This window comes from Temnothorax curvispinosus, unplaced genomic scaffold (assembly GCF_003070985.1).
Source record: "Temnothorax curvispinosus isolate PA1 unplaced genomic scaffold, ASM307098v1 QBEX01015338.1, whole genome shotgun sequence".
Lineage (NCBI taxonomy): Eukaryota > Metazoa > Arthropoda > Insecta > Hymenoptera > Formicidae > Temnothorax > Temnothorax curvispinosus.
Window position 1 is genome coordinate 219160 of NW_020225118.1, and position 54952 is coordinate 274111.

At 43.7% G+C, this 54952-nt stretch overlaps 5 protein-coding genes across 8 annotated transcripts; 3 read left to right on the top strand and 2 right to left on the bottom strand.

Moving 5' to 3' along the window:
• The first annotated feature begins 3923 nt into the window (after positions 1-3923).
• LOC112465553 (probable ATP-dependent RNA helicase DDX46) lies at positions 3924-8357 on the top strand. 2 transcript variants are annotated; one of them, XM_025033135.1, is made up of 8 exons: positions 3924-4093; positions 4180-4392; positions 4665-4812; positions 5102-5407; positions 5491-5815; positions 5889-7011; positions 7095-7626; positions 7702-8357. In XM_025033135.1, exons 1-8 carry the CDS (start codon positions 4074-4076, stop codon positions 8122-8124), a joined length of 3090 nt encoding a protein of 1029 aa, XP_024888903.1. In that variant the 5' UTR covers positions 3924-4073; the 3' UTR covers positions 8125-8357. The 2 variants fall into 2 exon arrangements, with proteins under 2 accessions (XP_024888903.1, XP_024888904.1); XM_025033136.1 differs by lacking the exon at positions 3924-4093 and having other exon boundaries at positions 4306-4392; positions 4694-4812.
• On the bottom strand, positions 8181-26471 carry LOC112465554 (reversion-inducing cysteine-rich protein with Kazal motifs). The gene is made up of 8 exons (XM_025033137.1): positions 26111-26471; positions 15989-16041; positions 12703-12786; positions 12368-12404; positions 11949-12296; positions 11352-11784; positions 9807-11181; positions 8181-9648 (listed from the first exon to the last, which is right to left on the bottom strand). Exons 1-8 carry the CDS (start codon positions 26214-26216, stop codon positions 9265-9267), a joined length of 2820 nt encoding a protein of 939 aa, XP_024888905.1. The 5' UTR covers positions 26217-26471; the 3' UTR covers positions 8181-9264.
• Positions 26472-31737: 5266 nt separating this feature from the next.
• On the top strand, positions 31738-40699 carry LOC112465555 (zinc finger with UFM1-specific peptidase domain protein-like). 3 transcript variants are annotated; one of them, XM_025033139.1, is made up of 9 exons: positions 31743-32532; positions 34127-34372; positions 36544-36830; positions 36912-37215; positions 37501-37931; positions 38016-38418; positions 38489-38616; positions 38695-38918; positions 39013-40699. In XM_025033139.1, the coding sequence occupies exons 2-9, from the start codon at positions 34167-34169 to the stop codon at positions 39055-39057; spliced, it is 2028 nt and encodes a 675-aa protein (XP_024888907.1). In that variant the 5' UTR covers positions 31743-32532; positions 34127-34166; the 3' UTR covers positions 39058-40699. The 3 variants fall into 3 exon arrangements, with proteins under 3 accessions (XP_024888908.1, XP_024888906.1, XP_024888907.1); XM_025033138.1 differs by having other exon boundaries at positions 31740-32532; positions 37501-38418; XM_025033140.1 differs by lacking the exons at positions 38695-38918; positions 39013-40699 and having other exon boundaries at positions 31738-32532; positions 38016-38386; positions 38489-38604.
• An 86-nt stretch (positions 40700-40785) lies between these two features.
• Positions 40786-41592, bottom strand: LOC112465557 (cytochrome c oxidase copper chaperone). Its single transcript, XM_025033143.1, has 2 exons — positions 41425-41592; positions 40786-41153 (listed from the first exon to the last, which is right to left on the bottom strand). The coding sequence occupies exons 1-2, from the start codon at positions 41523-41525 to the stop codon at positions 41069-41071; spliced, it is 186 nt and encodes a 61-aa protein (XP_024888911.1). The 5' UTR covers positions 41526-41592; the 3' UTR covers positions 40786-41068.
• Positions 41593-41706: 114 nt separating this feature from the next.
• Positions 41707-42980, top strand: LOC112465556 (60S ribosomal protein L34-like). The gene is made up of 4 exons (XM_025033141.1): positions 41707-41780; positions 41944-42015; positions 42378-42575; positions 42745-42980. The coding sequence occupies exons 2-4, from the start codon at positions 41951-41953 to the stop codon at positions 42839-42841; spliced, it is 360 nt and encodes a 119-aa protein (XP_024888909.1). The 5' UTR covers positions 41707-41780; positions 41944-41950; the 3' UTR covers positions 42842-42980.
• Positions 42981-54952: the final 11972 nt, after the last annotated feature.

The window sequence follows — 54952 nt, forward strand, 5'->3', positions numbered from 1 at the left end:
GAAATCGCATAATTATTCACCGATCGTAAAGATAAAAATTAATTTCAACGGATTCTAACTTATTCACTAACGATTAAAAATGTCGCATAACGTAAATTTGATACGATGATATGATATTACATATATGATATATTTTAATAATAAATAATTTTTCAAAGCCTCCAAAAAAGTGCTATTTTTTAGATACAGACGCGGGTAAAGACTATATTTATTTCTCATCTAATGTAAAATATTTCATTAAACACACCTAACGTCGGTATTGCAGAAATCTCGAAATCAATTAGCATTCGAGAGAATTGAGCGCTAAAGTCGATACTGTATCGACGGCAATGACTGCATCTACGAATAAAATAACGATCGATAGATATAAAAAATCGCGGGACTCGCGTAAAAACGGCGACTGGGCACAACTCGATGCATCATGACTTACGACATTTGACATTTCTGCAATTCTGGTATCCTCTTTGGCGCTATCGGATTTTCCCGGTGCTAACTGCTTCCACACTTGATATTTTTATTTTTTTACAATACTTATTCTCAGTATACAAGCAAGCGATTGCGGCTACAGCGGAAAAATAATCACTGCTAATTGCTACCGCGTATTTCGTCGAACATTCGTCCGACACTCCAATTTTACATTGCGCGAAAGATCGAAACTACAATCGCGCGGAGTTTACCTAGCAGAACTGTCGCGCCGACGCGATGTAAAAGCTGCCCGATGCTCTCTGTTCGAGCTAAATATCGTAGTTTTTCGAAAAATTCTCTCAATTTAACTTAACGCTCGATGCATCGGTACGCGAAAAAAATTCTATAAAAGTGAATCAGAAACTGGCGGCCTTTCCCCGTTTACCCAGCCGCCGCTATTCGGGCACTGGCGAAAGTATAATCGGCTAATTAACATATTGGAACAGCGATATGCTCATACCTGATAACGATCGCGCGTCCGCTGTTGATGTGAAACGCGCTGGATTCGATCGTGTCCGGGCCCGCGGAGACGGATCCGTTGCTCCGTTGAACGTGTCAGCGATCACCCGAATCACCCGATCGGGTCGTCGATGCCGAATTGCCGAAATCGCGACGCTCGTCGCGCAACACCGATCGCGCACGACTCAACCCGTTACGAGCTCGCAACGAGCTTCTCGCGGAGCACTCGCGGACGACTTTCCGCGCGTGAAATTCGCGGTCGAACGGCAACTCTCGCGAAAAATATACGGAGCGGAAAATATGCGCGCGCGATCCAGAGAACCACTGCGGCGCGTAAGCGACTGGGGCGCAATTCGAAAACTATCGCAGGCGGAATTGCGATTATCGAAAGTATCGAATCGATCGAGGCGACCGAACGACTTCTCTAGTCACTATGGTCACTATATAATGTCACTATGGAGAGAAGTTTGAGAGTTGGCATGTCTGCGAGTTTTAAACGAAACCTCTAATCCACTGGCGTCTCTATGCGATGATAATTAAAATGTACGAACTCAAAAACACGCAAAGAAATACGACACTTGTTAATAAAATAATGCACTCACCGAGCTGCTCCGCGTCGATGCCGTCTTTTCGCGCCAAAAAAATCTTCGCTGACATCTCATCTCCTCGAGAGAAAGTACCACGCGTATTAATAACGATCGCCCGATACTTTATTCGGCACTCCCGACAACGCGCGTATCAATAACTATCGCTCGATATCTTTATTCGACACTCCCGACATCGCGAGTACTCCAAAACACACGGTATAGTGTCTCAAGTCAAGTGCATGCGCTGGCCACGCACCGGCATAAATAATAATGTCCCGCGGCCGGCGACTAGGGTGTGCGTGTGCTCACATACGTAATCTTGCCCACTTGCCGTCGAGGGACACCATTTCTACCTGAGCTGTACATACACGCGATCACACACAAACGAGTAACGCGGAAGGCGCGCGGAGTTCAACTTGTCGCGACGCAACAGGTTATGCCAACGTTGCACCTTACACACGCGATTATTTCCATGCATCATACTGTCCCTCGCGTGTTAACACGATCGTTCGCAAATATTCGTCACTCTCGATATCGTATCTGCGCGCAATTCACACTTGGAAAACGCGACAAGTACGGAGCTCCTACCCAGAGCGGCAGGAGCACGGAGCGAAGTAACAATGGCATGGCAAGGAGAACCGCGGGGGCGTGGGTGGCGCGACGAGTCCGCGATCGCCGGCGCGACGCGTGACGTAGAGTGACGTCACGAGGGGGAGAGCGGTAAACAAACGTTTGAATTAACGCTCGCGAAAATACGACGCGGCGACGATGTAAAATAACAGTTATTATTTCACGATAATTATGGGCGATAATCGTTTTTCTTAATGACGCTTCAATCCAATTACAAATCGCGTTCTGAAATTCTCATCAATTTAATAAGTATAATATGTTGACGATCTTGAGATACATTGAACTGTACATTGAATTAAACATCTCTTTAAGAAATAAGATTTACTTTATCCAGTTGGAAAATTATTTTTGTTAATTAATTTATCGTTCTTATACTGTGTTTAATCTTTCTTGTTTTAATTTTTTTAAGGAATACAGAACACTTTATCGCTACATTAATTATTTTTAATAAAAATTTCGAGATATAATATCTAATAAATGTTCGAAAAAGACTGTGATTCTTTTATAACATATCATTTTTTATACATATATTTGATTTACGTTTGTAGTATAATTTTACAAATCCATTGAGATAAAAAAATAAATTACCGGCCAAGATGCGCAACAGCGGAATTGTAACCCTGCGTCGATCTGTAACATAAAAATATTTTTACATTAAAACAGTGTCCGCGGAAACTCCGAAATTGCGAATCGAAATGACACCGGAGTTAAACCTCGAACGAGTTAATGAGTATCACGTAATGAATGAATCAAGTCGCGCTTGATAAAGTGACGGAATCACGGAATCCACCACACAGGGGCTGACAGAAGACAGAATAGCAAAATAATAAATGAACAACTCACCCCACGGTTGCCCCGCTGTTGCCCGATGCCTCCCAGGCCTCCTCCTCCTCTCCTCGGTCCTCCTTCGTTATCACACTCACTTACGACGTTCACGAAAATCGACGACATATCGTCGCTTATATATGATCGCGCGCTGTTTTCGACACTTTGCACGGCACTCCCGGTATTAATTTCGCGACACGGCGCGTACTTATAATTACACGGCGACGAAAGAATTACGTCGGAGATGCTACGCGAACAAAACTATACAATACGATCCGCTCGACGCCCGTCAGCCCGTGATGTCCCGCAGGTAGACGCGAGTGAATTCTAAGATGGCGGAGAGAGTTTCGTAAATCATGTGGCCAACTTCACTCGCCGGGAGCAACCGCGAGAACGCGATACACTTGCTGCTTGTCAGGCGATTTTGATTAACTCCAATTAAATCATCGATTTATTAACACTGTCTATCCTCCGCGATCGCCGAACATCAAACCACGATTAAATATGACAAACAAATTAAACGTACGACGTTAATATAGAGACTGTGATCTATGATTGCTAATTAAACACGTCGCGACGTCACTCGATTTAGGGCCCGCTCGATTCCTTTATCCGTATTTCGAAAACGACGGCGCCCTTCATTCTGAAGCAGCGCGACGCGCGACATGACGCGAGTCAAGTTGACGGGTGAAAAAAATGAGACCGATTTATTCAAAAGAAAAATGTAATCGAATGCGATATACCTCAGTATCCGTATAAATTCCGCAAAGCGCATATTAAATGAATATTTGATAATAGATCACAGTTTTCAAGTATGTTATCCGCCAGAAATATGTACGGCTACGTAGTTCAGAGCGTAAGCTTTAGGACATAGAGGCGCTCGTGCTCGTAGACGGATCGCATGAAAAAGATGTTTGCCGAGGTTCGAAGCGCACAGACAGAGGGCACATTGTTCGTGCATCGTGGAAACAAACGGAGAGGCGGCTCGGAGCTCCAATATTCCGAAGATTAGTGTTAATTAACAATAATTAATAATAAGAATAAATGCGCGCGCGATAGAGTTTCATAAACGTTTCGAGGTATAGTACAACAGATCCGGAATCGAACATGGTGCGAAGCAGCGACAAGTAAGTAATACTCGTAGTTGAGGTTATGACGCGCATTTCGCTTTCGTTATCTCAGACTTTTGACGATCGAATAAATGTTGACGCAGGGACAGGCATCACCGGCGGAGATCGCGATCGAGATCAAGATCGAGGTCGGGCGAACCCGAGAAGAAACGACGGCGGTCCAGAAGCAGGGAGCGTGAGAGGGAGAGAGACAAGGGACGACATCGCGAGCGAAGGAGTCGTTCGCGAGATAGAGACAGAGAGAGGAGCGACAGAAGGGAGCGTTCCGAGAGGGACAGGGATCGCGAGAGAAAACGGTATACCCTCCTAAAAAGAGTTTCGGTACCTTAATCTGAAACAATCGTTCGTGGGCGTTGTTCTCTGTACAGGGATTCTCTAACTCCTTAACGACAGTTTCGGTATCGTTGCGCAGCTTTTTTACCATATATAATACCTGCGCAACGATACCGAAAATGTCGTTAAGGAGTTAGTGAATCCCCGTACTGATCACAAATTTATGGAAGATGTTTTCGACAATAGTTATAACAATAAAATAATTCATTGACATTGATTGTTTTCGGTATACTAGTGGAGACAGTAAAGAAAAGCGTCTTACAGGCTCGAAATCTTCACGCTCTGGCAAAGAACGATCCAACAGGTCTCGTTCACGCGATAGAAAGGATAAAGAAAAGGGGGACAATGAAGAATTGCCTTTCGATCACACAAAGTTAGACAAGGTAAGCCTTCAAAAATTACAGAAAGAAAAACAAGCGATGTAAATGTACCAATCCCTGGACACGTACCTATGTCTGGACATTTTTATCATTTTAGTCCTTAAATAAGTTATAACGCGAATTAAAATCAAGGAATCAAAAATAAAAATATTTGTCTTGTATTATATTTTTATCTTTAATTTTAATTCACGTTATACTTATTTAGAAACTAAAGTGATAAAGGTATCCAGACATAGGTTTTAAGTGTCCCGCCATTGGTACATTTACTTTACACGATAATTGAATATTACAGGAGGAGGAGCAAAAGAGACTGGAATTGGAAATGCAAAAGAGAAGGGAGAGGATAGAAAGATGGCGCGCAGAAAGGAAGAAGAAAGAGGAAGCAACCGAAAAAGACGGTAAGAGATCTATTTTGGCAAATCTTCAGCTACCCATGAAAAAGTGGTCCCTTGAGGATGATAGTGACGAAGAGACTCCTGTGGTACAGAATAACAAAGAGGCAAAAGAAGAAGGTGTAAAGGAAGAAATTGAGGAAGTAAAGGAAGAGGTGAAAGATGAAGAGGAGGAGATTGATTCACTCGATGCTTTTATGGCAGTGGCAAGTATTGCTAGAATTACTATATTCAAGTTGATTTTATATATACATCTAATTATCTTATTTACATCTAATTAATTTAATAGGTTCAAGAAGAAGTGAGAAAAGTGAATAAATTTGACAGTAAAGCTCCGAAAAGTGCCAACAATGACACTAATTCTGCATCACAAAGCGGTGGCGTGGTCATTGTGACTGGAGTGGCTAAGAAAAAAGTACAGAAACAGAAGGGAGAATTGATTGAGCAAAATCAAGATGGATTGGAATATTCCAGCGAAGAGGAGGGCGAGAATCTTCACGAGACCGCGGCCGGTATAGCAAACAAACAGAAGCGAGAATTAGCTAAAGTTGATCATGCTACGACAGATTATCAACCATTTCGAAAGTCCTTTTATGTCGAAGTACCTGAGATTGGTATGGCTATATATTTTTAAATTATTTTTTTTCTATTGATGAATGAATAAATATATGTAATATACACTTGCAGCAAGAATGACACCAGAAGAAGTAGAAGCGTATAAGGAAGAATTAGAGGGCATTCGCGTGAAAGGTAAAGGTTGCCCAAAGCCTATCAAGTCCTGGGCGCAATGTGGCGTAACCAAGAAGGAATTGGAAGTATTGAAGAAACTCGGTTATGAGAAACCGACCCCCATTCAATGCCAAGCGATTCCGGCAATCATGTCTGGTCGCGATCTCATAGGTATAGCGAAAACTGGTAGCGGAAAAACACTAGCTTTTCTTTTACCAATGTTTCGTCACATACTCGATCAACCACCGTTGGCCGATGGTGACGGACCGATCGCATTAATCATGACACCAACTAGGGAATTGTGTATGCAAATCGGCAGGGATTCGAAGAAATTTACAAAATCCCTGGGTCTTTCACACGTGTGTGTTTACGGCGGAACCGGTATTTCCGAGCAAATAGCAGAGCTTAAGAGAGGGGCTGAAATCATTGTATGCACACCGGGAAGGATGATCGACATGCTTGCTGCTAATAGTGGACGAGTTACCAATTTACGTCGAGTAACATATGTAGTGCTTGATGAAGCCGACAGGATGTTTGATATGGGTTTTGAACCGCAGGTGATGCGTATTATGGAGAATGTGAGGCCAGATAGACAGACGGTGCTATTTAGCGCAACGTTTCCGCGACAAATGGAGGCGTTAGCCAGGAGAATACTCACGAGACCGGTCGAAGTACAGGTCGGTGGACGTTCTGTCGTCTGCAAGGATGTCGAGCAGCATGTGGTTGTCCTCGAGGAAGACCAAAAGTTCTACAAGTTACTTGAAATCCTCGGACATTATCAAGACAAAGGCTCCACCATTATATTCGTAGACAAGCAAGAGAACGCAGATACGTTACTCAAAGATCTTATGAAGGCTTCGTATTCCTGCATGTCTCTTCACGGCGGTATAGACCAATGCGATCGAGATTCAACCATATTGGACTTCAAAGCGGGACGAACAAAATTGCTCGTGGCTACGTCCGTCGCTGCTAGAGGCTTGGATGTCAAGCATTTGGTGTTAGTCATTAATTACGATTGTCCGAATCACTATGAAGATTACGTGCACAGATGTGGTCGAACTGGTCGGGCCGGAAATAAAGGGTAAGTTGAACCTTTTACAATACAATTTTTTTACGATATAAAGTATTTTTTTATTCCAAATTTACGGTATGTTTTCTTTTCAGATACGCGTACACCTTTATTACGTCAGAGCAAGAACGTTACGCCGGCGATATTTTGCGTGCGTACGAGTTAGCGGGTGTACCCGTTCCAGAACCTTTGCGCCAATTGTGGGAAGGTTACAAAGCCCGTCAAGCCGCGGATGGAAAGAAGGTTCATACTGGAGGTGGTTTCAGTGGCAAAGGATTTAAGTTTGACGAATCAGAGGCTGCTTTGGCGAACGAGAAGAAGAAATTCCAGAAAGCAGCCTTGGGACTGCAAGATTCTGACGATGAGGACATAGAAAACGATATTGATCAACAGATCGAGAGTATGCTAGCGCCTAAGCGAACCGTTCGTGAAATAGCTAAGCCAAGCGCGACCAGTATTACAGTGCCCGGTCAACCGATACCTAGTGCCACTGATAAGCTTGAATTGGCCAGAAGATTGGCATCGAAGATAAACATTGCGAAGAATCTGGGCGCCGAGGCAAAAGGCGCTACTCAACAAGCAGCAGAAGCTATACTCAAGGGTGCAGGACCTACAAATCTTATTACGGTAAAATTCTAATTTGGTTCTAATGTTACCGCAATAATTTTACGATAGTAAACAATTTTTTTTTCTTTTACACAGGCAAAGACGGTTGCGGAACAATTGGCGGCGAAGCTGAACACTAAATTGAATTATCAGCCGCGCGAGGAAGATCTCGTGGAAAGCGACGTGGAAACGGGCGAGCAAACATTCCGCAAATACGAAGAGGAGCTCGAGATCAACGACTTCCCGCAACAAGCGAGATGGCGAGTTACGAGTAAGGAGGCTCTTGCTCAGATCTCAGAATATTCTGAGGCGGGTCTGACAGTGAGAGGAACTTACATCGCGCCTGGGAAGACGCCACCGGAAGGCGAAAGGAAATTATACCTGGCAATAGAATCGACGAGCGAGTTAGCAGTGAGCAAGGCCAAAGCGGAAGTGTCTCGACTCATCAAGGAAGAGCTCATCAAACTGCAAGCGTCTGGCGCTCACACCGCGTCGCGAGGTCGATACAAAGTTTTATAAAGTTTTGGGATCATTTTAATGATATGCCGTAAGGATATCATACATACGCGAATGTATATGATAAAAGTTTAGAAATTTATTATACATGCAAATATAATGTGCTTGTTTTTAACAAACAGTACAATAACAAAATATACTTAACGACTGTGAGAGCATTATTTATATCATTGGCACAAACCACTGCGGGCAATCCAAGTTTTCGCACGTTTATAAATAAAATGCGAGCACCCACATTGTCCCCTTAACGAGTTCTATTGTATTAATTTATCTATACGAAATAAAAATTCGAATAAACGCTCAGCAGCGTAAATCCACACCTAGACAGTATACGCCAAAAAAATTATACATTCATAGCAGTTGGATTCTTAATCAAATCCTAAGTTAACTTTCCTATCGATAGAAGAAATTAATAACAAAGAATAAGATTTATTTCTTTGAATGACGCATTCTTAATCAAATCCCAGGTTATTTTTTTCTACCGATAAGAAATTAATAACAAAGAGAATAAGATTTATTTGATTTCTTTGAATGACGCATTCTTAATCAAATCCTAGGTTAATTTTTCCTATCGATAAAAAATTAATAACAAAGAGAATAAGATTTATTTCTTTGATTTCTTTGAATGACGCTTCGAGTTTTTGCATAAAAATCACATTTGTGAACACACAATATACTAATGTCGATCAATACGCGATCTGATATATATAAAACTTAAGTTTACGGTGTCTTTATTTATAATTTATGAGCACAGTTCTCGATTACCCGCGACGACATTACGGATTACGCGCGCAGGAAATCCTTTTTTTTTGTACATCCAGTCATTATATACTCTTTCCTCTTTGGCAATATTAATTGATAACTAAAAATACATTCTGCTGTACGATATTAGAAGGCACTAGAAGAATCACAGACGAGACACGCTGTAGACATTCGTCGCCGCGAATGACATCGCGATTAGGTAAAGAAATACTTTCAGCACCAAGAACGAAGCAGAAAACAAGATTAATCGCTTATAGCTGCAACTGATCATCCTTTGACGATAATGAATCTCGGATAATTCACGCGATCAGTTAAAATGTATCTTTAAATACTGGACAGAATAAGCGATGCATCTCATTTTCCTTTTGGCGTGATCATAATTCAGGATAAAACGTTTAGCAAGAAGATGGTAACGATAATCGTCGCGAACCAAGCACGAATTTTCATGGCACTAGAAACGTAACTGTGGGCTATCTCGGCTCTGGTCAGCGAACCCAAAGGTACTTCTGCTGCGATCCGAGGACTCCTCTCCGAAATCCTGGTAACAAGCTTTTCTGTTTCTGTCACGCAAGCTCGTAATTGCAGCGCCGACAACTTCTTGGTAACGGGTTGTACAACGATGAAGATATCGCGATCCGGTGTCATCATGCCACGAACAGCGCATTGTGCTACTTGCAGCTGGCGACCTAGAGCGATCAGGAGAGCCTCTAAAGTGACGGAGTCCTTGTCAGTTTCCTCGTCCATCATATAGTAGATCCTGTCCAACTACAAGCCAAGAAATGAATGTTCAAAAAAGATTAACTGAGTCCAAAAGTCAAAAGTTTATATAAATTAATCACTATTGTAATTTTCAAAAACATGTATATCCCAAAACAACGCAAACATCTACAAAATAATTCGAAAATCTAAAAAGACATATGTACCTGTTTCTTCGAGTAGAACAATCTTGCCGCTCCTCCGCAGACAGGGCAACAAGCTCCGGGAGGGGTAACCCCAATACAATACGGTTCCTCCAAGGCAGGACATTGCACGGCGTCGCTGCAACGAGGTCTCGCCTGATCTCCTATGAGACCGACGGCGACGCAAGGACCTTGATAGTCCACGACGGTTCTTTCAGCCCAAGCCGCGCATTCGTTAGCGTAAACCTCGCCGTTGATGCCGCACACCGGACCACGAAGGCTGCACCCTTTCAGACAAGGTCCTCTGTAACTCAAGGTGGCTCCAGCTCGGATCATCGCGCATACGGAGGGATACTGACGATTCTCCCGATCGCAGACTGGTCCACTGGACTCGTCGCGCGGATTGCAGTCTATCGGCACACACTCGTATTGCCGACACGGTTTATGCAAACGCGACAGGCAGACCCTGGGTCTACGGACGCACTTCTCCGAGCTGTCGCAGGGATTGGGCATACAGGGATCTCTACTGGAACAGCTGCCGAATTCCACCTCGGTGGCCGACAGCTCGGCGCACTTCGCTAGGCAGGCGGACGCGAAGGTGAAGCCCAGCCTGCCGCAAACCGGAACGTAATGAGCCGGACAGTCGCAGGGTAAAGACGGCGTTCGCAACTCGCCACAGCTTCTCTTGGAGCACGTGAATTCGCCCTCGAAACAGTGACAGGGATTACACTCGAGGTAGAAGTTGGCTTTGTGTTGGATGAACCGGTCGTGCACCCAGCAGGATTTGAAGTTGAAGCAGTTGAGGGTACGGCACTTCTCCAGGCCACGCGTCGTGCACTGACAGATCTTCAGACAACCCTGCTGATCGAATCGCGGGATCTGAATCCAAGATCCGACCGGTACCAACTGCTTCGACATCTCGCCGAGGGAACAAGCCGGCACGCAACGATAGATCTTGGCGCCATTCGGTTGGAGCATGCAGAGCTGGCCCTGTGGGCAAGGATTCCGCTTGCAGGGTGTCGTGATATCCTCGTCGGGATGAATCACAGCCTCGTCGTCCTGCGGATCGTCTAGGAACGGCCGTAACGAGACGCACGGCGCGTCCGGTCTTCCCGGCGACAGCTTGGCGCACAAGGTAGCCGCTGTGTGAGGTCCGGTAATCGCGCTCCAGTCCACGCAGCTCGCCATCAGCTCCAAACAATCCTCGCGGCATAGCCGCGTCTCGTGGATTCTCGTCTCGCAAGGTCGCAGCTGCAGAAGACAGGCCGCCGCGCGTAGAGTCTCTGCTGGGCAGGAAGCGGCAGCGCGCACCGGCACACCTAAACCGCGAATAATGCCTCCTCTGGACCAATGATCAGCCTCCCATTTGGCCGCCTCGTCGGCCGCATTCGTGCATGTTCTAGCAAGAAATTAAATATTCGATTACGACAAGCGCAAGTTTCTAAAGAGATTTTTATCAACGTTACTAATTGGAGTTGATTTTGATGCTCAAATTCTGAAACTCCTAAGCTTGAGCTTACTTGCAGACTATTGATATGTCGAGACCTTAGTCACACTCACGATTCATACCTAAACAAAGTCGTAGGTCTGTCGTTAAACCGTGCACAATAAGACAACCCGGAGCAGCCCATCTCACAGGAGTCATCCGCGTCTTCGAGACACCTCCTCAGTTCACCCTCTAAACTGGACGAGAGGCACAGTGCGTCCAGTTGTAGCCAGGCGGTCTCCCAGTCTGCCTGGAAGGCCCGCCAGCACAAACTCTGGCAGGAAGGCCTTGTCGCCTTCGTGCAACATGCCAGTTTGCCGGCGTCCAAGGGTAACCGCGCCGGCTTCGTCGAGCCCGATTTCAGCAAGCAGCTCCACATCGGCGACTGTGGTAACACGGGACTGCACTTCTCCGCCAGGGCGTCCATGATCTCCTGGTCGGTCGTCGCGGTGTGGAGAGTTCTGCGACACGTGTCAAGGCACGCTGGAGTCGTCGCTTCCTCACAACAGTGCAAATCTGCAGAGATATTATAGAATTAGCTAAATTCTATGACATAGATAATTAAATAATTAATCGTTTGCTGATGTCAGTCGATAAACAATTATTGTTACTGAACTCAAATTCGATAATTAATGCGCCTACTCCATAGAGTCACGATTTTTTATAAAATGTTAACTAACGTTGCTTCGGATCCTCAGCATGCTTCACTTCGGCTACGCCCTTTAGACACTTGGGAACCTGATGGAAACAACCCTTGCTGCTGTACAGCTTCAAGCTAGATTGCTTGCCGGGCTTGTAAAAGATATCCTTGCAAATAGCCCTGCACGTATCATTGGAAACGTTGTTGCAGCATCGTTCGGCTTCCTCGCGCTTTTCCAGACAAAAGAAAAACTCGGGCTCGTCGCTCGGTCGGCAGGATTCGTTCAGATCGTTTGTGGAACCGGACAGGGCGCAGGTCGTGCGACATGTTGGATTCTGAGCGAGACGGCAGCATCCTCGACCCGTCCAATTCTCGTTCCTCTTGAGCTCTGTAGAATTCAAATAACTCGGTATTTTTGCGGTAACATTTGTTGCACACTTGGATACCCAGAACGCTTACCATTTAACGTCGTGTTCACGCAGGACCAAAAATCCAACTGAAAAAAAAAAAGATTCGAGCGTGAGGGATGATAAAAAAAGAGAGGAAAAAGAAAGAAAGGAAATGATAAAGAAAGTGAAGTGGCACAATCGAGCGACCGCGAGTCCCGAGATCATCTTTCATAAAATCGTCACCGCGAAATAAAAAAAAAACGTGGATCGCGTTACAAACATCCTAAATCGTTTAAGGCGCCCATTGTCGAGAGGCTTCCGATCCAGATCTGAGCTGAATAAAGAGAAGCGAGTGTCGATCGCGTGGGATCGAGTCTTAGAAATAAAAATCGTGTGGCAACTCACCAGCTCCGTGGAACAGAACTCCAATAGACGTTGAGTGGCGTTTTCTCTCGCTTCGATCTCGGCACCCAGGACTACCAGGGATATCTGTACAAAATTGCGACGAAATTACCTTAACAAAAGGATGCGAGTTGCGATAGAATTACAAAGAAAGGTCATGTAGCATGAATAAAATTTATTTCAGAACAACACCGTCTCGGAGATCTAAAATTACTTCTCAGGAAAGAATATAAATGGTAATAAAGTAGCGACAGAAGAAACTCATTGCATAAATGTGTAAATTATTCCGACGAGTTTGGATTTCGAGGCGTTAACTTTAATGTTTGCCTCGGCTGACTCGAATCGAGCGTCGAGGACTTCCCAAATTCGAAATGCAGCGCGGCGCATTAGCGGCTATTAAGAATCAAGGACACGAATGCAGCGCGCGGGCCCCGCGATTTCCTGTTGCCCGTCACTGAATGACAATCGTCCTCGGGGGCTCGGGGGCTCGGGAACCAGATATCGCTCTCGCGCGTTTCGTCCTCATCTCGGATTCAATCGATGTCCTCCGCGAGGACACGCCGGATCCACTCGGTATGTCCATCACGGTCAAGAGTTACGACCATCCATCAACATGCGGTGGGTCTCGACGGGCCCTGGCGATAGACACAGTCAAAGGTCACACTCGACCGCGGAACGTAAATCATCGATCACTCCTTCGTATATTTTTTTCGAGTAGCAATTTTTTAAATTAATTTGCAGTTTCGTCCAAGACGACAAATCGTATATTTTTATTAAAATAGCAGTGTACAGAGAAAAAAAGAAGTCAAATCAAAACTTGTATACTCGTGTATAAGCAACAATCTACAATCTTCTTATAAGAATTTCAATTTTTATTTCAACTTTTGTTTTTGGTTGAACTATATAAAATGACTTTATTCAAGCAAGTTTTCTTGGCTTATAATTTAACGCAATATAATCTCATCTCAAGATTATATATTCATGCGTATATATACGAGTTTTCTGTGTATGTTACGAGCTATGTTAAACGCGATTATGTGTTTGTGATGGCATTTTTATTAATTTCTCCACTAAAGGGAACTTTATTTTATAATTTAGTAATCCGGCCATATTTCCAGAATATTTCTAAGTTAAGGTGTTATAAATGTTAGAGGTGAAAGTGATGTGGAGCTGAGAAAACGTACGACGTACGTATTTCCGTCGCGGTATATTCTGGGAGGTATGCGCAGCCGGGTCACGTTGCCATCTTGAAAGGGTGCATTTTCCACACTGGCAAATTTTTCGCGGCGGTTTTAACGCCGAGAAATATGTTGGTGGTGAAAAATTTCTATTTTCTGCTGAACATAAACGTGTGAAGTTCACAATTCTCGAATAATGATGAACGATAAAGTGACGCGAGTGACGAAAAATAATATCACCGTTTCTCCGTTTTTGATATCGCAAATGAAACTGACATAGAAAATACTATCGTTTGCAAAAATCTAAAATGAACTACTTCGAAGCTCATATATCTCGGACCAGATAAATCAGGCCTCGACTGCTTCCGAGCGAAAGCCGAGATCAAAAGATACCGAAAATAGAGCCGCGAGCTTTCATAATTTGCTCCGTGCTCTCATTTGCCGAACTCCCGAACGATGGCAAGCGACTGGTGAGGTGTCGGTCGACTAATTAAATCGGTAGTCATCTGCAGTTCTCTTCGATACAACGAACAACTGTATGCAACGAACAACTCAGCTTTTGTAGAGATTATAAATAGTGTCGGTGTGTTTTTGAGTTATCTTTCTGACATAATACAAAATTTTCTAGAAGAAAATATACGATATAATTTATTTAACATATATAATTAAATAAGTAATAATATATAATTAAATAAAATATAATTATTAGAAAAAAAACTAATTCGGCAAAACTGTATTTCCTAATGTGAAGCAGCAACGAAAATACTGCTGACCCGGATAAGAAGGAAAAAAACGCCCACGTGTTCCCGCGACGAAGAAGCGTCTTTCCTGTCCATCTCAAGAATAACTTGTCACATATCTCAGAGCTTCCGTCACGATTTCCGGTTATTTCGTTGCTAAATGGCCAAGAAGGAAGCGCTCATCAGTAGTCAGGCAAGACGATCCGAAGAAACAGCTTTCTCCAAAGTTTTTCTGCACCTCGCGTTATATCGTGTCTCACATTTCAATCGAGCGATAACGTCGCAAGGAACACTGAAAAATGTAAAACGCCCAGAACCGCGAGAAATTATGTCGAAGTCTTTTGTAAAAAAAAAAACTTCGCTGGATATCTTTGTAATTTTTACAACCGAATGTATTCCTCATTTCAGATTCAAGACTTTGAAGGATAATGATATCGCGATGAAACTCACATCTCGACCTCCGCAGCAATAAAATATCCTCTATGGACGAGATCCTCCATGTGTGCGCCATTCCGTAATCAGAAATCAGCAAAAGGTTACTCGAAGTACGTCTCCCTCCCGCCCTCCGAATAAACTGCGCGGGGACACGATATCATTGATAACGCCCGGTACGTTCACCGTGTTCAACGCGTCAATTCGTAATATTTGCGTATGAATGAGCCCGCGGGGCGCCCCGGGCTCTCGCGTAAATCTCGCAGCGGGCCCCTGGTGTCTCCGATATTATCTTCGAAGAGGAGGCTCCCGCAGTCACCTCTAAAGAAGCTGCAGCCGGGACGCACCCCACGTCGCGATACCCTCATCGAAGGAAGCAACGAGGTATCCTTCTCTCTCCTCTCGTCTTTTTTTCCACCTATCCATTTCCACTCTTTCTCTCTCTCTTTCTCTCTCCTTATCGTCCCGTTTTTATTTCCCGGATCCTAATATATCCGTGGACACGACATATTTCGTGTCCTTTATCGTCCCGGGTTCGGCCCACGGATATTTATCAACCGCGCGATATCGCATTCGAATGATTATGCCGTCGAGATTGTCTTTTTGACATTCCCACGGGGTTCTTCCTTCCTCCGGGCATAATTAATAGATTGTACTCCGCGGCGTGGGGGCCACGGCTAATTTCTTATCGCGGCGGCGAAAAAGGCGTATCTTTATACAATCTCGAATATTAATTTTACAAGCGATTTTAGATTTCGTGAATCGCTCGGTGTTGTGCTCCCAGCCGTTTACTTTCAATCTTATCATGTAGTAATCAGTCAGGCGGACTGAACTTAGCTTTATCTTTGGAATGCGAAAATTTCCAGAAATTTTCTCTTAAGGGTCTCTTAAAGAAGCGATGCGAGAGTGCAGTATGATGTACTTGTTTAAAATGCATACCTTGGAGCACACATTCCGGCAGGATCCAGCAGCCAGCGAGCAACAGGACATCTCTGCAACAGAAGGACGGATATTAGCTTCGTGCGTCAAGAGAACAGATGGAAACTATATAGCCCGATAAACCTCGGTCACGCTCGAGAACCTTTCCTCCACTTTTCCGCCGACACGAAACAGACGCGTGTCCTGCATTACGTCAGCATAAGAGGGGCAGAGAGGAAGAGAAAGGATCCGTTTTCAAGGGTTTATACGGGGGCACGTAGTGTCAAAACTCTAGCCCCCCGGGGGACCTCACATATAGTTCAAATTCAGAGATTCCGGTTTACAAAAACAAAAATCAAAGATCGCGTACACATCCTCACTTAATTTATTTAATTTATTTATCTATAAATTGTTTTATTTTCATCATTCTGTACAAAATTACAAAAAATTATTTTTGCTGTCTTTTTTCACATTTTTGAACGCAATAATTTACATTCATCACTGCGATAACGTTATTATAATGGCGAAACGATTATATTTGCATTAACGTTTTTTAACAGAACGTAAAATAAAATAGGACAGAAGTCGAGACGGTTGTCGCGGGCGTTTCTCGCCGATGGTCTTAAATATTAAAGCTTCCGTTCCATCTAACTGCAGTGGCGTGCAGTCGAGAAGCATTCCGTGTGTCCCCTTTCTTCCCAGCGTCTTCAATTATTAAACGACCGGGGGGGGAAATTGTCCGGTACGTTACTTGGATCGAACAATCGAATAAGATATCCTGTCCTTCGAGAGTCTACTTTTATATTTAACGACGAACTTTTGAGCTCGTCTCAATAGAAAGACTGATTTTCGAGTTTCAAGCCAATCGCCGGTAGACAGTTTGTTGCCCTTACAACGCCTCGATTGTGACGTAATTATGTACCGAAGAATTATGGACCAGAACGCGCGTTTATTCCTATTTCTATATTTCTGATGTGAATGGCTGTCAACGCTCCTCCCAACGTGTCGCGTTTGACGTGAAAGATCTTTAACGACTTTACGCGGGGTTAACATGCGGGTTCGATCAAAGTGACTCGTGTGAAAGGGGGGCCTTTTGAATGGCGACTGAAATCGTAAGGGCCGCCGTGGCGGCCGCGCCGACACGTATGCACTGCGTTACAATGAAGCTAATAGATACCAATTAAGAGCAAATTGTTGCTCTCTCCCTTTCTCGCGCTTCATTTCGAAGAATCGTTCGATTCCGGTTATGTATACACAGACGTAGAGCGCATTTCTTACGATCAATCGACCATAATCTCCGGTGAAAATAAAGTGAAACCTACAAAACCTTCTACAAATATTACTCGAAGTCGCGTATTCGTAAAGTTATATATAGCACGCGCAAGATCATCTGAATTTCACGACACTTACACAAGGAATTATGATTACGGCCGTATTGTCGGGAATGGGGGATATCAGTCGCGCCGGGGATCGTTTGCATTCCTGGAGCAAACAGGAGGGTGCTCGAGAGTCCCGAGGAACGTTCTCCTATTACAGAATAAATTACGAATGTTTGGCTAGATATCGGTTTCGGTTCACCGACACCTGGCACTTATCCGTTTGTCACCGAGTTATTCACGTCCGCTCCTAAAATATATCGGCGATGACTTGTGGAATCATATTCTCCGCTCTCAACGCGGGTTACCATTATAGATCGTGAAAACTTGCCACACTCTTCGGTTTATCGCCGTGACTTCGACCGCACGCGGGAACTTTTATTCGATTTCATTTTCTTTTGTTCCGTTATTTTTTTTTCTTTGTTCTTTTACTCATTACGCATGTGAGTGCATTTGCAACCACCTCGGCCGTCGTAAAAACTCGCGCGGGTCGTTTAAGACGGGCCTTTAATCGAATCGTTGCCACAAGGGACCTTGGCGTTTCCACGTGAAATTCGCGGCCGGCGCGGCGACGCGACAAGTGCGTCTCGCGCCTTTAAACGCGGCGTTTTGTGGCTCCTGTTGCGGACGACACAAAAATAGCCGGGCGTCGTTCGCGGCCATCCGGCGTTTACACCGATCTAAACTGTGGGGCCCCCTTCACTTTATCCTACCACGCGCTACCCGAGAAGCCGAAATGTTCGTGACTTTGACGAGAAACATCGGATCGACGAATGCAATTCAAATCGTGCCACTTATGAATGCGGAACGTTTTATTTTCCAGAGACGCCGCATTAAAATTTATCCGAGGAAAAAAAGAGCGCAAAACGAGAGAAAATATTCCAACTTCTCGAAGAGAACGGTAAAAGATGAAATTGTATAATTAACGATAACGTGATAATAGGGGAGAGGAATCGGCGACGACAGTGGTATGCCGAGAAGTGACAAGCAGCGCTTAATAAAGTAGACCATTTAATTTGACTAATATAAGATTCCACCGAGAGGGACCGGTGGCATTTTAAACGCCATTAATGCGCTTGATGAAGCTTGAAGGAGCTCGGTCTCGCAGTCCGTCGTCTCTCTGACATTAGCATAACAAAATAGGAGAAACGACAATATAATACTCTCGCGACAATATAATACTCGCGAATCCTTCCGAGAACGATCGCGCGCGCGTTTATCTCGCGTGTGATGGATTACACGTTGCGCGGATCATAATGCCGTGCTCCAGGGACGTGTTGTAAATTTAATTCGACGTTTTCTCTCGCGGCTTTGTTTCTCGCTTTTCTCCTCTTTGTTTTTCAAACGCCACGTCGAACGCGCCTAATGGCACACTCGCCGCGGCCGCCGATGCCCCGTGCCGATAATGACAGATTTCATCTGCAGTAAATCCGTCTGCGCGCCGTAATCCGCGAAACGGCGCGTCTAAATTTACACGCGGTGCATATATGATTTTACGTAGAGCAGCTCCTGAGCCAGTCTCTAACGGGAATCCTACATCGAGAAGATAATATTGCTGTCCGTGATGTATTAATCGCATTTGAAAGTAATAAAGACCATCGAGCATGAACCACCTTGACCGTCCGTCTAATTAAGTCGCGATCGTGATTGACATCAATAATGCATCGCGATATCTATGCAACATAAATCATTTATCAGTATCAGTATATATCGTTAATGTCCTGCGTGTGCTCGGTCCGCATCCTGTGTCCGCTCGGGCGATCGGTATGTCGGTCCATGCGTGCCGAGACAATAAGCGTGTCTTCACGCGCGTAATTTACGGCGAATCGACGTAGCTTCGCCGCGAATCCTTCTCGGAACGAGGCGAGCGCGTTTCCTCGACGAATTTAAACGAGCGACCCGAGGTGACGTCGATCGACGGGAATGTGTCGTGCAACATTCGTTCCCTCGCGCGCGCTGTCCGACTCCGCATGTATACTGATGTATACACGACCCGCGGGCTCCGCCGTTGCATATACACGGATACACGGTCGCATAACTGCACTCGCAGCTGCGTCTTTCGGCTGCGACATCATCGGCGTCATCTCGGGTAACAAAACAAAAAAAAAACTCCGCGCAATTCTCCCACACTCCTGTCAGCGGATATGACTGTACTTATATGCGCACGCTGACTCCAGAAAGCCAGTAAAAACTCTTCGCACGTAGAAAAAAAAAATTCTTGATTTGAATATCTTTAGTTTCAACATAGAAATCTTGAAATGAGATTATATTGCATTAAACGAAGAAAATTTGCTTAAATGAAGTATTTTATATAATTCAACCAAGAAAAAATTGAAATTTTTAATAAGAAGATTATAGATTGTTGCGTATATAAGTTTTAATTTAATACTTCTTTTTTTCTGTGCAAGATTGCAATGGACGCCGATAAAATTCTTTTTTTGACGCACCACAGTTTCGAGTGCTCGTTTCTCTGCAAATAAGGATTCCAAAGAAAAAAATCTTTCTCCAGTTGCGTAAGAAAATATAATTGAGACGAGCCGAGAGAAATTTATTACCGCGGAATTAAATGCTTAATCTTCGCGACATAAATTAAAGGACTGGGGGTTTGAAAATATAAATATTCTTCTCAAATAAAAGACATCTCATCCATTGTCGATCTGGCTGACACTCATTAATCGTGCGATAATCAATTCTCGCGAAGCCTACCTTTTCGCAATCTGCCGGCCATTATCGGCGATTACGAACGCGCCGCGTCGTTATTCGCAAATATAGACGCGATAATCCTCGCGCGAAGGCATAATTAGATGCTGCCGACAGGCGAACGATGCGCGCACGTAGAGTCGGAGGAATTGTACTATACATAATTAATACAGTCATCAAACTCGCGCTCAGTGCGTTTTATGGCGCGAAGAAGAGAGAAAGAGAAGGAGGAAATCGACAAGGAATCGGCGGGAAGGGGGCACGGGGGGAGATAAGGAGAAGGGAATCGAGATACGTGTCTCTCGACATGTTTTTATCCAGCGTGAAGCTGTCACTGGGGTTTTATGTGTTTATTTATCTCTCCTCTCGCGCGCAGTGTACACCATGAGCGGGTATATATCGACGGAGGTTTTCATGTAAGTAATCTTCATGATGGAGAGTCTTTCGGAGACTTCTGGCAGTCCTTCTCTCTTTTAACCCCTTCGTTTGTTCTCTCTCTTTCTCTCTGTCTCTCGAGATCTGTTGCTTCCTTCTTTTTTCTCCCCGGCAAAAAGTTTGCGACAACCGGTCCTCCGAAGAACACCATCGGATGTCGCCGTAGAATCCACAAAAAGTCCCTCGGTACCTCCCTAATTACGATCTATATGTCTCTAACGTTCTAACGAGAGCGATCTGTCTTTTGAAATTGATATAACCATCACAATTCTATTATCTTTCCGATCAATTGAGTTAAAAAATAATATAAAACTACGTTATACACAAAGCTTATATTTCATTATACTAATACAATTATCACGAATGTGACTTTCTTCATCTTCGTCAGCGCTTTTCTTTAATAATATGTATAATAGTGCGTAATATCGTTTTGTGTTTCTGTAATTATATCAATCTACAAATCTTGGATTTTTCTTCCCCACGATTGTGACTGTCAGAAACGCTACTACACGACGGGACAAATCGATGGAAGTTCTCCACGCTCGAAGAAAGCGTTTACATGCTCGCCCAACCCGCCGCCTCCTCCTTTCGTACATTCGCTTCGTCATGCGTCCCCGACGATCTCGCTGCCTTCTTCCTTTCCCGTCTTTATCTCCATATTTACATCATCGTTTAACGGATAATCATTATTATGGCTCATCATTGCCGTTTATTATTTTCTATTACGTGAACAGAATGAGACATCGCGGTGTTCACCGACGCTTTCGACTGCGTTTTATTGTCAGAATCGTCGAGAGAAGGTCCGCTCGTAAAAAAAAGAAACCGGAGAAAAGGAAATGAGAAAAAGAACCCCTTCCAGAGATTTAACAGATTTCGATCAACCAAATTATTACAACGCACGTGTCTACAGAATTTCTGAATGCGTACCACCGATTTAATTGCCATTGAGCGTGATATACGTACAATGACATGAAAATTATCGATTCGGTACGCGGGTGACGACGCATGAAATTTCGAAACTTACGAAACTCCTCCGGAGATACGCAGCGGCATTAAAATTGAAACCGTATAAATAATTTTCAGATCTCTCGAGACCGCACACAGTTATAAAATGTAAATTTTGATATTTATTCACACAATAATGGAATAACGATAGAGTTCCGTTTTGCGCGCGTAAAACTCGTATAATTAACATTCGCGATATCAATGATCGTGCACCAGTTTCAGGAAATTAATATGTATTTTCTAAAATGAAGGTTCTCGCTCAGCTTTTGAAAGTGCATTAGAAGTATAATGGCTCATTGAGTGCCATTAAGTCGCGGAACTCCCCCAGATCCGCGTGGTATTAGAACTACTTGGAAAACGTACGAGCCGACGCATAATAATGCATTGACGGTCCAACGAGGGCGTATCGGAGGCGGCGATGAGCGGATGTTAATGGTTAATTAAGGGTATCGATCTCGGATCGGCGATCGAGAGAGTGCGGCTGTGGGTGCGCGTACTCGTACATTATGCATATTATACTTGCTTGCGTAAGTCGCCGCTCCAATTTCCAGTCGCGGCGAGAGACACGCGCGAAATTACACGCTCGGCGTTGTCGAGCGACGGGCGATTTTACGCGCCTAGAACCGGCGTCAAATTTACACCCGGGAATCATTACGATCGACACTCTCGCCGACATTAAAAGGTGCGAATTACGTGCGTATACGCGCGATAAATTGCCAATTATCCCGCCGTTTTTTTACGCGGCGCGAATCCTGTAAAACGACCACCGGCTTCCTTTACGCCCATTTATCAATTAATCAATTCCGAGTGGACATTGCATCGTTACGATCGCGAGCGATCGCGATTAAGTCGCTAAAAAGTCGCGATGGCTGTTTTCCCGTCAAATAATTTGTGCAATTATTTATGCAAACGCGCGAAAATTGTATTCTCGCACGATAATAATAATGTAACGACTGACTATTAGACCACATCGTCGGCAAAAGAAAGAGAGAGACAGAAAATCATATGAAATTTTACTGATGTAGATCGGATTCTGCTCAACGTTCGATTTCTTTTATCTCCAATATATACGACGGAGGTGTCGTGTCCGTATATCATTAGGATAGAATAATTACGTAACGCCACGGGGACCATATAATCATTGACGCGCGTGCTGTGTAACTATAAATCAAGCGGCAAATTTTGTAATACGCGCGTGCCAGCGGATTACGTACATTTCCCAGTCGTGTAAATAAATTGCTTCTGCGTGCCTGCGCCCGTCAAAACCGACGCGTAACGTGTTAATCATTTGCGACACATGGATGCAATTCGCGTTCTATGTAAATCGCACTCGCGTCGTCGCGGCGTCGGTGATGTCTATTACGGTGCTGTTTACACCCCGGTATCGCGCTCGATGCGAATGGAAGAACTGTGAATGATGAATGGAAGATCTATCGCCGTTGATTTATGAGAACGACCCAATAATGCTGTGATATTTTCATAGCGCACGTATTGCACCAAGCTTTAAATTACAGTCCGATAAAAATTAAATTCAAAGCTGGAAATAAAGATAGAACTCGATATTAAAGTAAAATTCCAACCTGTAAATGAAACAAAAGAATTTAGTTTCTCTCCTCATATTCGATACTTGGACGTAGTGGATCTTTGATTTTATAGAGCCTGCATATATGTGGGTTTTTTTCTTAGACAATAGTCCACGTTGTTTTCCGCGTTGCGTATTGATAAGTGCACGATTGAACGAGCAGTGAGCGAGCGGGAGAATCGCGACGCGTTATCACCTTTGGCTCTCGTATGTGGATATTATGCTGCCTCGCTTATGCGTATGTTTCCTCTCTTTTCTCTTATTATACGTACGCGCAAATACGCCTCCGAGCCGAGCCGAAGGTGGAGAGACCGGGAACCGTTAACGACACCTTGTTCACACGGACGTACGTGCACGTGCACGTGTAAATTTCAGAAAAGATTAAAAGGATCAGAGATATGGAGAAACGGCGAGAAAGAGAGAGATAAAATGCGCCGTCGTGGAAAATAAGGAGCGCTTCATCTCGATAAAACAAATACTCCCGACGGGGAGTCTGCGACCCGCGATTGCACTCGATTTACGATTATCGGGGACAAAATGCGAAGAGGCGCGTAATATCGTTAACATTATGTTATCTCGCGTTAGCTCTCATATATCGGTGATAATTGCGACTGTGCGGGGCAAGCGAGAGTGTTTTCTTAAATATTAAATATTCTGAGATTGCTCCTCTTAATGTCAAAGAAACTCCAAGATCTTTCCCGTGTATACAAACGTGTCTCAATTAGTCTCGCTATTCTCAATATTCCAGTTATTTCGTTCGAGATGAGTCGACTCGTACGCATCGTGATAACTGTGATGAAAATCAGAAGTCCAGTCTCGATTGTCTAATAGTATTAAAAAAAATAAATAAATAAACTATTTTAAGTGTCGACTGTGGAAGAATTCTAACGGGATAACCGAGGGGATAACTGTGTCGCGGAAGGAAGCGAAGCTTTTTGCCGCGCGACGATCCGTGAGAACTCGAGACGCTCGGTTCAAATCGCGATAAAAAAGCTCTTTCCCGAGTGGCCCGCTCGCTCGTTCCCCGGCCACAGGGAGGAGTTTTCAAGCGACGAACGCGAGGCGAGACATTAAAAATCGCCATGCGGGCGGCGGGGTGCGCAGGCACGAAAAAAATCAGCGCGACGAAGGGATCGGAGAGAAGAGATCGGAGGAGCGGCGGTGCCCCGCGCGCACATGTGGCGGGAAGTTGTCGTTGATATCTTCTTGCCGTACGTCGTACGATGCCTACGATGACGAACACTCGCCGGAGGAATGGGTTCAATGAATCTGTCCCGGGGCTCGTATTTTTGCGCGCCGCGCAGAAGCGCCGTTGAACGCGCGACATCACGCCGACCGATCTTAAAAATAATCGGTGGTTCATCTGGTGATGCGATAAGGCATCGCCACGCTAAAATAGCGGCTCTCGTAATCCTTCACAGTAAAAAATTTTGTGTTTTTAACACATTTCACATGTCCCAATTTATCCACTCAAATTTTCGTGTTAATTTAACATAAAGCAAATATGTAAAAAAATAACACACATAATATGTAAAAAATTAACATAAAATTTAACATTTAGACGCTTTCAGAAATCAAAGTTTATGTTAAATTGACATCTCTATAATGTTAAATGTAATTAAGATAAGGTGTTATTTTAACATTTAAGAGAAGTATTTATTTTTAGTTTTGATCTTTTTTTTATGAATAACATAAGAATTATGTCAATTTAACACATAGTAACTGTTATAAAAAGGAAGATAACACAATTTATCTGTTCACTTTAACATATAAAATATATCACCAAGAATTCATGCACTTACATATATAAATTGTGTTATTTTAACTCTTAAAAATAATTAATATTAATTTAACATAGAAAAGTTAAGTAACACAACAACGATATGTTAAATTAACATACAACTGTGTCAGAAATTTAACACAAAACTTTCTACACAGGAAAATTTTAACACAAATACAAAATGTTTTTTACCGTGTTCTATTTACAAAAAAAAATCTTTGGCGGGATCAATTGATTTCAGTGCAAACGTCAATAATTTTACGTTACTTTCAATGGACGCATTAAGCATTTTTCAAACTTTAAAAACTTTGCTACTAAATCAAAAATAAAGATTAATCCGCCAATAATAATTCAAAACAGGAATCTTTATTGAATCGACGCAAATGGCAGTCGCTTGCTTGCTCCCGACCGTTCGTCATATCCCATTTGTGTGACTCCGTTTAACCGTTCGTTATGCAAGAAATTCACATCAAAGTGCTCTACGATACCGTACATCTTTTGACATATGACTTTTTCGGTCAAAATTCTCGTATCTCTAAGATGTTCACGTGAGAGCGATAGTTTTATGCCGGTTTATAGACACTTGAGAAGGACCAAACCCCCGGGTCGAAACGTCGTGATTAAGCGTCACTGTTACTCGCCATTTGCGTCGATTCAATAAAGATTCCTGTTTTGCTACTAAATATTTAAATTATTACAGTTTCTATCAGCAGATTCTCCAATTAAAATTACCAATTGTATAATTCGTCGAGAACGCGCGAGAAATATAGAGCAGCGCATCTTCACGAATAAAGATGAATTAAAATTAGGAGTTTATAGCACACAGAAAAAAAAGAAGGGTCAAATTAAAATTTATATACTCGTATGTACGCAACAATCTATAATCTTCTTATAAAAATTTCAACTTTTTTTCTTGAAATATATAAAATTTCGTTCAATTATATAAACAATTTCATTCAAGCAAGTCTTCTCCGTTTAATGCAACATAATCTCACTTCAAGATTGTTGCATATATGTATAATATGAATATATGTATATAAGTATTGATTTGCAACTTCTTTTTTTCTGTGCAGAGGGAATGAATCGTTATTAGTCCGCTTTAATTCATTTATTGAATTTATTCGATCTAAAATACGACTTTTCTTAATTTTAACTCACTCGTTCATTCGTATCAGAAAAATAAATTCATCATCCACTCAATCTATTCCACGATTCGCCTGTCTCCTTATAAATTCCGTGCAGAAGAAAGATGAAAGATTGTTTACCTTGCGCGGCGTCGAGGAAGGGATTCCCGACGACGGGCGCGAAGATCGTCGCGATCGCTGTTATCATCAGCATCATCGAGCAGCGCATTTTCGATGCGTGCACCATGCGAACCACCCTTCTCTCGAATCCCTGCGCAACGATACGCGCGTTCACCTCATCTCACCACCGTACACACGTGCGTGTTTCGCCGTGAGAGAAGAGAGAGGAAAAAAGAGGAAAGACGCGAAAGAAAAAGAAGAAAAGGAAGGAAGGAGAAGAGGAAAAGAGGAGAAGATGTCAGGTAGCCTCGTGGATACGAAGGAGTCACATGTCGAAACGAGACGCACGTGGCACTCGCACGGGACCGAGGTGCGCACTCGAACGCGGCTCGCGAGCGACTGAGCTTTTCGTGGCACTTACGAGCCACGAGTCGAGCTTTTTACTTGAGTGAGTGGGTGAGAGGAAGAAACGAGGAGTAGTGCCGCGGCTCCCCGAGTATCGGAGGGGAGCCCCGGCCCCGGGAACGACGAAGGCGGGCGAAAGAAAGAGAGAGAGAGGCGAGAGAGTGGGACAGCGCGAGAGGAATTGCGTGTGTGGGTGGGAAGAGACGCGTGGCGCGCACGGCTGTCACGCGGGGCAACCCGCTATTGTGACATCTTCGACCGTATATACCCACACGGTACGGTACCCCGCCGTATTTTTTTTTTCTTTTCCATTCTTTCCTCTTCCCCGTCGCCTCTCGACCGCGCGGCGAGTTCTCGTGGCGAGTTCTTTGTTACGCGCGCAAGTAGCGAAATCCGGTGATGCGAGCGAGAGAGAAAGAGAGAAAGAGTAAAGGAGAGCGTAATGGACCACTTGACCGTGCATTCGTTCTCCGGCTGCGGTATCTCCTCGAGTACTTATCCGTCTCCGAGCCGAGAGCACGCAGGTCACAGACGAAAATCAGTCCGCTCCCATAAATCTGTCGCCGCAGCCCATTTGCCTTGTGGCTTCGAGTGTTCCGTATTCCAAGAAGAAGGAAAGCCGATAACCCGGGGACGGTAACTTCCGCTGATAACGCCGCGATACGACGTACGAAGTAAAATCCGTATAATATATTTCCGATATACGCTCGTACCCGATACGCTCGCGAGCCGGCGATCGACACACGTGACAAATAATCCGTACAAATAATCCTCGTGTTTAGGGGGGACATTTCGTCCGTCGTGCTCGCTCCAAACGCTAGAAACAGATACTTTAGCGAGATAAGATTAGACCCGGCATTACTCACGATCGTATCTGGAAATGGGATTATTAATCAATCAAGGAAGTTCATGTTGCACGGTTTTACGCGTAGCAAACGGCTCAATTAAATGTCGGGGATTCTGTCGAAGTGCATAGCCCGAATTTTTCTACGCTTCGTGATTTATTAACGTGGCCGGAGACTCGACCGCGCGGAGGACGATCCATTTTTTATCGATGCCTCGTCGGGTGTCCGAAAACACGTTCGCCATCGTCTTCGGATATTTGATTGACTGATCGGAGAGCGGATTCTCTCGGAGAGCGGTCGTAATTTATTAATTTATTCCGCCGATAAATCGCCTTCAATCCGCACGTGGGTAGCGAACGACCGGTCCTTAGTATCCTTCTCTTCCTCGCTCCCCTTTTAATCTTGTCTCTCTCCTTTTCTCCTTCCCCCTTGCATTCTGTCCCTTTAAAGGGGGGAGGCCGTTATTCTACTATACCGATGTAAATAACGGCAGCGCGGTGTGTCATTTGCGTGCGTTGCACAATTGGCGGGTGTTATGCAAAAATGTGTTAACCCACTAATTTGAAGTAAATTAAGTTTAAAATGCACAGTTACATTCCGCTGACCCAGCTACGAGTACCACTTTTTTTTCATTTTGTCGATTAATATATCCTCAACGTAATACTGTCCGATCGATTCACGTAACAGAAACATTTTTTGTAGCGATATTTATTTATGCTTGTATACCGAATGTTTCTTGGTACCGGACTCAATACTCCAACATTTTTCTCGCCGTCCGTCATCCTCTTGGGATTCCGAGACGATAATATAAATGCAGTCTCAACGTCTGTTCTCGACATCTAGCAGTCACGTAAAGCAAACGCACGACCGGTTACGCGATCGAAGCTCTCCCAAGACACGTCCGCTATGTTAATCGCGCATGATCGTATAAATATTCAAACGTCGCTGCTGGACCGCAGCTCGAGCGGACCTCCGACGTGCTACCGGTGTGGGACTACCTTATCTGAGTATCCACACTACTGTCGCGCATAGATAATTAACACCGACAAGTAACGACGCACAAATCAGTCATCTCGCTCGCGGCGATCGGCGATTGGTACGCGTAAGAATGTATGTCCTCCGGCGATGTCCGCTCTCGAAACCGAATGATTAAATTAGCCGCTCAACCGTCAAACTGAAAATTACTGTCGGTGATTTCGGTTTACCGAAATTACGGTACATAAATAATTAATTATTTAATGATGGCTTTCAGGTCTCAATTGAATTTGTTCTGTTTTCGATGTGCTCGCTCAAAGTTTGCTCGGGTTCATCGAAATTCCATCGATTCGCGTTTACGTTATCGCTCGCTAGAGACATTCGAGGAAAGATGCGGGGATGCATCTCAATTATTCGGCGAGATCCGAGAGAGAGAGCGTCTTACCAAAAATCCGTTTGCGAATGCCAATTCCGGGGAAACCAGTTTTGCCGATCGCCGAACGGCGAACGCGATCGGAGAGTCGCCGCAAATGCATACCGGTTCAACCTCGTCGAACGAGGATACCATAAGGATCTTTATTCTGCGCGGGAGGATGCAGCTAATTTGTGAAGCGAGACCGCGATATTTAACTGGCGTCGCTCACGAACCTCTCGTCGCGACTTCGACGCTAACGAGAGGTTTGCACATGTCGGTGCAATTTTGCGTTTCCTTTCCGCTTCTGTATTCCCGTAACTTTACGCAAAACAGCGGGGAATGTCATTAATTAATTGCGCATGAAATAAAATAATTAAAGAAATATATAATTTTCACGCGTTAACATCGGCCTAGATTTGTTAAATATTTAATATTGTAATACAATGAAATTTTATTACAATATTACATTTTCGTTTCCTCGTTACATTTAATTAGCCTGTCTATTCGTTCTCTTTAGCAAACATTCTCGATAACGTTCTTTGTATGTATCGGAACGTTCTAATACCGGGAACAGCCCGGCAACGCGGACTTCGCCGGACTCGATTTAACTCGCTCAAGTACTCGGAATGGTTATTAATTATCTTCGTGCAGACGCATCGGCTAATTGGACGGCGTCGTATGCATCTACCGGGCGAGACGAGCGAGACGTAAATTTTGATTCATCCCGGATCAATGCAAGAAAGTCATCGTCGCCGATTGTTACGTAATTTTTCTCTTGCTCGCCAACTAAATAATAAAGTCCGTCTCTAAAAGGACTGTTAGAGAAAAATGTTTCATTGAAATAAAAATGTTACTGTCAAGGGTAAACGAGAGATAGAATAAATGTTAAAAAAATACGTAAGAATAGAAGGTTAAAGAACATTAGAAATGTGATGTGCATAATGTGCATATTATGCAAATATATTGTACCCTGTTAAATTCGCAGTGTCAAATTATACTCAATTTAAGGCTCCTGGTCCCTGAGTCGAGAATTCTGCGTTGACGGTGGCGCCGTACCGTCGCGGCAGAAGTAAGAACTCTCTCCTCTCACTCTCTCCAATGGAGAATTCCGTCTTGTGACATGTTGACAACCTTATTTTAAGTTGCGGTATATTTCTTTATTATTCGCTCTGTACTTGTGCTCTAACGTTTAACGTATTCGTGAAACTCGTAAAATTGACCGTATGGTAAGATTTGCAAGAAATATATATGCGGAAGGAACATTCACCGCACTCCTTTCGATAGTCGTCAAACGGCTTGTTTTCCGTATGTTTAGGCTTCGTTTTATGGCTGTTTGTTTATTGTCGAGGGAAAAGAATAGTATCCAGTCAATTTTTGAAGTGTGCTGAAACGATCTGTCGTGATTTTTTATTGAAATGTCTTTTTATTTCGGAAAATACCGCAACTTAAAATTAGGTGTTTTCCTCGCCTCGATAGTAAGAATCCAATATGGCCGCGGTGACTACCCAGGAGCCTTAAGTCATTTTTAACCATTCCTATAGGTCGCCACTGGCTCCTACTCCATAAACTTAATTAAAACAATATTAATTTTATTAAATTTCGACATATGGCAGTTAAAAATAACAAAATTTTATTTAACTCAAGGTTTTTTATCCTTTAATATTTAACAGTATAATATATTTATTATAACTCAAGATCACGTTATTATTCGGAATTCTTATTACATAAAATTGAGAGGGTATTCGATTTGGAAGAAAATTGGATTCGTTGTCAGATAAATTCCCCTCGGGATCTATTTGTTACGAGGGAAAAGAGGGGGCGACTGACCAGAGGCGAAGGGGGTAAACGGTTCGTTGAACGTCGGTATCTCGCGACCGTCGCGGTCGGCGTCGTCGACTGCATGTCGATGAAGCGACGAACGGGCGTCGCTGCACCGTGAGAAATCGAATTCCATCGCGCGCGAATGTGTCGCGGTCGCGTGCAGAATCCCGATGCGTCGCGACGCACCCCCGGTCGTTTGTGCGAAGTCGCGCCGCGGAAGATAATAGCGGGCGACGGGCCAACCATCCGTCCGAGACGTGGAGACTGTAAATGCGACAACGAGGAGACACAATCGCGTCGCGTTCTGCTATTTGGATAATGCCGGGCCTCGCCGCGGCCCTTTTCTTACGCGCCGACCTGTCATTACGAGTTCGAGCATGGAAAGACAATACGACGACAATCAGAGGAATTGGAACGCGCGACAATGAGCGCGCCGGTTGAGACGCGCGCGTGCGTTATCCCGTTACAATTGTCTTTCTATTTAGAAAGTATTCGGGAAAAGTGTCATGTATTACACATCCCGCACTTTCTATATTAAACGGAATAAAACGGAATAATATTTGAAATAATTAAAATCAAATTTGCTATCAGTTATATTGTAACATATCTTTTTTTTTGTACGTCTTTCATTTATTTCTAACAATATATATTTGTACCTTAGAAGTAAAGAATCGTATCTCTATCGTTATATAAATTTAGAGAAAACAGAGTTTAAAGTTAATTATTTCTACGTAAATTTCCAATACGACTTTTTTTTAAACACTGTACCTTAAGAACTAGTAATAATGGTCGTCTCAGAACCTTTATCACTATATAATTTAAGCTCCTGCAATCCTGGTATATTATTAGAACAAGTAAATCGATTCCATTTTTACAAAAAGTAGAGATACAATTCTTTATCTCTAAGGTACAGATATGTACACAGAAAAGAAGAACGTTTTTGATTTAAAAATATCTTTAGTTTCTGTGGAAATCTTGAAATCTTCTCTTTTTTCTGTGCATCTGATATTGTAAGTATTGCTATGGTAATTAGAATTATACGATCGATAGCTTCGCCGGTACCGCGCGTCGGGTTTCTCATAAACCACCCTTGAAACGGTGCATCGGGTCGTTACCGACGGCGTACTCGAAAGGGGTGCCAAGCGGCGCTGGGAGCGTCGTCGGGGGTGGCGTCCGAGCGGGTCGCGCTCCGCGACCATGCAGCGGGTGGCGGGTACCCTTTGCTACCCCCTGCGCGCGAGGGGAAGCGAGTCGTGAAAATCGTTCGGGCGGAACAGACCGACGGACGGAACTGCCTGCGGTGGCTGTCATATGGAGCCGAGCGACGGGGCGGCACGTTAGGGCGATCGGTCGGTCCCGCTGCCGCGGGACGAGCGCGCGGGGGCCTACCACGAGGAAAAGCGTGAATGATCGATCCGACAGTTCGGTGAGTGAAGCGAGCGTGTGAGCGGAGCGGAAGTATCGCGCGGAAGAGCGCCCGCGAGGAAGGAAGGAAGGAAGGAAGGATAAGTGTGCCCGGCGGCGTTTCGGCTTCCGAGTACGTGCGTACTCGCCGGTGCAAGGGACCCGGAAATGGGTCAACCCAACCCAACGACGGCCGTTTTCTCGCACGAGTCACTCGGTGGCCTAGTTTCGCCGGGGGCGAGCAAATAAAAAGAGTCGCGACGCCTCCCCCTCTCGTTCTTCATCCGCCACCACCGTCGCCGCCGCCGTCGTGAGACGGCGGCGACGTTACATGCGTCTCGTCCCTCGTTGCCCGTCGACGACGCCGCCGTTGATCGCGAAGAGAATCGGTCTTCCATCTCGGCCGCGGGGGAACGAGTTATGGACTGCCTCGGACTCGGACTTCCTGCTGGCCTTCGGCTAGTTCGGCTGGCGAGAGTCCATCGATTGACTCGCCGCCGCTCCGACGTCGCGATACGGCATTAGACGCGGGGCTGATAGCCGTGCCGCTGGTGCGGGGGGTGAAGGGCTTGCCGGAGGTGAGAATTGAGAAACCTTTACGTGCAGCGTTTTTTATTCGAGTGAACGGACGACGGTGCCCCTCAGGAGGGAACGCGGTTTCGCGGATCCAGGTCCAGCCGTCGATCGCTCCGAGTTAATTACACTGCAGTGAGCGCGATTAATTGGAGTCGATCACGGTGACACCGTAGATCAGATGCTGCGGATCATCTCGACGCGTATCAATTTCGATCCGTATCAATTGCCGTGTTTAAATTTAATCCGTATCAATTGCGGTGTTCAAAACACCGATCAAAGAGAAAAGAGTTCTCTTCTCTCGGGAAAAAGTCTGAAACGAGAATAATTAATTGTAATTCGATACGTAATTACTATGTAGCCAGCGCGTCGTGTCGAACTTGGTGTTTCACGGTCGTCGAAAGGGATACTCTTTTCCCCCGCCCCGCGTTCGATCGCGCTTCCGAGGAAAAAGGGAAACGTGGAGAAAATCGAACAATGTCACCTCGGTGAAATTTCTCGGGTGTTCTCGGGTATTTTAGAAGATACCCTGTAGACCATTTTTAGAAGATAAGAAGAGTTTGTTGGAACGAGTGCTTCTAATTGTGTTTTCGGAGTTAATAAATTATATCAATTTTAGTGTCAAATAGTGCGTTGATCAATTCAATCTGACGATTTACCGTTCCATTCAATTTAATTAAATTTAATCTTCGATATTCGCTATTCCAGTTAGAGCGCACAAAAGAAGATTCGACAGTTCTCAAGTTCGTTTTATTAATTTAATCAGCTAATTAACGTCGATTCCCGGCGGAATTGTTTCCGGAAGATACGAGCGGATTGTCCGGAAGTCGTCGATTTGTTCGCCATAAGATATCCTGAGGTCGTATCGATTATCGGAAAAGACTAATCGAAATCGCGCGCATAACGTCAAATTATCCATCGTCAACTCTCGGCGCGTGCTAACCCATCGTGTCGTAAATGGATCTGGAAATCACGACTCGCGACCTCACCCTCGTTGCGTTGCTCGTCGTTCGATCGCAATGGAAGCGTTTTTTATCTAACTTTTTTTTCGTTCTTGGGGAATCGATGGGGATAAGTAGTTAAAACCAAGAGCGAGACCCAGAGAAGGTTGAAGAAAAGTAATTACGATTAGAATAAATGGCAACAGTTCTTATCCTATTATATATAATTATTTTTTTACTTAATTAGTATTAATACGCACGTTGATATGAAGATTAATATTACTTATAGTTACGAATATATAAATTATACGAAAGTATTTTATAAACGTATATAAATTAATTACTATTTTTTGCTTTCACGGTTTGCGTGCGTTACGATACGCGCCGCATAAAATTTATTATTTTCTGCCTCTATCAACATAATTAATGAAAAGCTTCCGGTGTAAATAAACGGTATTTACACAAGGATTATGTTATCTGACCCGCCGTTGTATCCCTGCATTATTTACTACGGAAACGTCGAATTAATCCCAGTTGCCCGCGTCGTCGCGTAGCGCGCGCGATTAACCGGTGCTAAATTTATGACCCGGCGCGGCGGTGTGAGTAAATCCTCCCGCGCTTCCCTTAATGATGTTCTGACTGAATCTTCTGGCAAAAGGATCCGAAAGGAGGAAGCCGCTACCACGGACACCCTGAAAATGGCGTCCAGCAAACCGCCGGAGATGAACTACACGTGCGAGATATGCGGCCTGGAGGGCTTCAACGACGAGGAGATGCGCTCGCACATGGTGCAGTACCATCTCCAGGGCGCCGCCAACTGCCCGTTCTGCGATCTGGGCGAGATCTCGCCCACGGAGATGCTGGTCCACGTCAACAGCGCTCACTTGGATTACCTGACTCCGAGGTGTGTTAGACGGAATGGATAGAGTATCACTGTTCTTTCTAATTGTGCTTCTTACACGTTGCATCTCTCTGATATTAGAGGATGGAAATATAAGTTTATTTCAACTCGTATTATCACATTTATATAATGTTGTTAATATCATAAATAAGTGAGATATCGAGTAGATTAATTAAAATATAAATTTCTTTTGACTCGTATTATTATTATTATTATTATTGCATTTATGTTGTTTATATATCATAAAAAAGTGGGATATCGAGTAGGTTAGTTAAACTTACTAAATTTTATTTTTACGGAAAGTATTATGGTCATATTAAAGATTATCAGATTAAAAATCATATCAAATTACTATTGGAAAGTGAATACACTGAAGATTTTCCTAATGTCAATCAAACCATGATTCTTATTTCGATTCTGCAACGTACCCGTTATAAAAAGGCAGTCACGGCGTTCAATTTCCTGTCTGGCTTTATCCGCTTTTCTTCCAACAATAAACAAAAGTGATAATAATAAAACAGATCAGTTATATTGCAAGTAAAAAGAAATTTATATTTCCAAAAACTCGAAAAGTCAGAATGTCTCGATAAGAATTCAATCTCAATAACGTAAAAGATATATAGTTAAAAGAATGTATTGAAAGAACGTGTAGTTAGAATAATATGTCTAATTGATGTTGTTTAGCTTAATTAATCCTATTGAATGTAAAACTCGGCTGGAAATATCTATGTTTAGCCCGGGACCAGATTTATTCGCATGCGTCGCTCTTAATTGCGACATCTCCGATCAGCTAACCCGCATCCCGGGTAGACCGCCCGCCATACCAGACATCGCACCTGACAGAATCTAACAGACCCTCGGGTTTCGCCTTTTCAGGTCTCCCACCGTTTCGCTGTCTCTCGTGCTCCTTCGCGTCATTCGGTGGTACGCCCTCCATTCCATAAATCTCTATCTCGATATTGTTACGATTAAGCAATGAATTCGGTACCTTGTCTATCGCCTCCTTGTGCCTACCTGCATACAATGTATGTACGCTAAGCCCTGGTCCAGGTTCTCGTGACAGATATGACATTTCAAGTGCTTTACTTTCTGACGCTGAATGAGGATCTTCTCGTCCACGAATTCACGGTTGCAGTACCAGCACCAGCACTCGACTGCTTCTTCTTCTTGCGGCCCATCTTCCCGCCGGATTACATGGCTGCATTCGAGGAGCGCGCTATTAGCGCTATTGCATCATTCTGTCTTTATCGCTCATCAGGTGTAAAACAAGGATAGAACAAGCAAATAGCGCTAATAGCGCGCTCCCCGAATCCAGCCCTTGTCGCTACTTCGGCGGTGACCGGCGTGACCCTGCTCCGCAAAACGATCCTTGACGTGCCGAGTATAGGTATACGCGGCGCAGAAGGACGTCGGCGCGGCAATCGTCCACACACGCACACACGCACTCACGCGAAAACGAAAACCGATAATGCAAAACATTTTTAATTATGCATAATTCTAAACACACACACGACACACACCGAAAAGAATGACTCCCGAAACTCCCGAAATAAACGAGATGTCACCACCAATCGATATCGTTCATTGGTGTGACTGTCGCGTAGAAATTTATATTTACCGACGCGCAGTAAATTGCTGTGAAAATAAAACCGATAACGAAGTTTCCGCCAGTAAATTATCGGTAACGTCACCGGCATTTAATTTCCCGCCATAACAAGCCAGGTGACTGGACCGAACGATTTAAAGTGCCTGTCAGTTGTCATCACGACAGTCGACACCAATTTGACCAATTTGAACAGTACCAGTCAACAGCGTATCGTCATATCGTCAACAAAACATGTATAGGTGTACTCGCACGGATCTGAGGAGGTTGCAGAATCCACCTAGGCGAGATAAACGGGTTGGCGAAACTGGATTGAAACCGCTGAAATTGTTCATGTGGCAAATGGCGAAGAAGCGGAAGAAGCGACAGCGCGCCAAGGAGCGCGAAAGGGATTTGTTGACTGAAATGTAATACAAATTTTATAACACACAGACGCAGTACTTGGGCAGTACTTGGCACAGTGTTCGCGGCATTCGTATCTGTGCGCGCTCGTGCATAAATATTGTTTTGCACGCTCTATTGCTCCAGTGAACAAAGATCGACGCTGACCCTGTTGTTTGTATACTTGCAGCACCCCGGAGAATGATTTGATGGCGTTTATCGACGACGACTCGCTGATGGACGAGCACAACAGACGGGACGAGTGCCGGGCACTCTCGCCGTCCATGTCTCTGCGACCACCTCATCTGCAGAATGGCTGGGGCTGCAGCTCTCTGGGGCAGCGGGTCAAGCAGCAGCAGCAGCAACAGCAGCAGCAGCAGCAGCAGCAGTTGTCGTCGAGGAAGCCGGATGTCCAAGTGGCGAATCCCAACGTGAATAACAATAACAACAATAACAACAGTAACAATGCCAATGCGGGTAACGGATACAACCTGTTTAGACCGTACTCGATGTGAGAATACAAATGTGTAAATTAACGCACGGCTTCCTCTTGTTCAGTACTGGAAGGTGCGGCGGGTCAAGGTTCACCGCTGCGTTCAGGCCTAAATCTGCAACTGCGCTCGCACGCTTCCCCGAAACTTCCAGTGCAGGAGTGCCCGATGTGCCCGTACAGTTCCGACAGTCCGCTGAGGCTGGAAGAGCATATCAATCGCCAACACTTTGATCTCACCTCACCGTCCTTCCCGCCGGACTCGCCGCCGTCGCGGGACGGAGTCTTCAACTGCCCCCTTTGCGTTACGTCGTTTCCGAATTCTTCTGATCTTGAGTTACATGTCAATATCGAGCACAAAGATATACTTAGGTACGACGCATCCACTTGCAATATTTAACGTAGCGTTCCCTGATAACCGCCAACGATAGAAAATGATAAAAAACTTTTTATTGTTTTTAATATTGTTAGTGAATCGTTTATTTTCTTATTTAGATCTAAAGCGATAGAAACCGATAAGATACGATTGAAAACGATACAGATATAGCCGTTTTTAATCGTTTTCTATTGGAAATGGTTACCAGGGTTTCGAGATAACAGTTAATTAATAGCGCAACTATACGATAAATGAATTAAACGATTATTTATTTTCGTTAGCCCCGCAAACGGAACCAGCTCGCAATCCGATACGGCTACCGTCGGTAGCGACTCTACGCCTGCCTGTCCGGTATGTCTTAGTACATTATTTAAAAATAATGACGACCTAATGGCACACATCGAAGATCACTTCAGCAAGAAGAGCACGCCGTCGCCAGTGACGCCGGACGTGTCAACCGATCGTCTCCTAGCGAAGGATATGGAGAGGAGAGAAAAGGAAGTGAGAAAACTGCGCGAACAGCGCGAATTCGAGATGCTGAGAGCGCAGTACGGTATGGATAATCAGGGTAACTTTAGAGAACAGAGTGTCACCAATATGCAGCGGGCTGTGTATGCGGGCGAGATGACGGTGGCCGATTTTTTCGAGAGACAAATCGAGCTAAGAGTCGCCGAGAGTAGCGGTATCGACGACGGCAGTTCTTGTACACGCGGTAAGTACGATTTACAATGTCTTGTGTGCAAAAAGAGTCCAGTTCTACCCGAGAATCTTCACAACATTATTTATTCTCTTGCAGGGCTGGTCCCGAAAGTACGAGCCATTAGTCAGGCTTGCAGTAACGTAGTGAATACCTGGATGTGTTCCACTGTGGACCATTACGCATCGACCTACGGCGATAAGGGCTGGGGCTGCGGTTACAGAAACATGCAGATGCTAATCTCATCTCTCTTGCAGCACACAGGCTACAACGATCTAGTTTACAAAGCGTGGAGCTCAGGGGCCGGTGGGAACAGCTCAACGGAGAATCCCCTGCGCAGCTCTATGCCATCGATCTCAAGATTGCAGAAGATGATCGAATGGGCATGGGCGCAGGGCTTTGATATTCAGGGCGCGGAGCAGCTCGGCGGTAAACTCGTTAACACTAGGAAGTGGATCGGCGCCACGGAGGTATTCACGCTGCTGTCTAGTTTGAGGATAAAGTAAGTTCCATGATCGCGATCGGTCGCCAAGTCATACGACGCACACTTTTCTCTCCCTGACTTCGTACAGGTGTCAGCTGGTGGACTTTCATAGACCTACCAGCGCGGATGGCGGCCATCCCGAGTTGTTCAACTGGGTCCTGCAATACTTTCAACGATGTGAAGAATTCAAGCCACCTCTTTATCTTCAACATCAAGGTAAACGTTTTTTCAAAAGTATCTTTCATCTTGTATCTTTCAAAAGTTAGCTAACACACTCAACGTTAATAAATTCAGGGCATAGCAGAACGATCATGGGTGTGGAACAGCTAAGGGACGGCTCCATAACCATGCTGGTGCTGGATCCGAGTCATAGTCCGGCGCAAATGACGCATTTCAATAGCACGAGTAGCGCGCCCGGCGCGATGAGACTCGTGCGGAAGTCCACCGCGGCAATGAAGGCCAGACAGTATCAAGTTGTGGCTGTAACCGGTACCATGGATACAGAAGCGCAGTACCAGGTAATATATAGACGTCTTTAAATAGCCCCTTTATTTATTAATAGTACGCACGACGCGTCTATTTCACTTCTCGTATTTCTTCATTTTTTTTCAGCAAAGTAAAGTATTACGATCAATGCGAGTTCCTCAAGACAGGTGAGAGTTGCTGGTCCGAGAAATAATCAAGCCTCGGGCAAAGACTATAGACTACTGCCTCAAACCAATCTTATCCGACATCCTTGAAGTTACGTGACCGTGATGTCCTATGTTCTTCTATCGCTAGCAGACTTACTCCATTGTAGCATATTATACATAGTTGCAGATCATATTATTTAACAATATATTCTTGCATCTCTCTAGCCGTTAACGATGGACTGACTTCTTGAATCGTTGTGCCCGCGCGAAGCCTGTGACGCGGTGGACAATTTTGCGGAGCTAATATTTAAATATCAAAAGATGGCTCTTCGTCGCGTCGCGATTGTCGTTTTAAACACGTACGTAATTTTTTCCCGAACGGAGAAAGTTCTTAATCTTAAATTTGTCGTACTACGTGCGCGTAAATTTCCGCGAAGAAAATTATCAGATCGAAACAGGGACGAAAGGCCCCCGTGGGAAGATAGCGTTAAATCGACCGTCATTTCTTGTCCAAAATGTTCTGCTCAATTTTCGTCGCACCGAACAGGCTGTGCTAATCCTTAGTCGACCAATCGTCTTGTACCGATCGGTTGCACCATTGAAAAAGCCGTGGCAGAGCTTGGAAAACGAGACTTTCGTAGCTGTGATGCTGTTATCAATACGACGCTAATCACTCACATACGTCTAACTAACACACTCTTGGAAACGCTCCAGAATCAACACGGTGTTCCCAGCACTTGTCTCGTTCTACAATCCTACAATCTGTGACAAAGATTTCCATCAAAGCGTTGTCGACTTTTAGTCAATATAAAAAGTGCCGAGAGCCGTACGGTGTATACCTTACGACAAATTTTATATAACAATACGAAAGATATTCTTTGACGCATTTTGATTGCTAAAACGCTTCTATGAAAGAATCTGGAGTGTCTGCAAAAGTGACAAAAAAAATCGCATTTTCATATATTATATATATTATATACTATATATACATACACACATACACACATATATATTACACATCTGCACACTCCGTTATATCGAATTTCACTTGCCCACACATAAAGTACAACTACTTTCATATTAATTAAAAATATTCTATTTAATTATCCAAACGACTTTAGGCTACTTATGTCATAGCTCGTAAGTCCAACGCAATGCTGTGAACGAGAAGATAGATGAAAAAAAAGTCCATTTACTTGTTATTTATATTATACACTCGACGATTATGTGAGTTAGTAAAAATTCTTATTATTACTCTCTTATCATATTTCATAAATTGTACTGATATATTTAAGATCTATTTATTATAGTTAAAAAAAATATATTTGCGATCATTCTACGAGGACGCGATGCCTCGCGAGGACGTCGCGCCGTTGTTTTATAGCTTCGGTATTTATGGTGCACCAGTCAAATGTAAGTTTGTCTTTCAGCCCAGTGTAGGACCACGTTGCAATAACATTATTTACATTATTGACTGGCTGTAAAAACTGTCAAAAAAAAAAAAACCGATAAATTACAACTATAGTACTGAAGATTTCGCCATATATCGATTTAAGAATCTGTTCATTATTTGGAGTGTTCAGGGAAACCAAGCTGTGGAATTGTTATGCAAGAGTAAAACCTTTGCATTAGCCACACATCAAATTAAAATATATGCTTTGTTAGAATTCCCAATACGGCTTCACTCCTTCTATCTCTTTCGTCCTATTCTAATGAATGCAAATAGTGCTGGGATATTTAAGACCGATAAATCTTGTTGAAAAGACGAGTATGATTTTTTTTTTATTTCTAACATATAGTTACATCATAACAGTCTACTTCATATTCCTCGGAGCTCATTCAAAATAAAATCAATTTATTCAGATTTAAACTCTTGTAGCTTTACATAATACTTTATTCTTTATCAAGTCTAAGAAGAAAATTATTTACAAAGACATATACATATAAACCATATATAACCTGAGACTTCAAGATCCATTGATGAGTATGCTCTTTGCGACAAAGATGCCTTTGGTGTCAAAATATTTATTATTCTTCTATATGTTAAATCCCATTGATCGCATACAAGTTTTATGCGCTTCTATGAGGTCGCCACAATTTTCCTCGCCCTTTTCTATAATACTGAAAAAAAATCAGAGTTATAAATTAGACATAACTATATGATTTAAAATATTTTATGTATAAAATAATACTTCAGAAAAATAAATATTAATTTTCTTTGATTATACATAATTTTACGCACCACCTTAGAATAGAATATATACAACTATCGAATGACTGTATTATTAATTAAAGTATTAATTTAAAAATTTTGTTCAACGCGAAATGAGATAGAAACATTTCTAACCTATACCGCACATTCGGTAAATGTTACTTGAATTATATTACATACCATGCGTCTCTCGCCTTCTTGGTTTCAGGACAGGCGCAGCAAGGTTTCAGTTTCTTCTTCTCTTCCGGCTTCGCTTCTACTTTCGCTGAAGCGTTACCCATTTTTATTAATTATAAGGAGAAACTCCGGCGTAAACCCGAATACCATCCAATCCAATTCCAATTATAATATATCAAACTATGGAAGAATTTATCCCATGTAGGTATTCATTATCGTCATTAGTGACTCATATTTTCACGAACAGATGGCGACAGCAGGTAACTCGCGAGTCTCGCGACGCGACAGTCAACACGCGTGCGTAGAAACGTTTCTCTTCGGCAAAACGCCGTTTCCTTTTCCGTTTGGATCTGACTAAGGTTCGTGGCGTTTTTGTATAATTTTATAATATCCACGTTGCGCGTGTCAATCGTAAGATGCATTAATGTCACACGATCCCCGTAGAAATCTGCGGTGTTCGGTTGCGCGTCGCAATTCTATATAAATCGATTTCTCTCGCTAACGAGGTGATTTTCGTTGCAGCGTCAAAATGGTGCAGCGGCTAACCTATCGGCGACGCCTGTCGTACAACACAAAAAGCAACAGAAGGCGTGTGTAAGTATCTATGTAAATAATGGAAAATATTAATTCCAGACGAGATACGTTGATTTCCGTTTGCAGCGAAGTTTTATTTTGATGATAGTAGCGTTGGTCGCGGTAAACAGTTTCAAGAGTTTGAGGTTATGTTTTGATCATTTGCACCAAGCTGCATAAAATTCACGTACAATGGACAGTGAAAATCATTAGATAAATTGAATTATTGTTCACGTTAACATTTGTTTAACCATCATTATTGCGAATATTCAGTCTGCACTCTTCGGAGTATATGTCACATTAGAGTGAATGTTTCTTGGTATAAATTAAATATTTAAAAATTATATTATTAAGAACTGATTGAGGTGAATTCTTGTTTACAGTGTACGTACGCCAGGTGGCAAATTAGTCTACCAATATCTGAAGAAACCTAAGAAGATCCCAAGGTGTGGACAATGTAAGGATAAACTCAGGGGTATCCAGCCCGCGAGACCAATGGAACGTTCGCGTATGTGTAGACGTAAGAAGACTGTCAAGCGGGTGTACGGCGGAGTCCTGTGTCACAAATGTGTAAAAGAAAGGTATGTATTTAACGAAAGCATGTTAAAATGCTTATATTTTAAATACTTCTTCACTAGATACAAGATGGAGAATTATTTGTTTTTAAAGTAAGATTAATCGTTACTTTAATATATAATAATGCATCAAGCATATAAAGTTTCGCATAATGAGCTTGCATATAATTTTCAGGATTGTGCGTGCGTTCTTAATCGAAGAGCAAAAGATTGTCTATAAGGTTATGAAAGCACAGCAGGCCTCGGCAAAGACGAAAAAGGCAGAGAAGTAATCTTGTGCTTTTTATTAATTAAATAAAACACAATAAAATCCCAAAAAATCAGCAATTGCTAATATTATTATAGTATGTCGCATTTGTTGTACTATATTGACTTTGTCTTCGTGAACAAATTCCACAACTTATTTGAGAATAGACCTTTCTTAATTAAAAATCCTATATAAATTAAAAAATCCATGAATCCATGAAACCATCATTTATCGTATGTAGTAAATAAAAGAGAATTATTCATCTGTTCTCATGTTCAATTGCTTGGATTTAAAGAGTGTATTTTTATTTTATTTTTTCATCACTTGACAGTTGTACAAGCTCAGCAGTTGTCTCTATTGAATTCAGTAGTCAATATCTACATCAATTTAGGCGTACCATTTTTCTTACAACCACATTTTTGTTTATGAATTCGTCTCATTTTCTCAATTTAATATGTGATACTCCTGTCTAATCTCCACTGTATTACTACGACGGATATTTTTAAGAATGATACTATGATACATGGTAGGTTTTTTTTAAAGACTAGTTTTATGCCGTGTCTCCAACCGACTTTTATTAGATTTTTTACACAAAACTTACATCCCGGTCCATAACTCTTTTTGCTTTGTACTATCTTTTCCCGAATTGTGTATTTATGTGCATAAATCCGCAGTAATGAACTAGAATCCGTAGCCTAAAGAATTTTGTGGATCAATACTCTCTGCGGGTACGATCCTCGTAAATATTAAACGCAGGTTGATGACAGGCACGCGGATGCGTGCGCATAGAAAGCACGTGGTGAACTCGCTCGTTCCGCCCGATGTGTGTACGTGGCTGCATTCGACAGGCGCACGTATCAATACAATATGCCTCGTAAAATTGATCACACGTAATTACCATGAATAAACACATATTTTGTAATTCTGCACAATTCAAATTTCGAATCGATTCCTAAACTTTAAAATGCCAGGATATAAAATAGTCCTCTCGGTTAATATAAACTAAAATAATGATTATCGTTCGAATAAAATTGTTCATCAAAATGTTTCTTAATTCGATATTTTATTTTCGAGGTACTTAATATGGATTGTTAAAGAGCTTCTGGAGACTAAATTTGAATAAATAAGGATTTTTCCATCCGTCGCGCGTGCTTGAAGAAATCCATTTCACAAATTCGCGAAATAGATAGCCAGAACTGCGTTAGTGGTTTTGGACCGATGTTGCTGTTGCGTACGCGCGAGGGACTCGGTTAACACACGCCGTGTATGGACTGTATGGCGATATACTTGCAAGAACGCTTGTGATTTCGGGGGGAGGAAGAGGAGGAGAGCGATCCTGCGAACGACGCCGCGCGGCGACAGGTATTGTGTTGCCGATTATGGCAAAAGGGCTGCCCGCAAAACCCGTCCCGGCGGGGCCCGTTGCGAGTCTCGCTAGCCTCGGAGCGCCTTAACAAGTGCCTTATTTGTTGGGCACACGTATGGACATGTATGTAGCCGGGGGATCGGGGCCCGGGGACCGACTACGGTATCGGGTATACGCGTGCTATAGTTTCCACGGTGGTGCAGAAACGCCGCGTCGCGTCGGCGTCCAGCGAGCGGTGAGAGCTGTTAAAGGCTTGTCACCTGAGAATGCGGACAGCGCGGCGGGCTGGCATTAAATACCTGGCGTGCTATGCTGCGCCTATCGTTTTACCGCGTCCTGAAAAATGTTACGGCTAGAACCCGCCGGAATTTTGTTCGCCGTTCTCGCGGTCCCGCAATAAGAGCAACACTCTGCGACCAAATCGAAACGGCGAATACATAATTAGTATCTGTATTCTCAAATCTTTACGTTTTTTATGTATCTTTTACTTTTTCCGTTATTATATTTTGATGATGATTCCTTTGGACTAGCTGTGTTTTAAAAATTGATTATTTCTCAATAAAAATGCCCGGTTGACGTTAATTTTCAGCCGACATGAATAAGCGACTGAAGTTAACATGTTTTGGGCGAATTAAATTTTTATATCGTTCCGCAATTAATTTCAATGATGGTCCCTTCAATATTTTTGTGAAAAAGAAGCAATTTCTAAATTGCTCAAAGAACTTATTGTTAAAATACAGTGGAAACGAGATATATTGTATTTAAATAGACTGAACGGTAGACAAATTTAATCGGCTTCGACTTTGTGGATAGAAGGCAGAAAAAATTTAAACGCGAAATATTTATTTATAACGCTTCGTTCGACGTGATCCTGAAAAGAGCCGCATTCTTCGTGGTATTTGTGATCGTCGAGCGATCTTTGCGATCTCGTCGATTCCGGAACGTGACCGGACAACTAGAACGCGAGCTCGTCGTTTCCTTTTCGAGTTAAAAAATTCCCGTCCGCAGCGGGTAGGATGAAAAGGAGTGCGGAGAATGGCGAGGATGGGTCTCGACGCGTAAAAAAACGGCGCGACGAAAAGTTAGATGCCACGAGGCTAATCCGATTTCACGGAACGGGCTTGGCGGCCCGTTCTCCAACCGTGATTTCGAGTTTTCCGCAGAATCTCTCTCACCGGTGCGCGCAAAACACCCTTCTCGAGGCCGTATCGAGAATATGATCGCTGCGGTTAGCCGACGTGGCCGGCGCGGCATTTCGTCTCGGTTCAATTGCCTCGGAATCGCTCGCTGCAACCACCGCAGCTGCGAGCTGCGAGTAGCAAGCGAGATTGGTACACCTACTCGTGCGCATTGCAATTTTCGATTCCCTCGAGCGTGCCGAGATGCATCGCGGCTATCAAGTTGAATCGTTCCCCGGCACCGAGACGCCGTACACGGCGTTTACGACGGAAAGGGGAAATAATATTTTTTCGAAACGAGTTCCGGACAACGATATTTCACTATAAAATATTAAAGGATAAAATTTAAACCTTGAATGAAATAACATTTTGTTATTTTTAACCACCATGTGTGTCGAAATTTATTATTTTAACACAAAACAGTATTATATTTTAACTCCATTGGTTTAGTTAAATTAACATTGTGTTAGTCAAATTAATGACATAATGACTCTTGAGTAAAAGCAGTGGCGACCTATAGGAACGATTATAAAAATGATTCAAATTGAATACAATTTGACACTATGAATTTAACAGTGTTTAATCTCAGAAAAAGAATGTAAAGTTTTCTTCCGAATAAAATTGAATTTTAATTAACAGTAATGACGGACGACAGCTTGAGACAGAAAATGGTACACGTAGAATTCTCTCTCTCTCCTGACAGTGTACGGAGGAGACTGGCCGTTAAATTTCGCGCCTCCATTTGGAATTACACAGGAGAATACATCGGCCACAAACAGCAATTGTCCGGTGTCACGTTTAATTGATGGTTGTAAAATGTAGCGCGAGCGTGCACAGTCGAGAATAATTTGGCGTGAGACGCGCGAGGCTGCCTCTCGGAGAGGAGATGCGTCGCCACGTGATTCCTATAATTTTCTGGATCGTGTTTAGCGAAACGACAAGTGGGTAGGTGTCGTAATAACGCGGGTCCCTATCATTTCGCGACATTATTATTAGATCGACGCGCTTTGCATCGCATTATTTGCGTCGCGTTATCGTCACTGTGTTCGCGAGGAAATTCTCCACCACTCGAAATAATACGCGCGAAATTCGTCGATGGAGTAAAATCTTCGTGATAAAATTTGACAAATGTTTCAATACATATAATTTAATTAAAGTATAACATACATTTCAAAATTCTCTTTTTATAATAGAGGTATTTCGTGATAAATTATAATATACGTTTCAATTGTATATTTTTCATGTTTAATGTTACAATACGCATAGTTGCATAATAATAATATGATGTCTTATAATTGTAATTATACAGGTGATTATAGCATACGCTATATTATACAATTAAGTGAAGCGCAGTGCACGAGATTAGGAACAATTTGTATCATAAAAGTGTTTCAGAAGATACGCGTTAGCGTATGATTCCTATAATTTCCAACGCTCGTGTTTGACAAAATAACAAGTGGGTGGGTGTCGGTTTTCACACCCGCGGCTCGGCGGGGCCTCTCGGGAGAATGTAAAAAAGGGTGGCATACGAAACCGGTCCCGATGAATCTTTGTTATATGAAGCCCCCACATATCGCTTGCCGCCTTCTGCGTGTGCCTATAAGGACGAAACAGCTAGCCCCAGGACCGTATAACACTACGAAAGACACCTTCTCTTTAGATTCTCAGTTGTCGTTAAATTAAGGACTAAAGCGTATTATTATTATTATTATCATCATCATCCAATATTAATATTCAAACAGCTTTGAATATTTTATTACGATCCTTTTTTTAATGAGAAAAAATCGGAGTCGACACGTCGTCGAATTTATCTCAATAAGACGCAGTCGTCTCATTTTATTCTTGATATTATTGGAAGTATTCCGTTGCGAGAACAAATGGTTATTAACTGGCGGTTCATCTCATATATACAGTCCATTCAACGCCGGCGAATTAAATATAGCCGTTACGTCGAATTCGCGTGTTCAACGGAGCGCCAAATGCGGCGAGTCCTCGTTCATTAGCTTAAGCGCTCGGTTACATCATGCCCGATTAAAATCGAATGTAAATCGTAGCTCTCACACGAGTCGAGGATGTCTCGTCGTAATGGCCGGTCATACTTGGGCGTGAGTGTTTTGCAACAAAATTGAATATGTTGCCGAAAAACAAATCGAGAGAGAAATCGTTCGTTCAGTCCCTAACAAAATGAGTATCGCATTTTCTGTCATAGTACCGGATTTTCGTGTTATTTAGAATCTACAACTGAAACATTATCTATCTCAGCTTACATGATAATCAACTGAAATCTATTCCAAATAAAGTTTTACCCAGTAAAATTGGTATTGAGTTCGCGTATCAATCCAAGGGTTCAAGAGTACAACTCTTAAAGGGTTAAGAAAGTAATATAATTCTGATCAATAGAAGAGATCGATTAATCTTTGCTGGCTACTGTTCTTCTCTCCAGACCGCGACTCATTCTTGGCGGTGCGTTTTCTTTGATCGAATCACTGGTGGCCCCAATTCACACCTGACTCTCAGCGATAAAAAGCACCTCTAAAGATATCCTTATCCAGCTTCTGCGTAGGCACGAGTCCCGTTTCTACGTCTCGAAGGAAGTTGACTGTTATCGTAGAGCAGGTAGTCGTGCCTTACAACGTGCGCCGTCGAGCGAATTCATTTGAGCGCTCGTCTCCAGGAAGCCACCACCTCTCTCTCCTCCTCTCTCCATTCCATATCCTTAATTTTTTTTTCGTGATAAACCCACTGTAGCCGCAGCATCCTTCGCCGACCACTCGAAGCGGTAGTGAACAGGACGATTAATTATCTCGGCGCCAAACAGCAATGATGAAGGTAACGACGGTCGATTAAGATCCAGCATCAAGAAAGAGAAAGAAAAAAGGAGAGAAGAGGAAGAAGAAGGAGAGAAGAGAAATCTCTGCGAAATCCTTGAAGGAAATTAATAAGAAATATACCTGGTCTGCCGGTTATCTCGATTTTTCCATTACATCGCGCGATTAAATACTAGAATTACTCGATGGCTAATAATAGCAAACACGAATTGCAACGTCGAACGCTTATCTCAATCGGCTGTTGTACTTGTATCTCGATTTTGACGTTTTGGTCGCGATACCAGTTGGACTCGTGGGCTATTCGAGCAGCTCCGGGGACCCCTCGGCTAAGTAGACACAATTACGATCGATTATCCAATGTAACCTTCTACCGACTAATCTTGACCGTCCGTCGCTGGGTCGTCATTTAAGAGTACAATGTACTCCCGAACAAAAAATATATTATTATAGCCCCTCGCTTAAACGACGAAGATTCGAATAATTGCGTGGGTCAGCCCAGCATCCTGTGATGACGATTGCCAATAAAAAATCATATATTATTCAATCTCCCGTTAACGCAGAGGATCTCATCTTTGTTAGGCTTATAATGCGTAACGATACATTTACGAGCTGGTTTCTCCAGCGAAATTTTAACTTGACCAAGTTTTATAAATGTATAAATTTACAAAATGTGTGTTTATATAGCAGAGTTTTGCAAGAACTGTAAGTGCATTTTAATTGAAGCAAATTTATTTCTAGTTTCTGGAGGTTTCAGGGTCGCACTATAAGGCGTACGGGACTGAGGTTTATATCGTGCGTGCAAAGGAAGAAAGAGAAAGAGGGGGACGGGAGGAGAGGCCGAGATCCAAGGGCCTGAAGCCTGAACGGCCTGCGGACGGCTACGGCGCGTTAGTTGCCAGACGAGGATCTCGCTCTTTTGTGGCTCCAACCGTCGAGCCGTTCAGGCCCCTTCGTCTTTCTCGACGAATGAAATATACTTCCATGGAGAACGGCCCTCGTAGCTGGCGCCGAATAGATCGGGATTTTCGGGCCCCCGACCTTCTTGCCTGCTCTCGCTGTATCCGACCACTGTCGTACAATGCGCCGAGGCGTAAGCACACCCGGTTCCTTCGGAGAAGAATCCTATTTATCACCGTGATCCATTCGAAAATTCTCTTTTATATTTCAACTCATTGTCCGCCAAAGGTCAATAAAGAATAATCTGCGGGAAGCGATAAATATGAAAATGAATATTCTTTATATAGAACGATTCGGTCGATATACATAGAATAGTTTGGATTCAGAAAAAAATCTTAACTATAGATTTTTTGTTGTTCTTGCATTTTTCCCTACCTGAAATCAGAAATGGTTTCTCACTTTCCTTAAATCCACTGTTCGCGTTGCTTGAAATTCCCAAAAATATTTGCACCTAAAACAGAATAAATATATATTGAGGGAGAGAGACCGAAAATTCTGAATGCAAAAAGTGCAAGCACAAAGATTTATTTTCTTCTTTCTTACTTCAAGTTAAGAACCATTGGATAAATGTAAATCCATTTATAAAATAGATTAAACATATTTTGGTTACATTTATGATTTCCGATTTACGATTAAAAATTCTTTGACTTATGTCCATTTCTACCAATGCGGATTAACTTTAATCTCAGTTTAGCTTACTTTTTACCTTCTTCTCATTCTTAAAACTAGAAAAAGATAAAAAGTAAGTTAAATCGAGATTAAAGTTAATCCGCATTAGTAGAAATGGACGTTAGTTTGCGTTAGAACTCGAAGAGATGACTCGCGATTTATCAACAAAATTTTCGTAGACGTCGGTGCCAGGGTCGGAGGAGGATTGACAAAAATAACACCATGGAGCACGTCTCCTTCGTTCGAGGTGACGTGAAATAACAACAATAAAAGTTGACGGGGGCCGAAGGCCGATCATGGTAATTGTGTTCCGCCGCGTCACGTCCGTGCACAACAAGCCGCGGCCGCTCTTCCTTTTTGGCAGCTCGCGTCCGTTGCATGCCAGCATAATATATTTTCAAGCGAGACGAATGGATCGTGATTTCGTGGCAGCAGCAACACGGAGCGCGGACGGTCCCTCGCTTGCCTTTGTTACCCATTGTCGCCGTTCCCCGAAGCCGACCGGACAGTGATGCGGTACAGCGAAGGCGCGAGATCGCCGTCGCCCTTCGCCCGTATATAAAACGAACGCGGCTTCGTAGAAGGGGTATCTGATTCTAATCCCGAAATCCGGTTCGAAGCTCCGGATTGTCGGCGCGAAACTCGTCCTTTTTCGTTAACACGGCGCTTAAAAAGGTCTCTCGGGGCCCCGACATGACTGTCCCGAAGGCGTTCATGAATAAGAGATGGGCGCCGGGGATTTCGCGTAAAATCCGTTTACGGTTGTTTATAAAATCGAAGGAAACACGGTGCTTCTCTAATTTATCCGGGGATCCGGAGGGGCTTACGCCCGAAGAAACGACATTCCGCAAGATCCGTTTACGGTCGTGAAATCCCCGGGATCACGCGGCATCGCACATTGTCATTTGCCTCGTACTCCCGAGTCAATCGGAATTGCCGCGGAGGCAGTTAACGAGGCGAGCCCGCGCGGTAATTATCCCCCGCAATTAGCAATCGTTCGTTAGTCAACTGTAGCCGTTATATTCGCCTCGCGAAACGAACGATGCATATTCATCGGCCGCCTCTCGGCCGACCGGCTGCCCGGCTCGCCCCGGCGATCTACAATAATTCATAATTAAGCGTTAATGAAAGCCACAGTCATCGATTGTCCGCAGGCGGCGAGTTGCGTTCTTTCGCGCACGCCGCGATTTTTCCGCGAAGCGACGATAGATCACGGCCGAGTTATCAATTCCTTTTTTTTTCTTTCCTCGCAAACGCTCCGTTTCGAGCGACGATTATCTCATACGCGGTCTCTCCCGATGCGGTCACCGGATCGAATCGATTTCCGGCCGATCGCCGGTAGAACGACAGGCGAGGCCCCTCGTTCAAGTAGGCTAATTGCAAGAAATTGCGCGTATAAGACTTTGCCATTGAAGCCAACATGGTCTTTACAGTCTTTATGGGCGCTTTCACGCTTTTCGCGCGCGCGCTCGCACGCGAGCGACTTTTATTGCGTCTTTTGCCAGCATCTGCAAATCATTATAAGTACACGCTGGACTAGAATAATTTCTACGTCATACACCGATCGGCGGCGAGGCGAAGTATTGAAGAGCCGTTTACTTTAGAGAAAATAGTCGGGCCGCGCATTAACAGTTTCCACACTGCGCACACCGCGCGCTTAATAGCGATGTTAAGTGATTTACTGTCAATCGCCGAGGCTGCTTGTCATCCTGTTCACGCGTTCTCACGCGGCAACGCTAAGCGCAAGCGATATTAAGCGATTTACATCGAGGTGCGAGAACGCGGGAGTCGCGCGCGGCTGTGGAATTTCAACTCCGCCGAGATGCGTTTTAAACGCGTAACACGAACCAATTCTAAGGCGAGTAATAAGGGGAATTGGAACCTCTTAAACGCGCCGAAAGTTCAGTCGTCGAGATTGAAATCTAGCCGCGGGAGTGAACACTCTGCTCACTCACGTTTGCTTTCTCGGTCTTGTTACTGTTAATCCTTCAGTAAGCGCGTGGAAATTTGAAACGTAACAGGACACGTGTAAATTATACCTCACATTATTTATGAATATTAAACCAATTAATATTTTCTGTTTAATATTATTCATTGTTGCACATATCTTAAAAGTATATTAACAGATTAAAAATTTTAATGGTTTTTTCAAATAATCGGTTCTGTACTAAAATAAGTCCGGAACACTCATTTTTTACAAGCTATTGTGGGATGTAAAATACATCCCACACGTTCACTGAAGGATTAAACCTCGACGAAACATGAAAAAAATTAGCGATGATTTCGTCGAGAGAAGAGAAAAGAACTAGCGCTGTGCCTCGCCGCGTCTCGGCGCGTATGGACGTCTTTCCATAAAAGTGCAGAGGATCATCTCTAAAAATATAATGACTGACGCCTTTAAGCGCGTGACGAACGCGCGCCCGAGAGGGACGTCGCGTCGGGTTCGCGGCTTCAATCTGGATCGCGCGACTTCACGCGCGAGCGATACGCACGCAACAGGTTACGCGCGGACGACCGCCGCTGCATATCGCCGTCGTTCCGCGACGACCTAATCCCGATGCGCGCCGCCGTCTCGGCAGCTGCCATGCCGCGGTGCTGAAAGAATTACCACGGGCTTTGTTCTCCCGCGAACAGTGCGCCTTTTGTTGGACCTTAATATTCACCGCGTCCGAGCGCATACGAATTCGTTTTTTCACTTCCACGGAGTCGCGTGCGAAGTAAAAAAGTGAGAAAAGAAATGTAACATATTTTCAGGGGCAGCTGCCCGGACATCCCTTTTTAATACAATGGGGATAATTTTGTTAGGAAATACGGAAACGTCGGATACGCGAAATGCAAAAATTACATACGCGACGTAAAATTATATACCGTTTCGATATAAAGTATTATATCATCACACACACAAAAAAAAAAGAAGTGTCAAATCAATACTTATATCATACTCATATATATGCAACGATCTATAATCTTGGAAATGAGATTATATTGCGTTAAACGAAGAAAACTTGCTTGAAAGAAGTCATTTATATAGTTCAATAAAAAAAGTTGAAATAAAAAATAAAAATTCTTACAAAAAGTAAAATACAAATGTATAGAAGCTTTCTTGAAATAAAAAAAGTAAAATGATTAAAGAGGCAATAAGAGCCAGGCGCGGTAATTAGTTCGCAATGAATTATATCATCAAAAATAGTTAAATTACATAAAATAGTGTTAAATTAAACGGATCTAGAATCTTATAGATTGTTGCGTATATACGAGTATATAAATATTGATTTGAAATTCTTTTTTTCTGTGCAAGAGTATCGAGATGGATTTTGTTAAAAGACGTAGAGTCTTCGCAGGTCTCGCCTCAACCCCTCGTTGAAATCGCGCCGCGTAATTAGGCGTCAGGTCGTTTCGAAGGCGGTAGCGAGTCGCCCTCCTGAAGCGTGAAATATTACTGTTCGGGCGCAACAATCCTCGGTGCCGAGCGCGCCGCGCCGTCGGCAATTAACCGGTAATCTGATATCGATGGCGATATACTCGCACGTCGGGCCGAGCCGGGCCGGGCCGGGCCGTGATGCGAGCGGATGCGAGCGGATGCATGCGCGTCGCTAGGTCGCTACTTGAAAGCGCAGCGTGGCGCGCACCCCCGTAGCGTTTGATCGTCGGGCCGTCGCTCCTTTCGATCTCCTCGCCAAAATACAGGTCCGCTCCCCTCGGTTACGCCTCCTCGCACTTTCTTTCAAATCTCGGCGAGGCCCCTGAAATCAGAATTACGCATCAGGAACTCCGGAGGATGGCGAATCGGAGATTCGAATTCGATTCAAACTTCAATCTCTTTGATCTACGTCTCTCCTCCGCCTCTTTTGTCTCGTTTTATTGTCAGTTGAATCCTCAATTCGTAATCCTCGATCTTCAATACATGGTCTGAATACGGCCGGGGTTCCACTTCTAGAAGAGGGAGCGAAAGAGGATAGAGAACAAGTGTGAGAGACTTGGAAGGGACTCCGACCTCTTCGAAGTGAGAAGCGCGTCACGTACGACTCCGCTCCGTGAAGCATAATTTTTCATATCAAGGCCGTCTTTCTCTCTCGTCGCTTTTCGCGAGAAACTGATCGCTTTATCGATAAATGTAACAAGATCGACAACGTATATCCGCGCTTCGTTGACCAGCAACTATATCGCGAAATATTGAACGCGTCGAAAACGTTGAAAATATAATAATTTTAATTTAAATTATTCTACAACATCGGCGCGCATCCAAGACCCGCCGGAGTATGCAAAAAGAGAGAAAGAGAGAGAGAAAAAGAGAACTCGGTCTCGCGTATCCCGGGTCGGGGGAAAAAGATTGTAAATTCTAACCGGGTTCTAGATTCCGCGGATTGACGCGCCGCGCATAGACATTCGCGCCTTTCCGAGGAGCCGCGCCGAAGAGGAGGCGAACATTGGCGAGCATCGCGATCTGTCCGAGGGAGAGAAAAAAGAGAGAAAGAGAGAGAGAGAGAGAGACGGAAAAAGATCTCCGGGTCTCTGCGCCGCCGTGGTCGCCGCCGCCGCCGCCGCCGTTCGCGGCACCATGGCGCCCGCAGGGCGCCGTCGCGCACTTCCCCGCTGACAACAACGACGACGACGTCAGGCCCGTACGCGTCACGCGCAAATTCTCTAGACTCTAGACGGCTCGTCTGCGAGAGATGTCCGAAGGGACCGATCTCTTGAGACAGATAAACCTTCGGAAAAATGGGCCTTAGGTACCTACGCGAGCTTCCGAAATACGAGACAAAACAATCGATTTGACACGGCCGTTGTTGCATCTTACATTTAAATACCGTGAAATGACTCGATTGCGAAGAGAAAGAGACTCTCGTCCCTTTTCGTTTCTTCTTAATTTTATTCAAAATTCTGCGCGTAAAATCGCTCTCAATTTCTGTGGCAACGTCAAGTTGACGCGATGTGTGTTCGTGATTATGTCGTAATTCTCATTTATACATGCAGTGACTCACGAAAGCGATCAAAATGTACTACACAACAATTATGAATAATTAATTGATTCGAAAGAGGTAATCGACGAAAACGGCCTTTTAATATATTAACATAATATATGTATATAAAATATTCTTCTTGCTATAGATATCTTCGTTCATGAATTTTCAAAAGAA

Bases quoted from the DNA above. Each gene is read 5' to 3' on its own strand.
- LOC112465553 (XM_025033135.1), top strand. From the start codon at position 4,074: ATGGTGCGAAGCAGCGACAA. The intron at 4,094-4,179 runs GTAAGTAATACT...ATGTTGACGCAG, and splicing joins ATGGTGCGAAGCAGCGACAA to GGACAGGCATCACCGGCGGA. The intron at 5,816-5,888 runs GTATGGCTATAT...ATACACTTGCAG, and splicing joins TGTCGAAGTACCTGAGATTG to CAAGAATGACACCAGAAGAA.
- LOC112465554 (XM_025033137.1), bottom strand. From the start codon at position 26,216: ATGGTGCACGCATCGAAAATGCGCTGCTCGATGATGCTGATGATAACA. The intron at 12,787-15,988 runs GTATGCATTTTA...AATTTTGTACAG, and splicing joins GCCGGAATGTGTGCTCCAAG to ATATCCCTGGTAGTCCTGGG. The intron at 12,405-12,702 runs GTGAGTTGCCAC...TTTTTTTTTCAG, and splicing joins AGTTCTGTTCCACGGAGCTG to TTGGATTTTTGGTCCTGCGT.
- LOC112465555 (XM_025033138.1), top strand. From the start codon at position 34,167: ATGGCGTCCAGCAAACCGCCGGAGATGAACTACACGTGCGAGATATGC. The intron at 34,373-36,543 runs GTGTGTTAGACG...GTATACTTGCAG, and splicing joins TTGGATTACCTGACTCCGAG to CACCCCGGAGAATGATTTGA. The intron at 36,831-36,911 runs GTAACGGATACA...CCTCTTGTTCAG, and splicing joins CAGTAACAATGCCAATGCGG to TACTGGAAGGTGCGGCGGGT.
- LOC112465557 (XM_025033143.1), bottom strand. From the start codon at position 41,525: ATGGGTAACGCTTCAGCGAAAGTAGAAGCGAAGCCGGAAGAGAAGAAG. The intron at 41,154-41,424 runs GTATGTAATATA...ATTTTTTTTCAG, and splicing joins AAGAAGGCGAGAGACGCATG to TATTATAGAAAAGGGCGAGG.
- LOC112465556 (XM_025033141.1), top strand. From the start codon at position 41,951: ATGGTGCAGCGGCTAACCTATCGGCGACGCCTGTCGTACAACACAAAA. The intron at 42,016-42,377 runs GTAAGTATCTAT...TCTTGTTTACAG, and splicing joins AAAAGCAACAGAAGGCGTGT to TGTACGTACGCCAGGTGGCA. The intron at 42,576-42,744 runs GTATGTATTTAA...TATAATTTTCAG, and splicing joins CACAAATGTGTAAAAGAAAG to GATTGTGCGTGCGTTCTTAA.